Here is a 60,948-nt window from a genome sequence, read left to right on the forward strand (position 1 = left end):
TCAAGCATTTTCCAGGAGGGCAACTCCTCAGCCCAGAGCTGCACAAGCTGTTGGCTCTGCCGGGAACTCTCCCCTCCCTCCTCCCCAGCTTTGTCTCACACCCATACTTCAGCTTTTAGCTTAAAGGGCCGTTTCTCAATACATTTCCCTGGTCTGCCCCAGGCTAGTTTACTTCTCCCAGCTCCAAGAACCTTTCTTTCAAGAATTTATCACAATATATAATTACGCAGCTATGTGTAAGACTGTTTGATGGATGCCTTCCTCCCTCACTAGCATGCCCTCTCCATAAAGGCAAGGCTCATGATTTTGCTCACCGTGTTATTTCCTGATGCCTGAAACAGGTACACCGTGGGCTCTCAACAGGTGTCTGATGTGAATGAATGGGACAGTGCTGTATCTGCCCTTTATACATGCAGTACAGTGTTCACGTCCCACTACTCAGCTCAGTTTATAATCAGCGTGCACATTTCTATCCCATACACAGTAAAGGTTCACTCTGGTGTCTTACCCTCTAAAATTTATAGAATTGTAATCATTTGAATTCAAATGTCTCTGTCCCTCAGAAAGGAAGATCATTGCAGACTCCTCACGCTTAAAGGGGACTACGTTATTGTGACTGGACAGTGTAAACATCAGACGAGAATGTTTAGCAGTCCAGTCAAGATAACCAAGCTTTCCAAATCTTTTCACTGGTAGAGATCCTTCCCGGCCCCAGAAATCTAGTCAAATTCCACTTAAATAGTTCCCTACCTCGATAAGACAAGGAAAATTTCTGCTGCTTGCGTTCCGCATAGTATCCCCCCGACTGGCTGTCTGGGAAATGAAGACGAGCCAGCCGATCAGCACATTCCTCACAAAGCTCTCTGCGTAGCTGGTGGATACAAGGCTCTTTCCTCTTGTTTTTATTCCTTCACTTAAAGTGGTTTTTCTTCTCAACATCTGTGGAGTCGTCAGGGAAAAGACAACTTTGTGTGAAAAGAATAGTAAGGAGACACTCGTTCTGCCAAGTACTGAATACATCATGAGGCCCTGATAACTAACGTTGCTAGTGCCAGGAACTTCTTTTCAGCAGCTGAGGTACTACAGCCTCCAGAGTAGCTAGAAGAAGAATGGGGAATTGCCAATGATGTAAAGCCTGCCCAGGTGCCTGGACAGAGCTCTGGTCCAGGGTGGCTCCTGGGAAATGGCTCTCCACTTGATCCACTTGAGGCCACTTTCAGGCCAAAGCCCCATTCAAGTACCACTGTCCCAGCTTGAGGGTACCTGGCTTCTCCTGGTTGCCCTGGTGTCATGGACTCAATTGTGTCACCCAAAAATGTGTTTCATCTTGGCTGGGCTGTGATTCCCAGTATTGTGTGACTGTCCTTTGTCATTTTGTCATTTGATGTGATTTTCCTACGTGTTGTATATCCTGTCTCTATGATGTTAATGAGATGGGATTAGTGGCAGTTATGTTAATGAGGGAGGACTCAATCTACAAGATTAGATTGTGTCTTAAACCAATCTCTTTTGAGATGTAAAAGAGAGAAGTAAGCAGAGAGACATGGGACCTCATACCACCAAGAAACAAGAGACAAGAGAATAGGCTGCCCTTTGGACCCAGGGCCCCTGCGAAGCTCCTCAACCAGGGGAAGATTGGTGACAAGGATCTGTCCCCAGAGCCCACAGAGAGAGAAAGCCTTCCCCTGGAGCTAGAGCCCTGAATTTGGACTTCTAGCCTTCTAAAAAAAAAAAAAGACTGTGAGAAAATAAATTTCTGTTTGTTAAAGCCATCCACTTGTGATATTTTTGGTATAGCAGCACTAGATGACTAAGATGCCTGGTCTCTCTTGACTTCTGGTGGCTATGCCCTTTCATCCTCCAAGTCAAAGCCTTGGTCTCTTCTCTCCCCTCACATTATCTGTGATTGGCCTATTGGGAAGAGTCTCAAAGGCCCTTCTAAAACTGAGCCCCAATCTTTACCAACTGGCATGGTACCTAATACTCAACGGAAGAGGTTGCTTATTCTTCCTCAAACCCAATAGTCTAATCTTCCTCCATGGAGAGAAGGGGAGAGGCTGTCCCTCAGTCCAGAGAAGGTGGCCCTTACACCCAGAATGGGCCAAACAGTTGAGTGTTCATTTAAAGGGAAGGTTTATATCCTGTGTTTCAGACTTTCATTAATTTAATTTTAGCAAATATCTCCAAAAAAAAAAATTGTGATTAGATTCCTTATATTGAAGGGATTCTATAGAAAGGAACTCACCCCGCTTGTCTAATGCATATTTTGCTCAATTTTTTAAATAAACAAAATTCTGAAAATCAATTTTCATTAGACATGTAAACAATGATTATAAACTTTAACTTAAATTACCTTAAATGATGTAAGCTAAAAAAAAAAAATTTCTTTTACAATTAGAAATTTAGTACAGCTAATTTTTGAACACTTCAAACACAAACACAATGATTATGGAACCCTTAAACCTATTCTAAAATATCAACCCAACCGGATTTAATTCATTTCCTAATTATTTCTATACTTGTAACTCTCCTAAAGTCATACAAAAATGAAGTATAATAATACTAATTTTGATACCTTCCCAGTATTATACAAATCTCTAAGGCCAAGAAGGAAAAATGGGAGGTACCACTCAGTATCCTGTCAGGAAAAGAGAACCCACTTGAGGAATTTCTGACATGGAAAATTCAACACAGAGACACGGTCACGAGCATGCTGGAGGAAGAGAAAAGGAAGTGAGTTTACCCAGAGATGGATAGCTGTAGGAAGACAGTACCAACCTTGGACTACAAGAACAGAGGGGAAGGCATGCTACCAGAGTGTAGCACCACTGTACACTGTACATGTGTACACCCTCTACTGCACACCACTGTACACGTGTACACTCTCCACGGCCACCACCGCACACTGTACATGTGTACACCTTCTACTGTACACTGTACATATGTACACCCTCCACGGCAATCATACATGTGTAACCCTCCACGGCCACCACTGTACACTGTACATGCATACATCCTCCACTGCACACTGTACATGTGTACACCCACCACTGCACACCATACGTGTGTACACCCACCATGGCCACCACTGTATACTGTACATGTGTACACCTTCCACTGCACACTGTACATGTGTATACCCAGTACCGCACACTGTACATATGTACACGTTCCACAGCACACTGTACATGTGTACACCCACCAGTGCACACTGTACATGTGTATACCCTCCACAGCACATAGTACATGTGTACGCCCACCATGGCACACTATGTGTACACCCTTCATGGCACACTGTACATGTGTACACCCTCCAAGGCACACTGTACACGTGTGTACCCTCCACAGCACACTGTACATGTGTGCACCCTCATGGCACACTGTACATGTGTACACCCTCCATGGCACCACTGCCATGCAGGAACCTGAAGCCCCCTCCCACCAACATGGCACCAACATGGTGAAGCCACTCCTGACAATCCAGAGCCAAATCCAGTAGTGCTCTTCACCCTTCTCTCCTCACAGATAGACACAGTGTGCACCCATGCGTTATAAGTAGACACATCTTAATCCTAATAGAATAAAAAGTCCCCATGTATTATTGTTCTCCTACTTGATATAATCAACGACTCTCACTTTTAGAAGCCCTGGTGGTACAGTGTTTAAGAGCTCAGCTGCTAACCAAGTGTTGGCAGTTCAAATCCACCAGCCTAGGAAGCCCTAGGGGGTAGCTCTACTCTGTCCTACAGAGTTGCTACAAGTCGGAATCCACTCAGTGGCAATGGGTTTATTTCTTTGGTTGGTAGAACAGAAACTCTAATTCTAACCACTTACTGATTAATTTCATGAGTCAGTCCTTACAGCTTAGGACTTGCTTCCTTCCTTCTCCTTCCTCTATCATGTGGTTACAATGTGACCTAAATATGTCCTTCCCATTCTGGACACATTGCCAGTAATGAAGAGAAATTACATTTCTGGAATTGAACCAAGTTGAGAAAGAATTATTTTTTATTATTACTTCTATACCTTGAAGAACCATTGTCTCAAGGTAATCAAATTGCTTTACATTTCAAGGTCAAGATCAGAACACGAAGTAGAGTATAGGGAACAACAGAAGAAATCAACTGAAAGGGTAAGCCAGCAGAGCAACACTTAACAAGAGTTCAAATCTTGCCGACCTCCAAGTCTCCCTCCTCACAGAACTGGTGCGAAGATCAAACAAAACAGCCCAATGAAAGCTCTCAGCTCATCCCTTGGTGCAGAGCAAACACTAGTAAGTGCTAGCCAGCATCAGTAGTTTTACTCCTGACCAGGCAGTTCACTGAGCACCTACTGTGTGTACAGCATTATGACTGGAGCTGGGAGTAGTACAAAAGAAACAACCCTGCCTGTCAAATAAGAAAGATAATAATTTCAAAGAGTAATTTTACTGATACGAATAACGTTGCTAAAATCGACAAGGTGCTGTCTGGCATTAGAAGAAGAAGACGGACTGGCCAAGGATGCAGGTGAGCTAGATCTGTTTCACTGGGGGGCTTCCCCCACCCCCCTCCATGACCTGGGAAAAGAAATTAGTTGAAAATAATTGCGCTCAGAACTATGGTGGATTAAAGTGAATTAAATGTGTGTCCTTACAAGGTATTAAGTCAAATGGTTTCAATACTTTGAGATGGCTCACCTTCATCAAGAAGTCAGATGGAGATCTTATTTTGAACACATCTAAAAAAGACTCTACCCCACCCCAATCCCAAACACCAAACCACTGCCTGCGAGTTGATACCAACTCATAGCTACCCCGTAGGGTTTCCGAGGCTGCAAGTGTTTACAGAAGCAGACTGCCATATTTTCCTCCTGCTGAGCCGCGGGTGGTTTCGAACTGCTAACCTTCCAGTTAGCAGTCGAACGCTTTAAACCCCAATCTCACTCCTCCCAAATACAAACCACTTTATTTACTTTGGTTTCGTCATTCAGGGTGATTATATTCCCAAACTGGAGCCAACTAAAGTCTTCAGTGAGGAGCCCTTACTGAAGCACAATGGCCCAATGGTTAAGCACTTGGCTGTTAACAGAAAGGTCATCAGTTTGAACCCAGCAGCCGCTCCTCGAGAGAAGAGACCTAGTGATCTCAGAATCAATTCAACAGCGCACAACAACAAAGTCTTCGGTGGTATTCCATCTGAAGGAAGGGAGGAGCAAACAAACTGTAACCAGCTCAGCAGGATGTGGTAATGCTGTAGTAGAGAAAACTGGAGAATCCCTGCCCCATGTACCATAAAATCCACTTTTTGAAAAAACTGAAGGAAAATTCCTCAAATACCTGGTAAACGGCCAACAGGTCTTTGTCAAAGCTGATCTGAGTTTCCGCAGACAGTGGCACAAATTGATGACAAACAACTCCTTTCAGTTCCTTAATTTCTAAAACACAGAAGAAGTTAGTTAAAACCATTGCCTCTGACTCATAACAACCATGTAGGACAAGGTGAAACTACCCCATAGGGTTTCCAAGGAGCAGCTGGTGGACTTGAACTGCAGCCTTTTGGTTAGCAGCTGTAGCTCTTAACCACCGCGCCACCAGGGCTCTGTTTTAGTTAAGAAAGCTCCAATTGACCTAATTAGTGACTGCAATTTGATTGAATTGGATCCAATTCTGAATTCAAAATTGCATAGAATTTTTAAAAGATAATTTTAAAATATTCTGTATGACAATATTTTTCTATCAAGTTCAAAAGCAGTACTGGCTATGCGGTTGTTAGCTGCTGTCCCGTTGGCCCCAGCTCGTGGCATCCTTCTGTATAACAAAACGAAACTTCGCCAGTCCTGTGCCATCTTCACGATGGTTACGTCTGAGTCCACCGTTGCAGCCATTGTGTCCAAACTCTTGCAGATATATATTGCATATATATTTCTCATAATTTGCACATCTATATCATCCAACCAAGTGTTCACGGAGGGATTAGCCTCTTAAGTTTTCAGTAAATGCAGCACAAGTTTTGGAACTTCCTCTGAATCCCCTCCGTGAAAAGGAGGCTAGAAAAACTGCACACATAAATACACATTTCCCCGCACACACTGTGGGTGTCAAGGAAATTTGTCACCTGCCTGAGGTTGTAGATAAAAAAGATATTTTTCGCATGAAATCAGACCCCCAAGCCTACTCCACTCACGGGAACAGGATTCACGTTTATATTATTCCAAGCACAGGAATGCTGATCCAAAAAATGAAGCTAACAGCTGGTACAGGATCCAAAAAAGCCCTACAATCTTAGAAAAGATGAACCACCCTGTAGCGTCCAAAAGAGAATTGTATTTGTTGGGCGCTGTCAAGTTGATTGTAACTCACAGCGACCCACATGACAGAGTAGAACTGTCCCACAGAGTTTTCTTGGCTGTAATCTCTATGGAAGCAGGTGGCCAGGTCTTTCTACCAGAGAGCTGCTGGAGGGTTCAAGCCAACTTTTCAGTTAGCAGCCAAGCGCTTAACTAAGACCTCAAAAATTTGAGGTTCTCAATTTTTTTTTCCCCAACATGTACTCAACATTAGGGGACTTTTTGTTTTTCCACCAAATCTGAAACATTTACAAAAGTCAAACATTTATAAAAATTGACCAGTGACTAAGCAACAAAAAGAATTGCAGTAAACACCAAAAACTCAGTATCATGCAGATCAAGTTCTCTAATCACAATAAAATACAATTAAAACTCAAAGTACAAACAAAAAACTGAACCAAAGTATTTGGAAAATAAAACACACTTTTCTAAATATTTCATGAATTAAAGAATAAATCATTAAAACTTTTTTAATGATTTAAAAATATTTAAAACAGATGCCAAAGAAAATCCTTCGTTATCACATGGAATCGCACGCACTAAAGAACACAGAGAAAAAAATAAAAGCACATTATTACAAAAGGAGAAAAATAAAAAACTAGTGAACTCAACATTCAGTTCAATAAGTTATAAAAATAGGAATAAAAAAATAGTTATAAAAATAGGAATAAACAAAATAAAGTAAAACGAAGGGCTTAATAATATAAGAGCAGAAATGAATTGAAGAAAAAAGATAACTAAATTCTTAGGTTCAGTAAAACCAAAAGCTGGCTACTTACAAAACTTTAAAAATGGATAAAACTCTCACAATACTAATGAAGAATAAAAAAGGAAAGAGACAAATCAACAATACTAACTATTAAAATGAAATATAAATATCAACATAGGAAATTTTTTACATTCATGAAGGGATATTAAGAACAGCAATATGACAATAAATACTTAGATGCAGTGGTCAATTTTCTAGAGAACTGGAAAAGCCAAACTTGAATCAAGAAAAACAAAAACCTAAAAATATCTATAAGCATTTAAAATATAAGTTCAACAACAACAACACAATTTTAAAAAAGCAACAATCTTTATGGTTTTGAATATGGATTGAATTCTGTCTCTCCAAAACATGTGTTGTAAATCCAATCACTACACTGGGATGTAATCCCATTTGGGAGTAGAGCTCTCTTTGTTACATTAATGAGACCATTTCTGTGTAGGGTGTGATTTAAACCAATTACTTTTGAGATATAAAAAGGGCAGATCACGCACAGAAGCAAGAAAGCACAGATGGGGGAAGATATGCCACATGAAAATTGCCAAGGAACCCAGGAACAGAAGCTGAAAATAGACAAGGACCTTCCTCCAGAGCTGACACAGAGAGAAAAAGCCCTGCCCTACAGCCAGTGCTCTGAATTTGGATTTCAGCCTCCTAACCTGGGAAAAAATTAATTTCTTTTCATTAAAGCCACCCAAGTGTGGTATTTCTGTTACAGCAGCACTAAGAAACTAAGGCAGTTTGCTAATTGAGTTTTACCAAAACTTCAAAGAAAGATAAAAATGTCAAATGAGACATTAATTAGTAAGCTAAATGCAGCAATGTATTGAAATTGAAGAAAAAATAGAACCAAGTGTTTACTCCCAAAATGAAATGATGGTTTAACTTTAGAAAGTCTATCAATGTAGAAACCAGCTGAACATATTTTAAAATATATATTTATAAGATTCTGTTGTTGTTGGAGCCCTGGTGGCACAGTGGTTAAGAGCATGGCTGCTAATCAAAAGGTCAACAATTTTAATCCCCCAGCCGCACCTTGGAAACACAATTGGGGCAGTTCCACCCTGTCCTATAGGGTTCCTACAGGTTGGGTTGGGTTGGGTTGGGTTTGCTTTGGTTTGGTTGATGTTGTTAGTTGCAGATTACCAGGCCTGCCTTCCGAGGCACACTGGGTGGGTTCAAACCACACTCAAGAGCTTAACCGTTTGCGCCCCCAGGGCCTCCCTATTAGGTATATATATACAGAGACAGATAAACTTGTCTCAATAGATAGAGAAAAGTCATTTAACAATGCTTAAAGCCCATTTATAAACAAATAAACAACACGGTCTTAAAGGTCTTACACTTCTGTATCATATCCTTTTCTTTTTTTCAAACTTTCCATTAAGCCAATCACTCTACCACGTCCCCTTTCTCCCACAATGCTCCCTCATGGAAGTTTTTCCCCTTCGGGTCCATTTTCCTTCCTGCTCCCTTCCTGGGGAGACTGACGTGTCTGTGCTCCATCCACTGGGCTGCCATACCCTTTTGCTTCCATCGGGTTTACCAGTGGAGAACACCAACGGAAGAAGGCAAGTGAGTGAAGGATATGCCTTCTCCCAGCTTCCTCCCTGTACTTCCACCGGGGCTGGACTTCTGCCTGGGCTGCATCTGCCAATTAAAGACCACAGATCCTGAGCGATGGTCCCACCACACAGCCTTGCTCTCTCCAGGGTCCTCCTCTGCCCCATTCACTTAGGGGTACAGTGGCCTCCACTGTTATTACCTATATGGTTTCCTTAGACCCTGCCTGGAAACCCTGGTGGCACAGTGGTTAAGCGCTATGGCTGCTAGCCAAGAAGTCAGCAGTTCAAATCCACCAGCCGCTCCTTGGAAACCCTATGGGGCAGTTCTACTCCGTCCTGTAGGGTCGCCATGAGTCAGAATCAACTGGACAGCAACAGATTTGTTTGTTTTTGACTCTGCCCACAGCTTTATTACACTCCTCAAGTTACACAGATTAAGTGTGCCATGTGTTTTCAGTTGGAACACTGACTACTATGCCTGGCACAAATTCTTCTTTTAGCAGAGTTCAATCCTACCAGGGAAGCTACTTACCTGTCCTCAGTCACTCCTTGTGTAAAATGAGGCTGCAGTGGGAATTAGTTGAGATGATCTACATAACTTCCCCCAGCAGGCTCTGTGAGCACATGGGCGGTCAGTCAATGGGCTGTTAACAATCATGGTGGTTGGTGGTGGTTGTTATTATTGTTATCTCTAATCCTTCTTCATTGTGACCCAGTGATCTGGGTAACAGCATAACCAAAACTCCAGATACCGTCAAGTTGACAGTGACTCACGGCGACCCCGGGTGTGTCAGAGTAGAGCTACGCTCATATGGTTCTCAACGGCTGATTTTTGGAAGTAGGTCACCTGGCCTTTCTTCTGAGGTGCCTCTGGGTGGATTCAAATGGCCGACCTTTCACTTAGCAGCCAAGCACAATAACTGTTTACACCACCCAGGAACTCCATTAAAAAAACAAACCCATTGCCATTGAGTCGATTCCAACTCATAGAACTGCCCCATAGGGTTTCCGAGGAGCAGCTGTTGGATTTGAACTGCCACCCTTTTGGTTAGCAGCCATAGCTCTTAACCACTGCGCACCAGGGCTCCGTAGCTGGTCAAAAACATCAAAGCTGAACGTAAATGGGATGGCTGAAATATAACTTCCCAAAGTTTTCCTAAGGTCACCATCATATTAATGAGCATTACAAAGTGGAATTACATAGTGTTCCTGTACTGAGAGAGTCATCTTGTGTCCACCTACGATGAATGGACCAGGCCAGTTCGTCTCCTGCAACCAGAGAAGCCTTTGTTATTTGGAAGGCCAGGTTGCCCCAGTTACTCACATTCCACAGAAACCTGGAGGTGCTTCCTTGGCCTCAGCACAGTCAGCAATGCTTTGCAAATGCAGGTCTCCATAAGCAGAAGCCAACACAAACCAGAGGTGGAGCCTAGGTAGTGCCCACTCGTGCACCTGTGTGCGTCCCTGCAGGCCACAGGCCTCCTGAGGCCATGCTGTCAGCCAGAGGCTGTGATACTGGTCCTTACGTACCTAACAACAATCACATCAGGGGCAGCTTGTCCCCATTCAGGTTCGATTTTATAGACATATATTTTAAATATTATAGTTACAAGTTGCAACACAGAATAAATGCTTTAATTGGTATGACATACTGAACTATAAAGAAAATTGTGCAATGGAACATGTGTGAAAACAACATAGTAAACAATTGACTATCCCATGGAAAAGATGGCAAACTTTAAAACCACATGTATTTGTCTTATTTTCTTTTTACAGGCTATTGAATTCCCCCTCTCTCCAGTTACACTTTGTGTGTCATCTAAGCCCTGTTAGAGAACTGGAGCCTTAGACACATTAAGGGAGAGAGAGGAACTGACTGGAACGGGGAGAAGGAACCTCTCTGGGGTGACAGACATGACCTACATCTTGGCTGCAGCACTAGGTACATGGGTCTACACACTTGTCAAACTCACGGGGCTCCACACCTAAGATCCAGGAATTTCTCTGTAGGTATTAGCTCCAAAAAAAAAAAAAAAAAAAGAGGTACAAATACAAGAATAAAAAAATTAAAACACAAGTTCTATGAGGCTACACTGGAAGGTACATCCTGTTTAACTGAGTTCTTTATGTGACAGAATAAAAGTTTAAAGTTCTAAGCAAATTAATCTGAACTCCCCAAGAGTTTACTAAATAGTTACTGGTGAGAAGTGACTCAGACACCTGTGAGTGGCAAGAAGGAGCCATTGAGGATTAGGTCTTTGCTGGAAATCAGCCGTCCATACAATTACAGGGTCAACACCTCAGTTATCTGTGCTCCTTCCAAGGGGTACCGGTCTGATGACACCCCACCTTTTCTGGGACAGGCTTCAGCCCCAAAGGGATTTTGATTTTTCATGAGACATGTGCCCAAAGCCTGTAGGGTTACCCCTGAGGACCAAAGCACAGATCTATTGCCAGCTGGCTGAACAAGAAAACTTCAGATTATTGATGGGTGACTTGATGCTATCTAAATAGAAATCTCAGGCAGGGTGCCACAGGGTGGCGTCTCAAACATTTTTATCCACAGTTTGGGTGCGGATTCAGAAGACAAATATTCAGACGATGTACACCTGGGCAAGACCACCGATAAGAAGGGCCACAGACACAGTTCACATCACCTGAACAGAGGAGATGACAGGCCCAGGCCAATAAGATTAAACTAGAATAAATTAAAAAACTGCAGTTAGGTTGAAAAGGCCAATTGTCAAATACAGGGTGGAGGTGGGGTAACCCAGCTTGAGTTTATGGAACTCTATGGTTTTAACTGATCACACGCGCAGTTATGAGCCAGTGATGTGATAAAACATCAAAACCAAACCTGTTGCCATTGACTTGGCTCCGACTTATAGTGACCCTACAGGACAGAGCTGAACTGCCCCACAGGAGTTCCAAGGACTGGCTGGTGGATTCAAACTGCTGACCTTTAGGTTAACAGCCAAGCCTTTAACCACTGTGCCACCAGGGCTCCCGGTGGTGTGATACAGCTGGTTAAAAGCTGAATGTGTTGACAGGCAGGCCACTAAATTCAATACTGAGAATCTCCTCTGTTCTAGGTGCCATGTTTTAGGAGTGACTTTAATAAACTTGAGGGTGCACCAGAGAGAGCCATCAGGATGTTAGGACAATAGAACCTTATCCTGCTGTGAACATTTTAGGAAATGGAGTTGTCCAGACTGAAAAAGAGCAGACCAGTAGAGGTTAGGTGACCAACCATCCTGGTTCGCCCTGGACTGAGAGGGTTCCCAGGACACAGGACTTTTGGTTTTAAAACTGAGTCGAGCTGGTCATCCTAGGTAGCGGGGGAGTTGAGGTAAAAGGGACACACAGATGCTGACTCCAAATGCTGGAGGGGCTTGTTCAGTTGATGGAGGTGCACCAGGACCATAGCAGAAGTTACTCAGAGGTGGAGCTGGGCTCAAGGCAGGCTCTGAGATCACCAAGGACTTGCCTAGGGAGAACGAGCAGCCATGGCCAGTGTGTGAGAGGAGGTGGTCATAGAGGCCCTTTAGACACACACACACACACATGCATACACACATGTCCACACACATACACACACGCACACACATACACACTTGCTCATAAACACACATACACAATCATACATACACAACCATACATACACACACATATACGCACACACACATATGCATTCACACACACATATATGCATACACACATACACAGACACACACACATACACCTATACACACATACATGAACACACATACATATACGCACACACATACACACATGCATACATACATACACATACACATACAGACACACACACATACGTACACACACACATGTACACACATGTGCACACACACACACCAGAATATCCATCATCATTAAAAGCTGAGTTCAGTATTGATTGCTTTTAAAGGAATCCAAATGGGATTAATCACAACAGCATCTTGGTATGTTTGGAAAACGACTGAACAGGCAGGTGTGAGACACGGATTTTTCCCTTCCATAGAGAATGCTCAGTGCTCATTTCCCTTGCAAGTACTCTGGCCCCCTCCCCACCTCACTCCCTGGCCTGAGTTTGCGGTCCTCGGGGGACAGGAGAGGCTGAGTGATGCCAGGGTTCCTTTCAACACCCAGGTCCTGTCTTTTTCCCTAAAATTTATCTGCAACTTGATGATGTTTCCTGGTGATACTCACGTTTACAAAGGAGCGTCTCAGGTGTTCTAGAAACTGACAGCAAACAAACGTGAAGAGCAGACGCAGCACAGCTCTGATGAGTCTCGCTCTAAGCCAGGCCTGTGCTCAGGGCGTTACCTCATCTGAGGAGGAGGACACACAGACGAGGGCCACGCGTGTGTCCTCTGCAGGAGTAGCCGCTGACCTCCCACTATGGGAGGATGCAAGGACTGGAGGGCAGAAGGCTCCTAGAGGTGCCACCTCCAGCCCCGCCCAGAAGGGCAGCTGTTCAGCTGGGAAAGCGGTGGGGAGGCTGGAAGGGAGAAGACCCTGCTTCAGGACCGGGGGTACACACCATAGGGAACCAGGGCCATGAACTTGGCCAGGAGCTCTGAAGCTGACAACTCCAGATGCCAAAGGCAGAGGCCTCAGGGCCAGTGTTGGAGGGGTCAGGAGTCGAAATGAGGGACAGGGAGGTCAGGCCGACCCAACTTTGAATCCCAGCTCTGCCACTGACTGGCTGTGTGACTTGAGCGTGTTACTAAAACCCTCTAAGCCTTAGCTTCCTCACCTGTAAAATGTCCTGTCGAGTGTTTGGCATAGTGCCTGAGCTACAGTAATGGCTCAGGAAATTTTGATTAATGTTGCAGTTATTTTCATCATCATAGTGGCAAACGGAAACCCTGGTGGTGCAGTGGTTAAGTGCTATGGCTGCTATCTAAGAGGTCGGCAGTTCGAATCTGCCAGGCGCCCCTTGGAAACCCTGTGGGGCAGTTCTGCTCCGTCCTATAGGGTTGCTATGAGTCAGAATCTACTTGACAGCAACAGGCTTGTTTGTTTTGGTGTGTATACCACCACGAAAAAACAAAAACCTGCCACTCCTTGTGACAAGGCCTGAGTGTGCAGCCCCAATCAGGGGTGAGGAAGTCAAGAAAAGGGGTGAGTGCTGGCCACCATGGGGCTGTGCCTTGGCAGTGACCACACTTAATGCTGGGCCCAGGAGATGTTTGTTTACGAAAAGCAGTGCAGTTGGAAATGGAAAAATGACTGGGTAAGTCTTTTGTTTTTTTTTCTCTCAAGAATTTGGTGGAATTAGCATAACTGTTAAAAAGAATGTTCCATCAGGACCCTCTGTTCTAAAAACAAAAACAGAAATTACTGAAGAACGGGCCAAGAGGAAGCAGACCTTTTGCAGGGTGGGTAATATTACATGGTTTGTTTAGCCTATGTGTGTCAGAGTAGAGCTGTACCCCAGAGGGTTTTCAGTGGCTGACTTTTTTAAATTAGATCACCAGTCCTTTCTTCCAAGGTGCCTCTGGGTGGACTCAACTTCTAACCTTTCAGTTAGCAACCTCAGCAGTGTGTTAACCGTTCTTACCACCCAGGGACCCCTTTTAGCTCTTAGGAAACACAAAAGAGCCAGCCCCGGTTGGACAGTCTCTCACTCACAGCTCTGATTCCCTTGCCCTGCAGTCTCCCCAAGCCTGGAAGGTGCCAGTGGATCAGTGGATAAATGTGCCTTAACCAGGTCGCCTTCCAGCCCCTCCCACACAGGTGCCCAGAGGCAGGAAGGGTTCTCCCATCCCCCTAACTATCCCTTCCTAAACCAGCGCTTCCTGAAGTCTGGTGGCCACACCTGCAGCATCAGTGACACCAGGGTACTTATCAGAAATGCAGAGTCTCAGGCCCATCCCAGGCCCCCTGGATCAGAATCTCTGCCCCCCCACCCCGCAATCTGTGCTTTAAGAAGCCCACCAGGGGGGTCTGATGCCGCTCAAGTCTGAGAACCACTGTCCTAGACCAATGTCTGATTAAAAAAAAAAAAAAAAAATAGCAGGGAAATAATAAGGTTTTTCTTATTCAGTCGGTCGTTTCCTAACACATATCACAAGAGGATTATTGAAACCAGTAAAAGTCAACTCCATCTCCCGGATTCCATGTATGTAATGTGTTTAGAGAGAGTTTCATGTGTGAGATGAATTAGAAAAACCCTCTAAAAGCCTGCAATTAACTGTTCAATTTTTTTTTATTCTAAATTACAATATCACTTTGCATCTTCCCTGAAGGTTGTAGCAAGAAATGATACATTTGCAAAAACAGACATTGTTAGAGTTTTGGGCTCCAAGTATAAGGAAAAGATGTATCAAAAAGTTTGCTTAATACTGTCATGGTTATGGCCCCAATTATTGAGAAAGGCTCTGTCATGGGTTGAATTTATATCCCCCCAAAAATGTATGTATCAGTTGGGCTGGGCCATGATTCCCCGTATTGCGTGGTTTTCCTGTATGTTGTAAATCCTGCCTCTATGATGTTAATGAGGGAGGATGGGTGGCAGTTGTGTTAGTGAGGCGGGACTCAACCTGCAAGATTGGATTGTGTCTTGAGGCGGTCTCTTGAGATACAAGAGAAAGAAGTGAGCAGAGAGACGGGGGACCTCATACCACCAAGAAAGCAGCACCAGGAGCACAGTGCGTCCTTTGGACCTGGGGTCCCTGCGCCTGAGAAGCTCCTTGACCAGGGGAAGACTGAGGACAAGTACCTTCTTCCAGAGCCAACAGAGAGAGAAGGCCTTTCCCTGGAGCTGACCACCTAAATTTGGACTTGTAATCTACTAGACTGTGAGAAAATAAATTTCTCTTTGTTAAAGCCATCCACTTGTGGTATTTCGGTTATGGCAGCACTAGGTGACAAAGACAGGCCCCAATTTTAAAAGACTCTGCTCTTGGAAAGGACAGCCTCACCTGGTAGTCGCAGCTGTGGTGGGGATTTGTGCCATTTCAAATACTTGCAGCTCTCAACTTCCCCGGGTGCACAATGATATTGTACCTGCCTACCCTCTGAAGAAGTTAGGCATGGCCGTGGTAGGTGCTTTGGCCAATAAAATTAAAAAAAAAAGGAAAGAATCCAAAGGTAGAATTTCATTTTAGTCAACCACATTTCCTCCTTATACTAAAGGATGGTTGTCTTCTGTTATTACCAGTGAAGAGAAAATCATTTTTGCATTAGCATTTACTTACAAAAATCAATGTTCTTATGATCAAGCTCACCTTGGGCAGTTGAAGTGTCTTCAGCCTAGGTGTGCAGGGACTTTGAGACAACTCTAAGAACAGATGCCCATTTGGGCTTCCAGGTCGACCTCCTTTTCCCTTCACCTCAGGTAGCCTCACTGCTAACCTGTGTTTGGCCTCCCTTTCACTTTGTTCGCTGGAGCCACCCCTTCTGCCTTAACAGTCTGTCCCTTGCTGTTCCCACAGCCTGACGACGCTTCTAAACCTACCACAAATCCAGCTTTTCTCGACTAGCTTCCCTCCTTAAAGATCCACCCACCCCATCATCACATTCCAAGAGCTCAGCCAAGCTCTATATATATATGATGAGGTTGTGTTATCTCTGTGTTAGTCAGCTGATTTACCTATCAGTCCTTCTGTTTGTTCTCACTGTTATACACGCTCCCTGTCATGGACCCTGTGGAAGAATTGGGGCGGTGGGGGGCGGGGACAAAGTCAGTGGGTTTTCCAACTCATTGTCATGTTATCTAGCTTGCCTTGTGTGGGCAGATGTCTTCTGTGGGATGAGGAGTTGGTTTTGATTTACTCAGATAACACACTCCATGCAAGCTTGGTTGGTGAATACTCATGCCAAAAACAGAGGTTCATAAATTAATCACTCTGGGAAGTTCAGGGCATGCAAATATTAACAACTGTGAAAGATTTTTCTTTGAAGAACATAAAATTCTAAGTATCGTCCCCAGGGGAAAAAAAATTAAATCCTTCTTTTCACTCTGTAATGAATATATAGCATCTTCTCAAAGAAGAAAGAACAAACTTCACTCTTTCAAGCTTCATTTAAATAACTTTTGCTGGGAAAACTAAATGTGCTAATTTGTAATTTGATTTACTCCTCAGTTCTAGTTCACCAAGTTAATCCATTCTTGGAGAGGCCAATCTCTTATTCCAAGTGACTGATGCAAAACCAAAGTACCGTGCCAAATTCACTAGAAAATATAGACTTGAACTACAAAGATGTTGTGTTCTTAACTACCACAGTATAAAAAAAATAAGGGGGGCTTAATTTGGAAAGTTGCAAAATGCAATACGTGTTGTACTGACCATATTCATTTCATTACATTAGAAAACCATCTGTTGGCAATTATGCATGAAAAAAGGCCTTGTCAAATCTTGGGAAGAAATGAAAAAGTTCTCAAAGCCACATAACAGAAATTACTTTTATTTTTAAAGGTTAAGACATGATGGCTTTTAAGAGGATTGTTTCATGTCCATAGAGAGTACAAAACCAAAAAACCAAACCCAGTGCCATCGATTCGATTCCATCTCATAGTGACCCTATAGGACAGAGTAGAACTGCCCCATAGAGTTTCCAAGGAGCTCCTGGTGGATTTGAACTGCCGACCCTTTGGTTAGCAGCCACAGCACTTAACCACTACGCCACCAGGGTTTACCCATAGAGGGTAAAAAAAAAAAAAAAAAGAGCAGGGAAATATGTAACAGTTCTTTTCATCTGCTCAAGCTCAGTAATATCCCCCATCAAGAACAGTCGAGCAAATATTTTTTTTTTACCATGTACTGAGTACATTCACACTCACACTCACACTCACATTCCACTGCTGGTCAAGGCCCAATGCTGACAGCACCAGAGCACTCTAATGTAGGAACCTTGATGCTGCTTGTCGTCTTTAGAGGTCAGCTGGGTCTGCTTAGTCCAAGTGCTCTACGCCTAAGGCCCAGGCTGTAGACTTCCTCCTGGGTCACCTAAGGCCCAGGCTGTTGACTTCCTCCTGGGTCACCTAAGGCCCAGGCTGTAGACTTCCTCCTGGGTCACCTAAGGCCCAGGCTGTAGACTTCCTCCTGGGTCACCTAAGGCCCAGGCTGTTGACTTCCTCCTGGGTCACCTAAGGCCCAGGCTGTTGACTTCCTCCTGGGTCACCTAAGGCCCAGGCTGTTGACTTCCTCCTGGGTCACCTAAGGCCCAGGCTGTAGACTTCCTCCTGGGTCACGAAGGCCCAGGCTATAGACTTCCTCCTGGGTCACCTAAGGCCCAGGCTGTTGCCTTCCTCCTGGGTCACCTAAGGCCCAGGCTGTTGACTTCCTCCTGGGTCACCTAAGGCCCAGGCTGTTGACTTCCTCCTGGCTCACAGGGTCAGCCTCTCGGGGTGCTGTCAGCAGCGCAGTGAGGGGTGAGTAAGGATGAAATCAGAGCAGCATCACTGAGAGGGTAGGGGGGATGGCTGCTGGGAGGGTCCAAACACCAGGGTCCACTCAACCGTACCTGTTCTGGGTATATTGCCAGGGCTTGGTTAAAGGGCCATGAGGCCTGAGGCTCATGGGAGTTGGTTTCTGGACCCTATTCCACACCCTCCATGAGCAGGGTCACCAGGACAGCAGTGTCATCAGGCCTTTCTTTCTCAGCATGTCATGCCCTGGTCTCCTCACGCCCAGTGAAGTCCATTGGTGAGGGTACTTCAGCATTTAGCCCTCCTCTAATTTTAAGGGAACGCTCCTGAACTCTAAGGAAGACACATCTTGGCCGCTCTGGGGAGGAGGGGAATGAACAGTGAAGACTCAGCAAGCCCTCCTTCCTCCCCTGTTCTCCAGCCTCTTTGTGAACTCAAGGGGGAAGGGAAGGGGCAGACATGGATGTTCAGGGGCTGCTGGGTACCTCTATTCAGCACACTGTACTGATGCCTGCAACCTCCTCAGTCTCTTGGCTCAAGACTTTGTATTAAATTAATACTTCTGGGAGAAGCAATGTAGTAAGCCATGACAGTCATTTACACCATAGTGTGAATTAACTTATTAATTTCTTTCCTAAAAGCTTTAATATGGGATAGCTCAACTAGGCCTGAGACAAAAGAAGAGTGTAAAAAGGCAAGGTTCATAGGGAGAAAGACAAGCCTGAACTCTATGGGGTGGAGGGGAACCCGAGAGCAGGCTAGCTCTGGCTATGTCGGATGACAGAACTGTAAAGCCTTTGTAGAAATGGCGGCCTCCCTACTGCAGAGGAAACTGATACGTTCATTCGCAAGCCGCAATTCATTTATTTGCTGATTTAGTATAGGTAACACACATTTAAAAACATCATCACAAGGGCTTCCTGGTGAAAAGTTTCTCTCCTTCCGCTCTCCTGCATCCTATAACTGCCAATGGCACAATTTCTGAGGCGGCTTTTCAGACAGCCTTTGCATATTCCAGCATTCATGTCTGTGTGCGAAACCCACTGCCGTCGAGCCGATTCCTACTCATAGTGACCCTATAGGACAGAGCAGAACTGCCCCAGAGAGTTCCCAAGGAGCGCCTGGTGGATTGCGAACTGCTGACCTGTTGGTTAGCAGCCATAGCACTTAACCGCTACACTACCAGGGTTTCCATCTGTGTGCAAGCATGTATGCTCTTTGTTTCTTTTTACACAAACTGTAGCACATTGGTTGCTCTATTCTCCACCTGGTTGTCTCTTACCAACATTAAACCTGAGAGATGGTTCAGATGGCAAACCCAGGTCTACCTCCTCCTTCTTAACGGCTGCACAATATTCCACTATGTGGAGGCACCGTCATTATTCAACCATGAAATTTAGATTTTTTTCCCGCATTTTACTCTTCATTCTTTCAATAAATATATGTTGGCTTCTATGTGTTCCAGGTACTGTTCTAGGGGACCTGGAGCAGAGAATGAGATATTGGGCATCTTTTTCCTTGAGGAGCTAACAATCCACACACGGAGAAGGACACGCTTACAACATACCTATGTGTGTGCGTTCATCTTTACTATAAATTCTAGAAGGGGAATTTCTGGGTTGTAGGGTAGATAATATAAATTATCTGCTGAAAAGTTGTATGAATTTACTCTCTCGCCATCTAGACTATCTTTTCATATTATTAAAAGTCATTATAGTTTTATAGGCCATTATGTTTCTTGCACACAAACCAAGTTTTCTATATAAAAGTGCTCATGATAATCTGAGCAATGACTAAGGAATAAGAAACATGACAAATTTGGACACTCTTATGGGCAACACCTACTTCTGCATGGGGGCTGACAGCCAGAATCTGGTCACTAAGACTTTGCTTCTTTCCTGTTGAAACAACCCAGTGGAAGAGAGACCCGGGTGGGAGGTGGTACACATGGCCCAAGACGACAGGCCCTTTGGAGACCGTGCTGTGCAGTTAACAACGTCACCCCGCGTGTGGTATCTGGCAAGGAGGAACAGTGTGCGTGCATCGCAAACACCACGTATGAACTGTACTACTTTCCTGGGCTGCCGTAGCAAAATGCCACAAACTGGCTGGCTGAAGGCAACAGAAATTTACCGTGTCACAGTTTTGGAGGAGAGAAGCCCAAATTCAGGGTGTCAGGAGGGCCAGGTTCTCTCTGAAGGCCCTAGGGGAAGAGCCTTCCTTGTCTCTTCCTGCATCTGGTAGTCCCGGGTGTCCCTTGGCTGGTGGACGTATCACTCCGATCTCTACCTGTCATCACAGGGCCGTCTTTCCTGTCTGTCTGTCTGTCTCTTCTCCTCTCTTTATAAAGACACTAGTCTTATCGGTTAGGGCCCACCTACTCCAGTATAAACCTCATGTTAACTAACTACATCTACAAGGACCCTATTTCCACTTAAGGTCACATTCCCCCGAATAGGGGTTAGGGCTCCAACGCACACTTCTGGGGGAAACAATTCAATCCTTTACACAAACTGAGAAAAAACAACAATTAGTGAGACACACAACAGGCCAAGAACTGGTTTCCTTAGTACTTAAAGAGCTTCTACAAAAACAGAAATCCCACAATCTCACAGAAAAATGAACAGAGGACCTGAACAGACAGTTCTCAGGGAAGGAAATGCCTCCTGTGCCCCAGAACATTTCTATTTATAAAATGAAAGCTATAATTATTAAATGTGCATTTAAAAAGCTGTAATTACTACTGCAATTACTATTGCTGGTCAGATAACTAACCCTGGGCTAGTTCCCCGAGCTCGCGTAGCGGCACTTATCCCCCGGTCCTTTCTGTCTGTCTGTCTTCCCTCCTCTTTGCAACTTTCCATGAAGCATTTCCTTCAAACAATCTTGCACACAACCTTCATCTCAGGGTCTGCTTCTAGGACCTCTGGTGTGAGACACACTCTTCTTCCTCAGTACCAGAGTCCTGATTTCAGTACTAAGCATGCCCATGGCCACCCTGAACAAAGACTACATTTCCCAGCCTCCTTTGCAGCTAAGAACTCAAATAAGTTCTTGCCAATGAAACACACAGAGCCTCTGGTTCACAGGCTGCAGAGACTGAAGGCTTCCAAGATCAGCAGGTAAACTGCTAGCTCAGGTCCCAAGAACCAGAGGTCAGATGAATGGGAGCCAGCTGCAGGATCCAGAGAGAGCAAAAGCCAGCGAGCCTTGCAAGAAAGTACAACTATATTGGATGCAGGTCACACCCCCAAGGAATCTCCCTTTCAGCTGAATGGCTACTAACAGTAAATCCCATCTTGGAGGTGATCACATCATATCAGATCTGATCATGGAAGTGATTACTTTATTATCTGACTGCCAAACTACATTATAACTGCCAAACCACTGAGAACCATGGCCCAGCCAAGTTGACAAACAAACTTAAACATCACAAAGCTGAAAAGAGGGCAGATATTTTCCAGCCTCCTTTGAAGGTAGGGTTTGCCAACATGACTGAGTTCTGGCCAATATAATATAAAGGAAGGTATGCAGGGTGGACAGGACTGGGAGAGAAAATATTCTTGCAAAGAGCATTCTTCCCTGATGAAAACAAACAAGTTAAAAAAAAAAAAGGCACTTTATGTGGCACTCTTTCCACCCTGAAGACCCACCCTTTGCTTTCTTTCTTTGGATGCAGCATGTGAAAATGTGATGTCTGGAGCTGTGGCAGCCATTCTATAGCCATGAAGCAACAAGTCCATGGACAAAAAGCCAATTAGCTAGGGATAGCTGTACAAAAGGATGGAGAGAGCCCGGACTCTTCAGAAAATCACTGAGTCACCAAACCATCCCCAGAACCTCACACTTGCAACCACTCATTCAGTCCACACTGGTCATCAGATTGCCTATTACTTGCAGCTGAAAGTAGCCTAACACACCCCGTGGGGACAAAACACTGAAGTAGAATAAGGAAAATTCAATTTTTATAAAACCCCAATATAGCCTTATTACTACAATCCCTTGGAGGGGGAATTGGCAGGGTTCTGGGGAGATATTATCTATGTTAGGCTGTCCCTGAGGGCAAGAAACAGAAACTCCAACTTCAACGGACTTGAACAATAAGAAATGAGATCCAGGGTCAGTTGATTCAGGGACTCGACAGAGTCATCAGGAACCCAGAGTCTCCTGTCTCTCTGCTCTGCATTCCTGGAACTGGCTTCATTCTCAAGCTGACAGGAGGACAGGGGAGAGCGGGCAGGTGACACGTACAGACACACAAGGGCCTGTCCAGTCCTGCATAGTCACCCACCCCTCCGATCAGTCACCTCCCCCCTCAGCCTGTAAGGTCAGTCACCCCCCCCCAGTCCTGCATGGTCAGTCACCCCCCCCTCAGTCCTGCATGGTCAGTCACCCCCCCCTCAGTCCTGCATGGTCAGTCACCCCCCCAGTCCTGCATGGTCAGTCACCCTCCCCTGCATGGTCAGTCACCCCTCCAGTCCTGCATGGTCAGCCACCCTCCCAGTCCTGCATGGTCAGTCACCCCCCCAGTCCTGCATGGTCAGTCACCCTCCCCTGCATGGTCAGTCACCCCCCCAGTCCTGCATGGTCACCAGCCCTCAGTCCTGCATGATCAGCCACTCCCCCAGTCCTGAATGGTCAGTCACCCCCCCAGCCCTGTATGGTCAGTCACCACCCCCCCCAGTCCTGCATGGTCAGTCACCGCCCCAGTCCTGCATGTTCAGTCACCCCCCCTAGCCCTGTATGGTCAGTCACCACCCCCCCAGCCCTGTATGGTCAGTCACCACCCCCCCAGTCCTGCATGGTCAGTTACTCCCCCACTCTTGCATGGTCAGTCACCCCCCCAGCCCTGTATGGTCAGTCACCACCCCCCCAGCCCTGTATGGTCAGTCACCACCCCCCCCAGTCCTGCATGGTCAGTCAGCCAGCACCTCCCCCCCACACCTCATCCTCTGACTTCTGCCCCCGAAACTCTCCCCCTTGTCTTTCCCTCCAGCTGCAGTGTCTTGTTCTACCTCAAACCTGCCAGGCGGCTGCTGCCTCAGGGCCGCTGTGCTTGCTGTTCCCTCCTCGTGCCTAGAGTGCTCTTCCCTACAGAAGGTCAGCAAAAGGGAGGAAGACCCCCGACGAGATGGACTGACACAGTGGCGGCAACAATGGGCTCAAGTGTAACGACGACACGGAGAATGCGTGGGACTGGGCAGGGTTTTGTTCTGTTGTACACGGGGTCGCTATGAGTCAGAGCCAACTGGGCAGCACCTAACAACAGAGTGCTCTTCACAGGGTTTGTGCCTCAGCTCCTCAGGTGCTCACTCAAAGATCACCTCCTCAGGGAGGCCTGCCCCATCACATCATTTAAACTACAACCATCCCCCAGCTCTCCTCCCTCCCTCCTGTTTAATTTTTCTCCACAGCAGGTAACTGCATCCAATGTGGGGCGCACCTCTTTGCCTCAGTGAGTGCCCCTCCCCACTTCAGGTGTGCTGAGGAGAGCTAAGGTGTGTGTCTGGCTGTTCACCCTCATTTCTCCAGGACTTAACAGAGCAGGTGTGCCCTAAGTATCCACAGAAAGGACAGACAAGGGATGAACGTGGAGAAAGAGGAGGAGGGAGGTGGTTTTTCAGAGATAACACCCCACTTGTCCCAGAATCTCATTTGCCAGAACCTCGGTGCGCCCGGCGTGAACCAGTCACTACTTAAGGGCTAGGACTTCTTTTAGCCCCATCAGTGGGATTGGGGTCAGCAGATGTTGAGGAGGGGAGGACCCCTGAACTAAATGAAGAGGAATGGAGGAATAGGTGCTGGGAAAGGCCAGCAGCACCAGTTCTACCTCCTGACCCCTGGTTCTCCTGCACTTCCTCTCTTGTCTGTGGCTTTAAAGCAAGGGCCATCTTATCCCTTCGCTGGCAGGTGTCTGGAAAGAGTCGTCTATACCGACTGCCTCCTCTCCCCCAGGCGCCATCCATGTGTCACCCCGCTGGAATCCTGCTTCCACCCCCAGCCTTTCCACCTGCTCTCCCACCAGGATTATCAACGACCTACAACGTGTTCCAATGGGGCCCGTCGGTCCTTATCTTACTCTGCCAGCTACCCCTCTGCCCTCCTGGTCTCCTCTCCTCTGCTTCCGGGCCAGCGACTGACTGCTCACGCCGGCCTCAGTGGCCTCCCTCCACCGCCCCCACAGTGACCCCCAACCATGCCCACTGCGTCCAGCCGCCTTCTCCCCTTGTCCCTTCCTTTATTCTCTCGGGAGTCACAGCCCCAAGCCTGGGAGACCCGAAGCGGGATCGCTCTGTTCTCCCAGGGCGGCGAGATCACAGCCACCTCAGGGGAGAGGAGCCAAGTCCCCGAGCTGGGCCGGGCCGCGCGCTCTCGGGGAGGCGCCCCCTGACCCCTCCGCCCCGCGCGCTCTGGGGGAGGCGCCGCCGTGTCCGGGCGCAGAGCCGGGGCCCCAGGAGCCGGCCGGGGGCGGGGAAGCGGGGGGCCCAGGACCGCGGGGAGCGCGGAGAGGGCGCGGCGAGCGGGGACCCGGCCCCTCCAGCCGGCCGCCCCGGGGCGGAGGGAGGGCGCGCGGCCTTATTTCCGCGAAGCGCCGACACCGCCCGCTTCGTGCCGGTCAGTCGAGCGCAGAGATGCCGCCCGCGTCCGTGCAGCCCCGCCGGCACCCGCCGCCCGCGCCCCGGCCCGGGGGCCCGCGCCCCGCCGCCCCGCTGCTCGCCCTGCTGGCGCTGCTCGCCCTCCCGCGGGCGGCGGGGACCTCGGCGGGCTCCGGGGGGCCCGAGGACCGCGGGCGGTGGCAGGACGCGGGGCCCCCGCGCTGGCTCCTGCAGCAGACGGCGCGCGCGGCGCTGCACTTCTTCAACTTCCGTGCCGGCTCGCCCAGCGCGCTGCGGGTTCTGGCCGCGGTGCAGGAGGGCCGCGCGCGGGTGAGTCCGGGGGGCGCGAGGCGAGCGCCAGGCGTCCTCCAGGTGTGCAGGGCGCAGAAGGAGCCCACAGGCGCTCAGGCGGCGAAGGTGTTTCACAGGGCAGCGCTCTCGACCGTCCCCATACCTGGGAGACAGGCGTCTGGGTAAACTGAGGAAAGGGCCCCAAGGACAAAGCTTAATCTTGTCTAGAGGTACCCAGGGTGGCTGCTATGCAACCAGGGACCGATTACCTAATAAACAGGCACAAACTGGCTTTTTTTTTTTTTTTTTACTGGCTTACTTATGCTTACTTACTAATCTGTAGTGCACAGTTTCACCACATCAAAAGTGTGTTTAAACCCATGTGAAATTGTGCACCACACATCAGTGAATAAACACAAGGGAGCCAGTGCGTTATCTTGATTACTGGTTAACCTGCCTTGTATGCAGACGTGGGCGAATACCAGGTAGTTACCATGCTGGAACGAAGGGACTGTCTGTCCCTTGTTAATTGCAGGCCACCAAGCAAGGGCTTCAGGGTAATGTGGCTGGAATGTGAGTGTCAAGAACCGTCCTAATCTTGGCGCCTGCTTCAATATATGGGACTGAGTGAACAGGGCACAGTTTTCTATAAGCGAATCAATGGGGAAGTTGTAATGTGGTTGCGTTTGGAGGCACCGGGGGCAGGTATCCTTTTGTGTCTGTGGCTTAGGCTGTTTTCTTCATCAGATACAGCAACAGGAGAGTTACACACTGACATTAAATTAAGCCCCAAAACAATGTTACTACTTCCAATAATCCCCAAATATTATACAAAGCTTGCAGACGCATAGCCTCAAAGACTCTGGAATTAAATGTAGAGTGTAAGTAGGTTAAGTCTTCAAGCCCGGCAGTTGGAGTTTCTGTTAGGATTGTCCTAGGCTCAGAGTCAGACGCAGGGGCGAAAGCTTGGCCTTGGTTCTTCAAAGAGATAACCCTGCAGCGACGGCTGCTAAACTCACTGAATTATGAAATCAATTTGTTGCTAGAAAAAAAGGCAACCTATTCTTATCACCAGAGCTCTGGTGGCCAGTGATTAAGCGTTCAGCTGCTAATCAAAAGGTCGGCGGTAGCGATCTACCCACCACTCCTGGGAAGCCCTACCGGCAGTTCTGCTCTGTCCTGTGGGGTTGCTATGAGTTGGAATCAATTCAACGAGTTTGATTTTGGTTTGGTTATTCTTATTACCTGTTTTAACAATTCTATTGTCTCTGGATGGGGGCGGTGGGGGGGTTCAGTTTTACTAGCCCAGCAAAGAAGTGAGTGAACAGAGCTGAGAGTTTTCAGTCAGGGGAGAAGAGTGGCAACCGCCCAGAGCCCCTAAAGGGGCCCCCTGGAGATTTGCCCCTAGCTGTCAGTGGGGAAGATTCCCTGCAAAAAACCAAACTGAGATTTCTAAAGTACACCAGTTTTCAGATTCCAGGGTGTTTTTCCTTCTTTCCAAGACCAAAAAAAATATTTTTCATTTGTATTCATCTAGTCACCCCCTTGAAAAATAAATGAAATTCTTGGCACCCTTCACAAAATAATCAAGTTGGCCCTCAGAGCCTGAGAGTTAAGCAAAAATTCCCTTTGTCTTTCACAAAGCATCCAGTGTTCTTCATCTGTAATGTTATATCACAGAATTTTGAAGGAATACTTCTCTTTTAGCCAAAAAAGAGAATTAAGTTGAGACAAATACATGGAAAGGAGAAGGGATTAAAAAGTTGAAAAATCCAGGGTGTTGACCCTTAGAAAGGTTAGCCTGTTGTTTTCTGGTTCACCTTTTTTTCCCTCCAAAATTGGTTATAATGCTTTAAAATTGGGGCACTGGGGAAGAGAGCTCGGTGACTTTTTCAGGGCCAGGAGTCTCTAGAGACCCAAACGGTTTCAGTTTCTCCCAGGAAATTGTTTTCTTCCAACTCATTTGCAGGGGTGGTCAAGGCCGGCTGGTGCAGGGTGTGTCACATCTATGATGGTGACATGGCAGGGTCTTCAGAGATGGTAGAGGCAAGGGGAGGTGGCTGGGAGTGAGCCCTGATTCCTACTGGGTGGTGGAAATGGTTAACGCACTTGGCTGCTAGCCAAAAGGTTGGAGGTTCGAGTCTCCCCAGAGATGTTTTGGAAGAAAAACCTATTGATCTACTTCTGAAAAATCAGCTGTTGAAAACCCCCTGGATCGCAGCTCTGCTCTGACACACGGGGTCGCCCTGAATCGGAGCAGACGCTACAGCGATTGTTCCGTGTGTGTCTTTCCTGAACGTGGGGGACCAGCCCGTGGGTATTGTAGGGGAGCCCTGATACCAGCCCCGGCTCTGCCTCCGGTGAGCCACATGACCCAGACAAGGTCAGTAAGCTTCCTCTGGCTATTTCCCCATTTGGAATGGGAATAGCTCATGTCCTGCCAACCACGCCTGGTCCTTTTAGGAATCCCCCAAGATGATGTATGTGTCAACTGTCAGGCATAAAAATGAGAGTTTCCGTTCATTCATCAGCTAGTTCCTGAGCTCTGCTATGTGACAGGCAGTTAGCGCATCCCTAATTCAGATGTGGGGTGAGGTGGGGTGGGGTGGTCAGCGATTGTGGCCCTAGTTCAGTTCTGGGGTGGGTGGGGTGGAGTCGCTATGAGGCGGAATGGACCCCAGAGCAATAGTCTGGGGTGGAGTTGTCAGAGAAGGCCTCTTTGAGATTCATTAGGTTTTGAAGCAGCCGCTGGGCTCCCGCGTGGGGCATTCAGTACGGCTACAAGCTCGGCTGCAGCAGTCACCCGAAGTTAAAAAAAAAAAGGTTGATCCCTCAGACTTGGTTTTCACTCTTTATGTCCTCGGTGAGTTGTCAGCGAACGCTCAGCTCATCCACCCAGGACTGATCAGGAGGGAGAGACTCCCGGGTGCGCAGGAGGAGGGGCGGGGCTCCTGGAGCCCCCCAACTCTGGGATGGGCGCGCTCCTCTGTAAAGAGAGAGCGTGGACTGTGTCAGGGCTCCTGGAACCCCCCAACTCTGGGATGGGCGCGCTCCTCTGTAAAGTGAGAGTGTGGACTGTGTCAGGGCTCCTGGAGCTCCCCAACTCTGGGATGGGTGCGCTCCTCTGTAAAGTGAGAGTGTGGACTGTGTCAGGGCTCCTGGAGCTCCCCAACTCTGGGATGGGCGCGCTCCTCTGTAAAGTGAGAGTGTGGACTGTGTCAGGGCTCCTGGAGCTCCCCAACTCTGGGATGGGTGCACTCCTCTGTAAAGTGAGAGCGTGGACTGTGTCAGGGCTCCTGGAGCCCCCCAACTCTGGGATGGGCGCGCTCCTCTGTAAAGTGAGAGCGTGGACTGTGTCAGGGCTCCTGGAGCCCCCCAACTCTGGGATGGGTGCGCTCCTCTGTAAAGAGAGAGCGTGGACTATGTCAAGGCTGCTGGAGCTGAGGGCCCACCAGTGGGTCACGGAAGCAGTTTAGTAGGGTGCAGTCCTTTGTGGGGTACAAGCTGTTCTAGCTCATGAAGAAGCCAGGGTCAGTAGGCGCCCTACATGTTTGAAACGTGTACGTATGAACTAGGTCGTGATGAGGAATGCATTTCTTGCTGTGGGTTTCAGCTACAAAAAGTTTTGGAAGTGGACCAGATGATTGTTCTCCCCAGATGATTCCTGCACCCACCTTTGCAACGCCTCCAGGGCAGGTGATTTCCTAGCTCTGCGAGAACCCCTCGTTTTAGAAACCCTGTTGCCCTCTAGTGGTGAGACTCGCTAATAGCTGTGGTGGTCAATGCAGGGGAGCGCTGAGCAGAAATCAACGCTAGCTGGCAGCCCAGGAGACTGTTCTGGGGTTTGCCAATTTTAGGGCGAGATCACAAGACTAAGGCTTGCGTTCCCTCCTTGCCCCCTGCCCCATGCCATCTTTTTTGGCCTTACACTACCCTGCCATGACCAGTGAGGCCTCTACTTTTCCCTTCTCACCTGGCACAGCCTCAGGCCCCACCCACGGCACCCTGGATCAGCCCCCGAGGTTCTCCCCACACCCCACTACTTGAGGCTGCCCTTATTCAGAGGAAAGTCTCTTCTTGCCACCCAGCAAGTTCTGGCACCACCAGTCTCTGCCTGAGCAGCCTGTGAGGGCCCAGCCCGCCGAGGACATTTAGCGATTGTCTGAGATCTTCAAGTGCACATCTAGCCCAGAGAGAGGCAATCAGCCGCTGTGTGAAGATTAGTCACCCTCTCAGTCATCTAGTGCTGCTATAACAGAAATACCACCAGCGGCTTCAACAAACAGAAATTTATTCTCTCTCAGTCTAGGAGGCTAGAAGTCCAAATTCAGGGCACAGCTCCAGGGGAAGGCTTTCTTCCTCTGTTGACTCTTGGGGAAGGTCCTTGTCATCGGTCTTCCTCTGGTCTAGGAGTTTCTCGGCATGGGAACCCTGGGTCCTAACGACATGCTCCACTCCTGGCTCTTCTTGCTTGGTGGTGGTGAGGTCCCTCTCCTCTGCTGGCTTCTCTCTTTTCTATCTCAAAAGAGATTGACTCAGGATACAAACTAACCCTGTAGATTCAGTCCTGCCTCTAATACTAACATAACTGCCTCTAATCTGCCTCATTAACATCATGGAGTTTAGGATTTACAACACATAGGATAAGCACGTCAGATCACAAAATGGTGGACAATCACACAATACCGGGGACCGTGGCCTAGCCAAGTTGACACACATTTTGGGGGGACATGATTCAATCCGTAACCATCACTTAAGGTAGCGGCCCTCTGACCAGGGCAGGACCAGTTGTTGGAAGTGTAATTGGAACATTTAACCAAAGTATGTGTGTGCTTTAATTGCTTCAATTTAAATTAAAGTCTAGCAATGTAAATTTATCACTTGTATTTTGATATAGGGCCAAGGCCATTTATTGGAGTTCGTTATTATCTTTTTATCAAAAACCACACCCTTAATGGACCATCTGTGATTTCCATTTTGGTTTCCTTACAGTGAACGCTTTCAAAGAGGGAAGTGTATAATCCTCTACCTTTTTTTCCCCTTTTTTCTTGCCCAGTCTTGAGTCACTCACACCCAATTCAACGGCAGAAGTTTTAGACACTTGACTTTATCGATTCTTCCTGAAGCATTTAACTTGGTTTTCATGAATATAACATCTTTTTGGCTTTTTTGCACTTGCTTCTCACCAGTTTACATAATATTTGTGTTATTAGACCCTAAGTACAACGGGCATAAACAGGCTTGGAGCAAAACCAACTGACTTTTGGTGAGGTCAGGCCACCTGGTGCAGTTGGAAGCAGGAGTCCACATCAGAGTGCTGTGGACGCCGTCCGTGTGTCTGGCAGGGGCTGGAGGGTGTCAGGTGAGGACCCAGCAGGTCGGGAGTCCACATCAGAGCGCTGTGGACGCCGTCTGCATGTCTGGCAGGGGCTGGAGGGTGTCAGGGGATGACCCTGGAGGTCGGTTAGCAGAGTCTCTGCTGTAGGAAGAAGATGCCATTCTGTGTTGTTGTTGTCGACCTAGAGCACTTTAATCCAAATTAGCCGTCTAATTACTCAGTCTTCTTGGAGTCGTCTTCTCTCCATTAGTGTCCATAATTGAGAGGTGATCGTTCAGAATAGGAAAAGAATGCACTAAGTAGGTCACAGAAACAAAAGCTGGAGGGCTAAAACGGCCGCAATGAATATGGAGGGAAAGATAAGTAATAAAACGCTGGAGTGGAACAGCTTTCCTTCCGTGTAAGGAAGGCTTCTAAGTGCTTTTACCATCACAGTGGAAGGGTGCTGGGTGGGACTGGCAAGGTGAGCGGGGCGCTCACTCTTCAGAGCCCTTACACTTGCCCTTCGGAAGAAACAATTCCTGAAAGCCCAGAACAGAGAGCAAACACCGCCTTTCTGAGCACAGCCTCGCTCTTTTGGGATTTCAGGAATCTGAAGTGAAGCAGACACACCCGAGGTCTCTGCCCTGCCCATCCCCACCCCCACACCCAACGGTGCCCACCTGGTCTGCCCTGAGCCCCCCACCCCCACCACAGCACCTACCTGATCTGCCCCCCCACCTACCACCACAGCATCCACCTGATCCACCCCCCTACCACAGCACCCATGTGGCCTGCCCCCCCACCACCACCCCAGCACCCACCTGGTCCGCCCCCCCACCCACCACAGCACCCATGCGGTCTGCCCCCCCCACCGACCACTATAGCACCCACCTGGTCTGCCCCCCACCCACCACCACAGCATCTACCTGGTCTGCTCCCCCACCCACCACCACAGCACCCATGTGGTCTGCCCCCCCCACCACAGTACTCACGTGGTCTGTCCCACAACCCCCACAGCACTCACCTGGTCTGCCCCCACCACAGCACCCACCTGGTTGTCCCCCCACCCACCACCACAGCACCCACATGGTCTGCCCCCTCACCCACCACCACAGCACCCACCTGCTCTGCCCCCCCACCCCCACAGCACCCACCTGGCCTGCCCCCCCCACCCCCACAGCACCCACCTGGCCTGCCCCCCCACCATAGCACCCACCTGGTCTGCCCCCCCCACCCCCACATCACCCACCTGGTCTGCCCCCCCGACCCACTGCCACAGCACCCACCTGGTCTGCAGCTTTGGCTGTAGAGTCTTGGTCTAGTATGCGAGGGCCCTGGGGGGAAAACCGGCTCTGGCCCCCCTGGCTAACCACACCCAGATGAGCTGGTAAGGAGGGATGCTTTTAACCATCTTGTAATAAGTCATTTTTGAACCACAATCATTTTTCACCAGCCCCTGACATTTTCCATCGTCTTTTCACGTGTGGTGTCACAGCCAATGAAGCGTGTAGTAATAGACCTTTGGTACTAGTCACCGTCGAGCCAGCCTGACTCATGGTGACCCCACGCGTGTCAGAGCGGAACGGTGCTCCACGGGGCCAGCCTGACTCGTGGTGACCCCACGCGTGTCAGAGCCGAACGGTGCTCCACGGGGCCAGCCTGACTCGTGGTGACCCCACGCGTGTCAGAGCGGAACGGTGCTCCACGGGGCCAGCCTGACTCGTGGTGACCCCACGCGTGTCAGAGCCGAACGGTGCTCCACGGGGCCAGCCTGACTCGTGGTGACCCCACGCGTGTCAGAGCCGAACGGTGCTCCACGGAGTTTTCAATGGCTGGTTTTCAGAGCGAGATCACCAGGCCTTTCTTCTGAGGCATCTCCGGGTGGACTCAAACTGCCAACCTCTTGGTTAGCAGCCGAGCGCTTAACCACTGCACCACCAGGGCTCCTTTTAGAGACTCCACAGACGGTTAAAATGAAAGACCTCACTTTTCCACACCAGTGGGAAAGGGCAGGTGTGTGAGGACAAAGAGTCACAGATTCTTTCAAAAGCCAGTTATGCCGACTTTGGGATGGCACCGTTGACTCAGAGAACTCTAGAAGCTTCCAGCCAATACGGCAGAGCTCACGGATGCCCTCGGGCAGAGGCCCAGCACCCCGACCCTCTCGCTGACTTGCCTTCCACGTAAATTTCCCAAAGATTCTCAAAGGTTGAGCTTTTGCCAAGGAAGAGGTTAAGTGGTAAGAAAAAACTCCTTAAAGGGCGACCATTTCAGGAAGGCACTTTGAGGGTGTTTCTGTCTTCATTTCACACCTGGCTGGTGCAATCCCTGTGGGCAGGCAGAGGACGGTGATCAGGGGAGCTCAGCTCCTCCACCGGCTTTTCTATAAACCGGAGCCCTGGTGGTGCAGTGGCTAGAAGCTCGGCTGCTAACCAAGGTCTGCAGTTCGAATCCACCAGCCTCTCCTTGGGAACCTTGTGGGGCAGTTCTATTCTGTCCTATAGGGTCACTGTGAGTCAGAATCAACTCCATGGCAATGGGTTTGGTTTTCTTGGTTTGAAGTAATGATGGTCCCTCCTGACAGGGTTGTTATGGGGATTTTAATGAGACGACGCATTGATCTTGGTACCTCATATGTAACATGACCTCAATAAATGTTAAAGTTTCCATAACGCTGGACATTGGCAGTACACTTTTTTTGGAATGCTCTCCTGACTTCAGAATCTTAGTGATTTTTCTTCACCCCCTCCGCCCCCCCATGCGTTTCCTAGAGTCTGTAATTCCCACATTTGTTAGTTGTCTCTCTGAGTTAGGACAATAAAGATTCCATTTAATATCACCGAAAGGTGAAAAACAGGAATCCGAAAGAAGGATTACAGCTAGACTCGGGAGAGGTGGTTCAGATCACAGCCCTGAGGGCACAGGGCAAGCTGGGCTGCTTCCTGAGGACGGCATGGTCTGGGGCACCGTGTGGCCTGTGGGCCAGAAGCACTGGCTCCCTTGGGAGCTTGTGAGGCTTGGGAAGTCTTGGGCCTCACCCCACTCACCCCAGACCTTCTGAATCCAAGCCTACATTTAAGCATTTCAACAAGGTGATTCCAGCACCGCAAAAGTGGAGGAAGCTCTGGGTTACAACCTGAAATTTGACACCTGAGGATGGACTGGCCATGTACTTTCCAGCCCCCCAAAAACAAAACAAACCCACTGCCGTCCAGTCAATTCCAACCCTATAGGACCGAGTAGAACCCATAGAGTTTCTAAGGAGCACTGGTGGATTCAAACTGCCAAGCTTTTGGTTAGCAGCTGTAGCTCTTAACCACTACACCACCAGGTCTCCCCTTCTAGCCCAGGTGCCCTTGACCCTGACACCATTAAAAGCCACCACCGCCCGGCTCCTCCCTCAGACCCATGAATCAGGAGCTCCACAGGGTGACTGGATGTTGGGATTTTCCTACAGCCCTTCCTGGTAGTCCCAGCAAGAGCATGTTCCTGCCCCTCAGAGCCAGCACCTGTCCAGGCCATGGCGGAGGTCCTGGATAAAAGGCCCAGGGCCTCTGCCCACAAGATGCCAGGGTAGCCTCAGTGGAAGCCCCATCTCTCCCCAGCAGGACCCTGGACCATACAGACACACCTCACTCCCCAGCAGGACACCACCACCACCACACAGACCCACCTCACTCCCCAGCAGGACCCCACCACCACCACCACCACCACACAGATCCATCTCACTCCCCAGCAGGACCCCCCCGCCACCACCACCACAGACCCACCTCCCTCCCCACCAGGACCCCTCCCCCTCCCCCACCACCACACAGACCCACCTCCCTCCCCAGCGGGACGCCCCCACCACACAGACCCACCCATCCACTGTTGTCCAAGGACCCTGGGCACCTTCCTCCTCCCGTCCATGACCAGCAAGCCCTGCCATCCTCCTCTGGACAGCTGCCCCTGTGGGGGAGGATCCACCCTGGGAAGGAGGTGGGCTTCCCAGACCTCGGTTTGAGTGCGGTCTCCCCAACCGTGAGCTGCGCCGCCTTGGGCTTCAGTTTTCTCAGCTGCAAGCTGGATGCTTACCAAGTGTATTCATCTCCCACTGCTGCCGTAACAGATCACCACAAGTTTAGCGGCTTGAACAGCACAAAGTCATCTTCTTACAACTTTGGAGGCCAGAAGTCCTAAAGTCAGTGTGTTGGCAGGGCAGCATTCTTTGAGGGAAATCCACTTCCTTGCCTTTTCCAGCTTTCCATCCTCCATGTTCAAAGCCTGTGGCAGAGCGTCTTCTGTCTCTGACCCTCCAGTGTCCCTCTCATGGGACTTCTGAGATTACACGGGGCCCACCTGGGTGAATCTCCCCATCTCAAGATCCTTAATCACATCTGCAAACCCCCTTTTGCCGTGTAAGGTAACATATTCGTAAAAACCAAACCCACTGCTGTGGGGTCTATTCCAACTCCCAGCAACCCTACAGGACAGAGCAGAACTGCCCCATGGGGTTTCCAAGGCTGTAGTCTTTATGGAAACAGACTGCCACATTTTTCTCTCAAGCGGAGCGGCAGGTAGAAGCCACCGAGCTTTCAGTTAGCGGCTGAGCACTTAACCACAGCACCACCACAGCTCCTCAACATATTCATGGGTAATGGGAACTAGTATGTGGACATCTTTGGGGCCATCACTCAGCTCACCACACCCAGCGTTGGGGTGGGCGTGACTCAGGCAAGTACTCACCACCGTGCCTGACAAGTGACAGAACCCAGGAAATGTCGCCCATTGCCGGCCACAGCCTCGATAATCTCACCTCTGAGTGCCTGCCCTGTACACCCGGTTTGATGTGTGGCTGTAGGCTGCTTTGTTTCCGCTCCTGAACAGCCAGCTTCATCTCCATGTGGCCTGTGGGTCTGCGTCTCCCCAATGAGACCATAAGCTCCTTCAGGGCAGAGGCTGCCTGTCTCCTTATCCTCTCTGTGGCACTGGCACAGGGCCCTGTAGGAGACAAATACTAAATATGCTAAATAAAGGTGTTGGAACTGCGCTGGGACCACTAGGGCATCCAGAAAGGAGTCCAGGCCCATCCATTCCCAGCCCTTCCAGGGGGAGAACCCAACACCTCATACCCCTCTAACAGCCAGCCTTTCCTAAAGAGCCACACTGAGAGCCCAGCGGGACCGGAAGGGGAACTCCTCCGGCCATTTCTACTCTGACGTCCTTTTCCAGAGTCAGGAACTAGTACGGAAGCTGGATAAAGAGAGAGGAGCTCACAGCCTTCAGTCTCTTTCTCTCCACCGCTACTTAACCTGATGAAGCAAAGACTCGAATGCAAAGCTCTCCTGGGCCCACTGTGTGGGGCTTAACCAGAAGGTCGCTGATTTTTGCTCCACAAACTGGATTCACTATAATCTGGCATTGCCCAGGAGAAGGAAAATGAAATAAAATAATTCCAGATCTAATGTAATACACTGATGTTCTGTGTCCAGAACGTAAGAACAGCACAGCCATTTTTATCCGCAAATGAGTTGTTTGTCTCCAATGAGCCTGACTCATAGAGCTAACCTTATAAAACGAAGATGTTCGTGTTTACTGGAATAGCGTGACATTTATGCTTTCTTATCAAACATGAAGGCTGGAGGGGACATTTAGAAGCTGAGTGAGTTAGACTGATGGGACCCAGTTATGTACGGGGAGATTAGAATCGCCTGTGGATTCTGTCCAGCACAGGCTTGTCCTCACTCACCCATGCCCTTAGCCTTAAAACTTGAAGTTTAAAGTTGCTGCAGCTGACTGTACGGCAACATGAAGGGACAGTGCTCAGCAACCAAAGGCAGCGAGAACAACGGGTGGTACCTTCCCCAAAGCACAGGGTTTCCCTTCTGTAGACTCACTTTGGGCAGAATCCTGGCTTTGGAGACTCCCAGAGTCACAGTTTCTGGGGGCGCCTGTGGCAGCCAACAGCAGGGTTTCTGGGGAACACCATCCTTGGGCCACCCAGCGTCTTTTATTTGCTCCAGGTGTCTGTTGTTCTTTGAGTGAGTTTAAAGGAGTTTTTCATGGTTTTTGTTTTGTGTAGGTTTTCAAAAATGTCCTTCTGAGATAAATATCTATTGTTCATCCTTCACCAAATAAGTACCTTTTTGCCATCTTTCATCACATTCTTCAGGTTTATCTTGAATGCCCACACCCAATATTTCAATGACAGCTTTACTTTCCAAAAAATTGAATAGTGTGATGGTTAAGGCCATGTGTCAGTTTGGCTGGGCTATGATTCTCAGTGGTTTGGCAGTTAAGTAATGATGTAATTTGGAGGTTGTGTAATGATGTAATCATCCTCCATGACATGATCTGATGTGATCAGCCAATCAGTTGTAAGGAGCGTTTCCTCAGGGGTGTGGCCTACATCCAGTATATGTATATGAAAGTTCTGGCAAAGGCCTGCTGTATTGCCTGCTGATCTTGGGAATTCGTCAGCCTCTGTAGCCCATGAGTCGGCAGCCTGCCACCTGACTTGCTGATCTTGGGTTCTTTAGCCCCTGCAGCTAAGTGAATCAGGAGAAGCTTCCAACCTGATGCCTGACCCATGGACTTGGCACTTGCCAGCCTCTACAACCGTGTGAGCCTCTGCGTACATGCATATGTGTACATGCTTCCCTGGTTTTCCTCCTCTAGAGAACCCAGCCTAAGACATACAGTGTCTAAAAGATAGTCCAGACAAGCACTGGAGGAAGTCTTTGATTCGCTGACATAAAAACAAAGCTCGGTGTTGTGTGGTAAACTCGAGAGTTGCTGTTAGGATGTGGAGTTTTAATTTCTTCACGGGCACATAAATGTCACTTATAGAACAGCAGCCACCCACATAACACGAAGCAAGTGGTAAATGTCCTTCAAAAATCATCTTAATCCAGGCTGCCATCTCCAAATGTTCCTGCTTCAAAACAGCACGCGGAATACCACCACGGAGTTTGCTGGTTGTGTTCCCTGGAGCTGGGGTGGACCTCCCACCTTAACTGTCCAGTCGTGAATATGAGCCATCTGATAGCTAATTTAGCCAACTGTTTGTTACTTTAAGAAGATTAGCTCCATAGGTAACTTAAAAATGAATTTGTCGCCTGCTTTTATACTATTTCACAAGGGCTTTGAAAAAGCTGAGGACACAAGTTTGTCTATTAGTTCTAATTTTTTTTTTTTTAAGGCAAAGAGCCTCTAACCCCTGCTTTCTAGTATGTGTACGATGTGACTTCCATATATATATATATAAATGATTGTGCCCGAAGCAAACTTCCTCAGATGGTGCACTGTTTGTTTAAAATAATCACGTATTTTATTCCAAAAAAAAAAAAAAAGCTACACTTTATGGTAACATTGCTCCATTTCTTTAGTCCACGTGATACCCTCGGGCCTCTGGAGAGAATTCACCGCCATGTCCTCTGTCTCGTAATTCAGGGGTTCAGCTACGTTCCAGTGCTTGTCACCTGGGTTACCTGTCACTTTCTAGGCAGAGCCCAGTGGTCCACCACGTCTAGACCTGAGGTTCTCCAAGTGTGGTCCCTGCACCAGCAGTACCAGCACCACCTGGAAGTGGCTAACATGAAAATTGTCAGGCCACCCCCATATCAGAACTCTGGCGGTGGGGCCAGCAGGCTATGTTTTAGCAAACTCTCCTGGGGATTCTGATGCTTACTGGAATTTGAGAACCACCACCCTGGGATGAAGTCCCTGTAAAAGGCCTTCTCTGATGTGGCCCCATCCACCGTTGTAGCTGCCACCTCAATTATACACTACCGTAGTGAACTCACTAACTCCACACCGGGCTGCCCACCCGCAAGCCCCAGGCCGCTCGCTCGCCAGCACACTCTGGCTCACATTCTTCCTTGTCCTGGGCGCCCTCTCCCTTTCTCCCTGCTCCTCTCAGTCCCAGTCCTTCCTAGAACTTCCCCACCTGCCCTGGGCCACACTGTTGTTTATACCTTGTCTGCAAGGGCCTGAGTCCAGGGGCTCCTTCTGAAGTCCCAGGTCATCTTCACTCCCATGCCCTGCCTGGCCCTCTGCCTTCCAGAAGAAGGTTTGGGGTGGTTCTTGTCTACAGCTGAGATCCCAGGCTAACAGTGATGTCTCACTCTCTAACACACCAGCAGCCAGCTTGCTTTCTTCCTTGTCTTAGGGAAAAGTTGCTGGCCTCTGTTTCTTGGAACTTCTGTGCAGTATAACATGAAAACCATGGCCCCGCAGCTAGGCTTACTGTGTCTTTGAGTAAATTCCTTAAGCTTGAGCAAGTACCTCAGTTTATTCATCTTTAAAATGGGGATAACAATAGCACCCACCTGAAAAGGCTTTTGTGATGTACTAAGTTAATGCCTGGGCACTGCTGAGGCACATGGTGAGTATTCTCTCTCTATATTGTTGTTACGTGCTGTCCAGTCGGTTCCAACTCATAGCGACCCTATAGGACAGAGCAGAACTACTCCATAGGACTTCCAAAGAGCAGCTGGTGGATTTGAACTGCTGACTTTTTTGGTTAGTAGCCAAGCTCTTAACCACTGTGCTGTCGGGGCTCCAGATATATATATACACATACGTATATGAGTATACATGTATAGATTTATACATATGTATACATACACACACACACACATATATATTGGAAACACTGGTGGCATAGTGGTTAAGAACTGCAGCTGCTAACCAAAAGGTTGGCAGTTTGAATCCACCAGACGCTCCTTGGAAACTCTATGGGGCAGTTTTACTGGGTCCTATAAGGTTGCTATGAGTTGGAATCGACTCAATGGCAATGGGTTAGTTTTTTTTTTTTTTTTTTGGTTATACATATATATATATCGCACTGGGCAAATCTGCTGCAAAAGACCTCCTTAAAGTGTTCAAAAGCAAAGATGTCACCTTGAAGACTGAGGTGTGCCTGATCCAAACCATGGTATTTTCAGTTGCCTCATATGTATGTGAAAGCTGGACAATGAATAAAGAAGATCGAAGAATGACACCTTTGAATTGTGGTGTTGGCGAAGAATACTGAATATACCATGGGCTGCCAAAAGAACGAACAAGTCTGTCTGGGAGGAAGTACAACCAGAATGCTTCTTAGAAACAATGATGGAGAGACTTTGTCTCACATACTTTGAACTTGTTATCAGGAGGGATCAGTCCCTGGAGAAGGAGATCATGCTTGGTAGAGGGCCAGCGAAAAAGAGGAAGACCCTCCAACAATGGGCTCAAGCATAACAACGATTGTGAGGATGGTGCAGGGTTGGGCAGTGTTTCGTTCTGTTGTACACAGGGTCGCTATGAGTTGGAACCGACTCGACGGCACCTAACAACAATATGAAACAAACACAAAAACAAATGAGAGCATGAGCCAAGGCTTCAGTGGTTTATGATTGTAAAGCATTTAGTTCTAGGCTATAGTACATAAAGCCTGGTTTTATACAAAATTAAAAAGAAATCTAGAGCAAAAAGCTACTAATTAACTCATTCCTTCAGGTTTTATAGCCACGTGGTTGTTTGCTTTGTTTTCTGACTTTTTCTTTATATAAAGAGCCTTATTCTGGAAGATATTAGAATAGTGTTCTTTGCCTCTGGCTGTGTTTTTTAAAAAAAAAAGATGTAAAATCTCCCAATCTGTTCTGCAGATGGACAGTTTTGGCACCCTGGGGATGGAAGAAAGGAAAGCAATGCAGCCTGCCATTACAGGCATGCTCCTTATCTCAGGAGAGACAGAGCCGCCTGCCACTTCCCCAGCCAGATTCAGGGCTTTCAGAGATGTTTGTTAAGCTCTTCGTTTCTTCACTGGCTTTTAATTTATTGGATTGGCTCTTGGACCAAGTAGCTGCAGTAACTCATTGTACAAGCCACAGAGGGGGGACCTTCAGCAAGAAGGGTTACATCTGACCTTGAGAGACTGCCTCTGGAGTCCCAGAAGCTGAGCTTCTAGTTTCAAATGCCATACATAGCGAGCAATTTACCACACACCTCAAACCTAATCACACTTAGAATGTGGAACACAAACGAAAAAATAAGTTCAAGATGTGGGCTGGCGGCATTTATACCAAGTCACATGCACCCCGTTGCTTTGGGCTGGATTAACATTTTCTAAGTGCTTTTATATCTTTTTTTATTTTATTGTGGAAAAAATATATGAAACAAAATGTCTGCCAATTCAACCATTTTCACACGTACAATTCAGTGACATTGATTATGTTCATCACATTGTACAACCATCAGCACTATCCGTTTCCAGATCATCCCACCACCATTGACAGGACCTCGGTGCCCCCTGAGCAATGGTCCTCCTTTTCCCCCGCCCCACCCCGGAAACCGCTAATAAGCTTTGGCTGCTATACATTCTGGTGGCGTAGTGGTTAAGTGCTACAGCGGCTAACCAAGAGGTTGGCAGTTCAAATCCGCCAGGCGCTCCTTGGAAACTCTATGGGGCAGTTCTACTCTGTCCTATAGGGTCGCTTTGAGTTGGAATCGACTCGACGGCAGTGGGTTTGGTTTTTTTTGGTTTTGCTATACATTCGCCTTCTTCATATTGTGGGATCACACAGTATTCAACCTTTTTGACTGACTTTATTACATAGCTATTCATTTTTAGCTCCTAACAGGACTTGTGGAACCCTGGTAGTGCAGTGGCTAAGAGTTCAGCTGCTAACCAAAAGGCCGACAGTTTGAATCCACTAGCCACTTCTTGGAAACTATGGGGCGGTTTTATTCTGCCCTACAGGGTTGCTATGAGTCAAAATCGACTCGATGGCAACGGGTTTGGTTTGGTTATAGGACTTGTATCTGTCCACCATATGTGTCTCTCTGTTACCACTGCCACCACCTTGGGTCAAGGACCCCTCTCACCTGCCCCCTAAAATAGGCTCCTACGCAGTCTCTGCGTTCACTCTGGGCACCCTCATAATGGTGTCCTGTCTGCGGCTTTGCATTTCTCTAGGATAGAAGCCTCGCTGTGGCCTGCAGGCCTTTATCACAGAATATTTTTAATCAAAGACAGCCACAGTTGAACACGATCCTAAAACCACTGCAGCGTGACTTGCTGCCTTGTGCTAACCGCACCCACAGGGCCTCCCTCGGGCTTATCTTGGGAGGAGGCAGCAGAGCAGCACCCAGGAACTTGTGACTCGAAGTGAGAGGGAGAGGCCTTTGTAGGAGGTAAAAGGACTGCATCTTGATAAAAGATAAAGTGAAACCAAAAACACCAAAATCGTATTTTGGATAAAATGTAGATGCTTTTAAGAGCAAGCACGTAATTAAAACAAAATAAGGAAATCAAATCAACAAAGAAAATAAGCCTTAAAAAGGACAGACTCCATACCTGGCCCCACTCGCGGTCTCTGTGAATCACATAAAGAACCTGTACTGGCACCTCACTCACCTCCGTGTGTTTCCAAATACTGTTCGCATCAGATCATGCCTTAGATGCTCATTTAGAGCAGGCACAGGTACACTTTCACCATAAAGAAGGCTTTGTGGATCATTCCAGGCAGCAAGTAAGCGTTGTGTTCCCCGGTTTACCACTGGTGTGAAGGCTGCAGTGCGTCTGGACACGCCTCTTCTACATGTATGTCTTCTCTGGGGGATTTTGTGAAATTCCCTGGCTTCATACTGCCATGGACTTCCAGAAGAAGCAGCAGATCTGTCTTGGGAGAAGTACAGCCAGAGTGCTCCTCAGAAGCAAGGATGGCGAGACTTCATCTCACATACTTTGGACATGTTATCAGGAAGGATCAGTCCCTGGAGAAGGACTTCATGCTTGGTAAAGTAGAGGGTCAGCGGAAAAGAGGAAGACTCTCAGTGAGATGGACTGACCCAGCGGCTGCAACAAGGGGCTCAAACATAGCAATGATGGTGAAGATGGCACAGGACTGGGCAGTGTTTTGTTCCATTGTACACAGGGTGGCTATGAATTGGAACCAACTCGACGGCACCTAACAACAACAACAACACTGCCTCTGTGCGAGCCCACCTGTGCACACTCACCCACCTCCTGGGCATCTCGGTGCTCCTCAGGGTGAACCACCCAGCTCTGCTTCCTCCTCTTCTCGTGAATAACCTCCCACCTGCCCCCACCCACCTCCCAGATGGAAACCCCACAGGCATCCTGGCTCCTACACAGAAGCATGGGGCAGACTCCTGGGCCCTGGAGCGGGTGAAGGTTAGGGAGTGGCCCCTTGGATGGCACGCGAGCTTCAAGACCTGGAACGTGCTGGTGAGCAGAAGTGCGGCCTTCTGTGAGGGGTAAGGAGTGTAGTGTGGCTGGGGTGTCACAGCCACCTGCGGTTGGTGCCTGTGTGCCTCTAACTACAAAGACACCAAATGTCAGGAGTCTGGAAGAGATGGGCCATGGGGGCCTTGTCCGCCCCCACCATGCTTCTCATTTATATCCTTGGTCTCCTCGTTGGGTGTCTGGAGAGTAAACCAACGTGATGGCAGCTTGATTGGAGTCTTTGTGGTAATCTCTCCCATCCTCTGACTTGGGCCAGCCTCTGGTTTCTAGCACTTTCTTCCTCTCCCTCATCAGCCCCTGCCCCCCCATCTGCAGATTTTAATAACAATAAACTAGGAAACGTACCTTGAGAATCTGCAGGGATCCAGGCCCTGTCCTGAGTCCTTTTCACACCTTGTCTTACTCAGTCTTCACAACGCCCTCAGCACTGTAGTCACACCCGCTCTGCGGGGACCCCAGCTTGAGTCCTCTTCACAAATAACACAGGGCTTCCCACAACCCTTCACTGCCTCCGCCTGGAGGGCCTGTCCCACACTTTTGCCTAGCTGACCCCCTCCTCGCAGAATCAGTTCAGGCCTCACCCTTTCTAGAAAGCCTTCCTACACTTACCTGTGTGTCCTGGCACCTGCACGCGTGTGTTCACACCTCTGTACTCATCTGTGTGCCCCCTTACCTGCACACGTACATGCCTCTGTGCTCACCTGCATGCCGCCTGCATGCATGCACGCCTCTGTACTTACCTGCTGCTCTACGTGTCTGTTTATGTGTCTGTTTCACACCAGAAGCAGGTGTCTGTGGGGTGGACTGGGTGCTGTATTTCTCCTCTCTCCCTGGTGCCTAGCTTAGGAGGCGGGAACGGGGTGAGTGAGTGGACAAACTTAGTGTAGGCATTCTGTAAAATGAAAAGAACGTCTCAGCTTACACTGGAACTGGTTTCAACATTAAAAATGAGTATGAGACCAAACAGTCAACAATTACTTTAATACAGTGACGAGAACATAAGGGGGCAGGGAAATCAGATGAATGGGAACAGAACAGCCAGAACGGAAATAACGAGCATGTTCACCAAGTGTGAAGAACATAACCAATGTCACTGAACAACTTGCGTTGAAATTGTTGACTGGGAACCTAAACTGCTGTGTAAACCTTCACCAAAAACAATAAAATATTATTTTAAAAAAAAAGATTAAAAATGAGCCCTAAGCAAACTGCTGTGTGTGTAGCATCTCTTAGGCACGCTGCCTGCCAATATTCTAAATATTTACATGTTTAAACAACTTTTGCATAAATATTTCCACAGAATTCTATCCCTCCATTCGCCAGTCTCCCAGCATTTTTTAAGAATCTATCGTGGGAGGGATGATATCTGGTCTATTTAAGATAATATATCCCTGTTTGGTTACTGTGTTCCCTGGGCTAAAATGCAAGGAAGGTGATGTTTGCAGAGTCTAACTTAATCAAGACTTCATGAAATAACTTAGCTCCATGCAGTGGAAACTTTCTTCTCTAGAAAATACTTTTACTGAATGATTTTCTCTAAAAAAAGGATGATGGTAAATAGCATGAAGTTCTTACAAACAGTTCAAACTGCTTCAATAATACAGGTTTGTAGACTCTATATATATATTTTAGACTCTAACAGTATGCAATGGAGTCCATTCAGAAGCTTGAAAAGGTTCACCACGCATTTGAAGAGTTTAGAAGTGTGCCTGCTCATGAAAACAGCAAAGGCAGGCAGCACCATGGCCTCTGCAGAGCCTGTGTGTGGGGAATTCACCCTGTGACAGCCACGGCCCGTCTCCACATCCCACATTCTCCCTGACACCTGGTGTCTGGGCTCTGTGTGGGGAATTCACCCTGTGACAGCCACAGCCCGTCTCCACATCCCACATTCTCCCTGACACCTGGTGTCTGGGCTCTGTGTGGGGCTGCTGCTTCTGTCATTTAGATCTCAGCACCTTCCTTGGCCACTTCTGCCCCCTCCCACTCTCCAGCTTCCCAGCACTTCTCACCCTCTGATACCCCAAGGTTGGTCTGCATCTCCCCCGAGCCTAAGAGTGCCATGAGGGAGGGCCCTGGCCCCTCATACTCACTGCCCCCAGACCAGGCACGGAGAAGGCACTGAGCAGCTGGGGAAAAAAGGAATTTACTCCAGGTACTTTCACCAAATCAGGCTTTGAAGACCGTATGGAGTGCAGTTCTCTCTGACACACACGGGGTCACCACAAATCTACGGCAACCGGTTCCCTGCGTGTTGAGTTGATTCTGACTCATGGCGACCCCGTGTGTGCAGAGCAGCACTGCTCTGTAGGGTTTTCAAGGTTGTGACCTTTTAGAAGCAGATTGCCAGACCGGTTTTCCGAGGTGCCTGTGGGTGGGTTCAAACTGCCAACCTTTTGGCTAGCCAAGCGCTTAAAGGTTTTTGCCACCTAGGGACCCTCCATATTCAGGTATAAAATGTAAGAGCTACGATTTGCATGCCATGTTATCCCAAGGGTATGATTCTCTGACACGGAGATGTTAACGGACTCCACTTGCTAAGATTCAACTTCTGTATTTCAGATTAATCCAAAAAAGGGATGCCGAGTTGACCTGGCATTTACCACAGAGCTCTATAACCCAGAGGTAAGCCACCATGACTAGTGAAACAGCCTATCACCAGCAACTCCTATGAACATGGTTATAAAAAAACTGTGAAAATCTTTCTAGTGACCTGGGTTATTTTCCTTGTTTGACATTTGTTTTCAAGAATTGAAGAACAGAGGTAGGCAAGAACTCAAGACTTAACTACCCAACTCCACAGCCTCGTGCAACACTGCATTTAAGACGCAGCCCTCGTCCCCCTTCCTTAGGCCCCAGGAGACAACCGCACACTCGCATCTCAGATTCCTGAGAGTGACTCACTGTCAAATGCCAACCTGTTCCTCTTCCTGTCAGCTGGTGACAGTTGTGATTAGCTGGCTGGCATAGCAGGCCTTCTGTGACATGCCACACAGCCAATGCCTGCGGCAGCCATTGTGAGCCTGGCTACATTCTGCCCAAGTTGACTGCGTTTGGCCAGGTTTCCTTTTCCCTGTTGTCAACAAGACAGTAAGCAGAAGACTTATGCAGAGATTAGAGCCAGATAAACTTCCATGCACTGGGCCAAGCTGGGAGGCTGGAGCCAGGACACAGGAGGGAAGGAGACCCGAGCACATGCTCTGTGTGGTCGATGAGTCAAAGCCACCAGGTGAGCAAGCCTGTCCAGCATTAAAGTGTCTCCTGGTGGCAGAGCTTTGGAGGTGCAGCGTGAGGGGTCCAGAAGCTTGCTTACTTACCAACATCCAGAAACAAGTTCTAACGTGGCAACAAGATGCTCACATTTTGCTTGTTACCCTGAGAATTAAAAATTTTCTTAAAGCCTAGGGAAGGTGGCTTTGACTTCTAGTGTTGCAAAGAAAGTGTAAAATTAAAGCTGAAGGGAAAACATACTAGATTATTTTGACCAACAATGTGCTTGTCTTGTAGACGTACCCAGAACAGAGCTAGCTAACTGCAGTGTTCCATTTCAGGGGGGGAAGGGACATTCTTTCATCTTCAGGAACTGCTTGGATTCTGTGGAGCTGTTGGGGGGGAAAGCAATAGGGGGTAATATCTGGTCCTTTTCTCTTCCCCAGAAATGGCTTCAATATCAAAGGAGACTGCATACCAGTCCTGTCTTCTGCCTTTTGATATGCCCCTTCCCGAATGTTCCCTTGACCATTTTTATTTTTCTGATTGCACGGATATTTAGCATCTTAACACACCACTGAGATTCCCTCTCACTCAAAACTAGCACCCTCAGGAGGAGAAGTTGCCCGCTGGAAATCCTATTTTCTGTTTTTTAAGTTAGTTCTTGGAAAAGGCTTATTAAGGTGATCTGATCTTGATTACAATTTATTTCCTTGTAGGCTTTTTCTTTTTAAATCCATTTTTGGTTGTTGTCATTTTAACTGGGACGCCACCAAGTTTCAACAACTGCAAAAGCTAAAAGAAGGTTGTTGCCCCACCTGCATTGTAAAACAGGGATCCTTGACTGGAGGCCGGGGCCAGATTACCCAATAAACCAGGTATGCACGGGCTTACTTGTATGTACTTACTAAACTGTAGTGAACAATTTCATCTGTTTTTCACCATATCTTTGATCAAAGGTGAAACCCTTGTGAAATTGTTCACTACAGCTTAGTAAATGAACACAAGTAAGCCTGTGTGTACTGCACTTACTGGTTAATCCGCCAGGAGCCCCTGGATGGGTGTGGTGGCAGGGAATCTATGGACCTCCTCAAACTCTAGGCCTAGTGCTAATGGTATGGGTACATGTGCATTTTTCTGGAAAGATAGCCCCTGACTTTTATTTTTGAGTTAAGGAATCTGTGACCTAAATGGGTGAAGAACCACTTCATAGAGATGAGTCATATATCTGATGTATCATTGAAGCATCCAGCTACATAAAGGCCACTACATCTATTGACACTTGGTGTCTCTAGATTGGAAAAGAGGTGAAGGTGATCCAGTATGCCTAGTATATCTACATTTAAATGTGAATGCAAGCAAACACCCTTGGTCACTCAGGTAGCTGTATTAGTCTTATTTGGGTGATCTGGGCCTCTACTTTCCCAGACTGGATCTCAGTGTAGACAGGGATGGGGTTAACACAGACAGCGCCTGGGCTCTGGAATAAGACAGACTTGAGCTCCTGCCCTGACTTACCATTTATCAGCTGTGAGACATCTAACAGCTTCTTTAAACTTCAGTACCTTAATCTACAAAATTGGAACAAGAGGTCTTAACTCATTAGCATGAGGATGTCGTATTTGTTAACGGGAACCAGCTGCTTCTTTTGGTTCACGTTAGCAAGCTTGAGACCCTCCAAGCATCACACTGGTCCACAGTGACAGAGTGACGTGTCCACTGGCCTGGAGGTTTGTGCCAAGCAGTGCTCAACAGCCATCAGTGAAATTTCTCTGGAAAAGACCCGGTCTTCTAAGGGTGCCATCACAAGGCAGGCTTTTGACAGCAAAGAGTGAAGGACTAGTCTACTCAACTGTGAGCACAAAAATCATTCTTTCTACAAAGCAAAGGCCACTACATCCATCAATGCCAGAACCTGCGTGTACAAGCAACTCTTCTCAGTCCTGTCTGTCGGGGTGGGTGGGGGGTGACGGGGAGCCATCCTTGCTTAATTCCAAAATCTTTATTGCAGGAAGGCAAGGAGCGTTTGGGGAAATGTTCTGCTCAAGTGTTTTTCAGGAAGCAGAAACCCAGACCGGCCATTAACGTAACCTGCACACAGTTCATTGAGAAGGAAAAAAGACAGGAAAAAGATTTCCTGCTTTACAAGCAAATGAAGCAACTTAAAACCCCCTTGGATGTCATCAGCATACCTGGTATGAAAAACTATCTGAAATTTCTATATTAGGAACTTGTGTAATTATTAAGTCTTAAAAAGAATGACCATTTAAATGTTTATCCCCAAAGCGGCACTTGAGTTCAGCTATAGAATGTGGTAGGTTTGGCACTTTCACCTCATTTCCTCAGCAACACTCCGAAGCATCATTTTCCCGTCCTTCACCTCCAGTACGATATGGCGCCTCCACCACAAACTATCTGCGCCTCTTCAGTCTCCCCACTTTTCAGCCCAGAACGAGGGGCAGCGAGAGTTGAACCTCCACGTAAGAGATAGAGGTCTTTGCATCAGGCATGCGTGGAGGGGTGCGGTGTTCAGGGTGTAGTCTAGAACCTGAGGTGAAATTTCAGGGCTTTGGTGGCCACTTTGGAAACTTCAGGTGTTGAGACAGCTCCAGAGCCTCCTCTTTGACCATCACAGCCATCGGCAGGCTAGGTGAGCTGTCTCCAGCCCTTTTGGTACACTGCAGCGGAGTGCTGTTTACCTCATTCCATGCCCATTGCTAATGGGCATTAGTGCAGCCCCTATTAAGGAACGAGCCTGCCCTCTGAGGTGCCGCAGCTGCAGTGACTCAGCCGCAGTGAAGCCAGCTCATTTGCTTTGGCACCAACAGAGTTGTGGGCATCTCCAAGTCTCAGCACTTACTGGCAAATCCAATTTCCAAACCACAAAAACCATCTCTGGGCTCACGCTCGGGCATTAAGCTAGACATTTGACCACCACAGCACTCACGGCCCCAAATCCTCTCCCAGTGCACCTATCTGCCCAGCTGCTGTGACAATCCCCTGTACGCCACGGGGGACCTTCGGGCTCCATTCCCGAGCTCACCTGTTCCCCATCTACTCACTGGGACTGTGACTCCATGTTCTTCACAACCTGGAAATGGAATACTGCTGCTTTCATTCCTCAAATTCAGAGCCCTGTTGACTCTCATGATACTTTTCTGACAACTCAGATCAAATCCTGTTCCAAAGAGTTATGAGAAACAATTCAAATTCTTAGGTTGTTATAGAATTTGTTTATATTTAATACTGTCTGGAGTAAATGGGCTAATGACTAATGTTTAAAAATCTATAGTCATTTAGGGATTTTTTTCCTTTTAACATTGGTTGGGGAAAAAGGGTTGGTCATGGAGCCCTGGTGGTATAGTGGTTAAGAGCTATGGCTGCTAACCAAAAGGTCAGCAGTTCAAATCCACTAGCTGCTCCTTGGAAACCCTATGGGGCAGGTCTACCCTGTCCTATAGGGTTGCTATGAGTTGGAATTGACTCAATGGCAACAGGTTTGGGTTTTTTTTTGTATTCTCCTTAAAACACACATTTTAAAAATTGTTTTCTTGGAATATTTTCCACAGGGTCACTAGATTTTGAACTTTTGAATAGCACAGGTTAACTGAATCATGTTCAATTTAAAAGTCCTGTACCCACACAATGCTCACTCTAGAACAATCTAAGCTAATGTGGCTACTATAAAGCTTCAAAAATTATTTTTTTAATTGAAGATACCTTTTCACCAACAAAATTTACAAGTTCCACTGTAACTTGAAGTTCAGCAGAGACGGACGTTTAGTGGTGTGTGTGTTTACCTTGTCTGTGTATATGAAATTATTTACTTAAAACCAAAAAGGTTTGGTTTTAGATAAAGTGAATGGAAACAATGGCGCTACCTCTGGAGCAGCCAGTTCAGGTCCCAGCAGATTCTATTTAGCATTTCATCAGTCCAAGACACCGGAGCGCTCTAATGCAGCATTCCGTACAATTATAAGTGAGAAGACCTAGTCCACTTCAGAATATCCTTGTTTCACGCTGCTTTTGCCCTTAAAAAGGTAGAGTTGTCTGGCTTTTCTTGTGTGTAGGAATTTCAGTTTTTGTAATGAAGTCATGACCTTCCTCTACATGAACCCAATGCACACAGGAAATGACTGTGGGCCGGGAGACATCAGCTGAAGTCCTGGCCGCCTAAGTGTTTCTCTACAAGCACTGTGAGCCCTTCTGCTTTCAAAAGTCATCACTATCCCCCAGATTTACTACAACCAACTTAGATTCTCTGGCAATGGGTTTCGATCTCACAGAGCTAAACTCCTAGTGGCGCTATAAGATGAAACACGTGAAGATTAGTTGGATGAAGGAAGCTTTTTAATCAAAGAACAAAGGGATGATGGGAAATTTCTTAACAGTAAAACAAACAAAAAAAAAACATGTTGAAATGTCAAGATGCAGAATTGTGTTACATAACGTTCTGAAACCCTTATGGCCCTGCTGCTCATACCAGGGGGAAATGACAAATTTGTTCATAAAATTCTGACATCCTCATCAGAAAGTAGAAGTCTGAAGCAGACTTTCTACAACATCTATAAAACATAAAACAATCACAGCTCCTGGTTGATTATTTAATATATATTGGCAGGAAAATGACTTCACCAAATTTTAAAAAATTACACAGAAAAGATAATGAGTAACACTGAAAGTGCTCAACGCTGCGCCGGAAGGTGCTTGGATGTCAATTAACAGGAAAGCAACTTGGGGCCAAAAAACTTAGATGAATCATGGAACAACAAATGATGACAACGCAGGGGAAGCAAGTTCTTTTTTGCTTTATTTTCAACAGGTGTTTTCTGTTGGGCCCTCAATGATACTTACTATTCATTTCTAATTTTTTAGTACTTTCTATATAACAGCTGTGTTGAAACTTTTCTATTTCTTCAAGGCCCAGAGCACACCCCGGCCTTAGTCTCGCCGTCTACTTTACTGAGATGCAGACGTTTGCTCCTATAATTTCCTTTCGCCTCAGAAACTCTATATTTGCAACTCTCTCCTTCACCCTAAAGCTCCCTTAGGCCCTTGATTCCAGTTCCTCTAGCAGCTTCTATGATTTTACCCCATCAGTATCCTTCTCATCTCTGAAATCTTCTGCCAACCAGCTCCTTACCTTGTTCTACAGTCAACATTAGTGCTCCGCTGACCAACTACTTCATAAAACCACCTCCCTGCCTCCTTCCTTATTCAGTCCACTTTTCAAAATGAGGTTCTACATACACTGCCTCACCTCAGCCTGTTGCTGTCTGGTTTCTGCCCTTGTGCACGTAATTGAAACGGCTGTAACTTGGGTCACCAGATCACCAAATCTAATGGTCCTTCTTGCTCCTCATCCTTCTGTTTATCTCTAGCATCTGCCATCATCTGCTCCCACGGCTTCCCTGACCCTGTATTTAGTATACCAAATACCAAGCTCAACTTGTTTTCACCCAAAGGATTTCCACATCTTGGCCTCCATTTCTTTAGTAGTAGTACTATTCTCCTTGAGTTTGGCTAGAAACTTTGGTCATTACCAACTCTTCTCCTAACAGGTAATGATTTTCCATTTCCCATCTAGTCTGCCTCCACGATGTGTCTTGGGCCTATCCTGTCTTCTCTATCCCCACACTGTCACCATCCTTCATACCTGTGGTTCCTCTCACTCAGACTACTGCAATAGTCTACTATCTGGGCTCCCATATTTCAGTCTCTCCCTCCATCTGTCCTGCACACAGCTGCTGAAGTCATCTTCCCAAAGGACAGTGGTTCCACACTTACTGCTGAATCAAGGTCATACCCATCCTGACACCGTGAACAAGGCCATTCATAGTTTAGAGTTAAAAAATATATTTTACCAAGACCTGAAATAAGCATGAACCTGCCCAGTATCTTCCTTAGTGTGCTCACTCAATCTCTCACGCATGCCCCCACCCTCACCCCGACGTACATGATGGGAATTCGAGGCCTAGCTCAAATCTCATCTCCTCTATGAAGCTTCCCCAGAACCTCTCCAACCCAGAGCAACCTCTCCCTTTCCTGTGCTTCCTCAGGTCCCTGATCCTCTTTCTCCTAAGGAATGTATCAGCTGTAGTTCTACACTATCAACATGTGGAGGGCAGGGACCCATCTTTGCACCCCTCACAGCACCCAGGCAATCAATGACTGCTTTTTTAATTGACTCCCATTATAAACCAGCCAAGTCAAGTGCTACCAATAGAGAACAGAATTTATACTAAATTCATACTAACAGAATTTAGGATAATTTTACCAAGAAGGATTAGTTTCCTAATATGCCTGCTCGTATTCCTTGCTTATTGTGCTATTATTGGGCCTTAATATAGATGGAGAATGACTTCTGCCAAACTGCATAAAATGATGATCCATGAGCAGTCATTTCATAAATTAATTACTGGCTAAAATTTGAGTTCCTAAAAATCAGAAAAGGTAATTTATTAATCATTGTATTCCTATCTCCTAGCAGTGTCTGACATTGAGTAGATTTTTGATAAATATTTGCTGAATTGAAAAGACTTCAAGCCCAGAAACAATGCCATAGGAAAAACCACCTGAATTCTTTCATGTCTTCAAAAACAGTAACACAGATGCTGGCAACACACTGATTAAAAGCAATGATCAGAGACAAAGACACTTGGTAGACTGGGAAGCAAGGACTACCGTATTGGTTGTAGTCACAAAAGAGAAATTAATGTGGAGACCATGGATAGACTTTTTAATTTAACTAAAAACATTTTTCAACCAACAAGACCTTATGAAATTAACTCTGAGTATCGTTATAGCTTTTACATACATTTATTCAGTGTGATAAGTTGAAGCATGTAAAACTTCAAAAATATAGAAGTACTAAGAAATTACATATCCAGCTTAAGGTTTTGCTGTGAGATGACTGATATAACTAACCGTAAGTTCTTATTTCACTATTGAAACTTCTGAAATTTTGTCTTAAATATGGCTTAATACAGATGTGCTTTTTCTCCCTCTCAGATAGCCATGGATATATTGACCCCTCTCTGAGACCCATCTGGGATTTGGCTTTTCTTGGCAGCTCTTACGTGATGTGGGAAAAGACAACCCAGATTTTGTACTACTATATGGTACAACTCAGTAGCGTGAAGCAGTGGGTAAGAAACATTGAAGATTTGACTTGTGCCTCAAGAATGCAACCCAGGCTGTGTTCTCGGAATTTCCTACTTGCGTTGTGAGATGTTTAAGTGCATTTCATTCATTTGGCAAGTGCCTGAGTGCTACTATGGACCAGGTATTTTTTTAGGGACTGAGGCTATAGCAGTGAGCAAAATCACAATGTTGATGCCCTCACTGAGATTAATTCAATAAATAAGTAAACACGAATGAAATGGTGGTCAGTGCTATGGAGAAAAATAAAGTAGAAAAAGGGTATGGGAAGAGTTACTATTTATATAGTCATCAAGGAAGGCCCCTCTAACTTGGGCAGAGATGATGCTGGAGCAGAGAAGTGAAGGGTGAGCCACGCTGCCGCAGAAGAGAATTTTAGGCAGGGGGACTGTGAGTGCACAACTGTGGAGGCAGGGCTGTGGCCAATGGTCAAGGAAATAGCAATGAGGCTCATGTGGCTGAATGGAGTGAGCAAGGGGAATGTGCCAGGAGGTGCCGTCTGACAGATGGCCAGTGGAGGGGCCAGGTCATGGAAGGCCCTGTAGGCCATTCATTCTATGAACCTGGTTTTACTCTGAGACAGGGACCCTGAGAAGGTTTTGAGCAAAGAAGTGAGATGCTCTGAATTACGATAGGATCATTCTGGCTGCTATGTGGAGAAAAGACCACAGGGAGACAAGGACGGGTAGGGTCAAGGAGATAGGATCATTCTGGCTGCTATGTGGAGGACAGACCACAGGGAGACAAGGAAGGGTAGGGTCAGGGAGATAGGATCATTCTGGCTGCTATGTGGAGGACAGACCACAGGGAGACAAGGAAGGGTAGGGTCAGGGAGACCAGTAAAGTAGTGCAATCATCTAGGTGAGACACGGTGGTGGCTCGGACCAGGGTGGTAGCAGTGGAGGTGGGAGGGAGTCTTTGGATTCTGGATGTATCTGAAGGTAGAACAACAGTATCTTCTGATGGGTTGCAAAGGTTATTAGAGAATGAGAAGAGTCAAGGATGAGTCTTAGGATTTTGGCGTAAATAACTGGAAAGTTGGAATTTTCATTTACTGACTTGGAGAAGACTGAGGGAAGAACAGGTTTGGAGGGAAATCAGCCTGACTTGGCATCTGCTGTGTTTTATAAACAAGTAGAGCATTTGTGTAGTCACCTGGACATAAGAGTCTGAAGTTCAGGGGCGAGATCTGGGCTGCAGTCATCACCAAAGAGATGGAATTTAAAGCTTCAAGGCTGGATTAGTGTCAATAGAGAAAAGATGTTATCTAAGTATTGAGTCCTAGAACACTTCTCACTTTAGAGGCTGAAGATACAGAAAAAGTGTCTCAAGGATGAGAACTGACAGTATCAAATGCTCCCAGGAAGTCTAGTTAAGATGAGGACTGAGGATTTACTACTTGATTTAGCATTTGGAAGCCACTGGAGACCTTACCAAGGGTGTTTCACTGGCCCAGTGGGGGCAAACGCCTGATTGGAGTAGGTTCAGGGGAGGACAGGAGGGGAGGAATGGACACTCCATCTTTCAAGGAATTTAGCTATAAAAGAGGGTTAAAGAAAAGGGAATGAACACTAGCTGGAGGATGGGTGGGTGTGTGGTTGAGAGTTTTGTTTTGTTGTAGTTTTAAGTTGGGAGATTTACGTGTTGATGAAAAAGATCCAGTTGAGAGGAGCAAGGTAGAAATTTCAGGGAAGAAAAGGAAGAACTGTTGGAGTTAATGTCTTTGTATAGGCAAGGGAGAAAAAGGTCAATCCAGGAGTCGACCGTAAGGAGCATGGAGTAAAACTGAGAGCTCACCTGGAGGGAGACAGCTGTGGCCCAGATGCTGGCAGGAGGGCAGATGTCATGGTGGGAGCTTATGGAAGTTCTAGTCTGCTTCTGTCTTCTCAGTGAAAGAGGAAGCAGTCATCTGCTGAGTGAGGACAGATGCCTCTCTCCCCCATCTACCAAGACACTCGTATCCTCAACCAGAGTTTTTACTTAACTGAGAAGTTCAAAATCATAGTTAGGGGGAAAGTGTGTTTACAGTACAGAAAATGGTGCCAAGATAATTTAGAACTAATCGAAATGAATGAAAGGGCAACTCAATAGGAACAGAGCAACTCACTGAGGTAACAGAGAAAATCAGGACTGTTTTAATGTCTCTGTTTCTGTTCCTTCTGCAGTTGTATACGACATACTACCAAACTGACTACCAGGACACACTAGGGTACAAAATTAGCAACCCCATTCCTCTCATTCTAGCCAGTCTGATTGGTCCATCATCTGCCCTTTAATTCCCTCAACCACTGTCTCCATGTTTCCTACCAGGAGGAAAGTGGGGACACACTTGCATTTGTTGTCGTTGTTAGGTGCCATCAAGTCAGTTCTGACTCGTAGCGAGCCTATGTACAATAGAACAAAACACTGCCTGGTCCTGCGCCATTCTTACAGTTGTTACGCTTGAGCCCACTGCTGCAGCCACTGTGTCAATCCATCTTGCTGAGGGTCTTCCTCTTTTCCGCTGACCCTCTATTTGTAGAGTTAAGAAAAAAGAAATGCAGAGGGAGAGGAACTGTCACTGAGTTAAGAGTTTTAGATTCTTTATAATCTGTGGAGCTTACATAAGTAATAACTGAATCTGCCACTCGCTGGGTCACCCAAGGCAAATTACTTCATTTCTTAGAGCCTATTACATGAGAACTAACAAACATATCTTAAAAACTTATGATAAAAGAGAGAACACTGAAGTTGTCAAGGATTTCATTTTACTTGGATCCACAATCAACACCCATGGAAGCAGCAGTCAGGAAATCACACCACGTAATGCACTGGGCAAATCTGCCGCAAAAGACCTCCTTAAAGCTTTAAAAAACAAAGATGTCACTTCGAGGACTAAGGTGTACCTGACCCAAGCCATGGTATTTTCAATTGCCTCATACGCATGCAAAAGCTGAATGATGAATAAGGAAGACCGAAGAATTGATGCCTTTGAATTCCAGTGTTGGCAAAGAATATTGAATATACCATGGAGTGCCAGAAGAACAAACAAATACGTCTTGGAAGAAGTACAGCCAGAGTGCTCCTTAGAAGCAAGGATGGTGAGACTGCGTCTCACGTACTTTGGACATTGTATCAGGAGAAGGACATCATGCTTAGTAAAGCAGCGGTCAGCTAACGAGCAGACGACCTTCGATGAGATGGATTCACACAATGGCTGCAACACCAGGCTCAAACACGGCAACGACTGTGAGAACGGCACAGGGCGGGGCGGTGTTCGCTCTGCTGTGCACGGGGTCAGCGCGAGTCAGAGCTGGCTCAACGGCACCTGACAACAACAACAACAACAACAACAAACTTATTGAAGTCCCCCAAACTAACACACACCTAAATCGCTGGAGCAATCAGGAAATTTGGTTTCAAGATGCATTTCAGCTTAAAGTTCTCTCAAAGAAAAAAAAAAAAAAGCATGCACATATCCAGGTAGATTTTCAAACTCTGCTATTCTGTGGCCACTGAGAATTTCCCATGATCCTTCAGCAAAGGAACCAGCACAAGAAACAGTGAACAATTTCTAAAAAGTCATCTAGCTGAGAAGGCCTAAGTACTGTTCTGGGCAACTAGACACATGACGATAGGGTGGGTACAGCCAGGACAGCACAAAAGCAAGTGACTGAGGTGCCCTGCCACCCACAGCACTTCAGAAAAGTGGGTGCTTCTGGTGTTTCCAGAAACTGTCTGGGTAGGAGTTACCACCCTTATACTCAGGATTAAATTCACCCTTTAGTGCAACTGTGTAAGGAAATGCAGGCTTATCAGTGCACATCCCCAAGTGAACAAGGCCTGAGAGAAGATGGGGCTAAGATAGGAAGGATTCAAATGCAAACATAAAATAGGACCCATCTTACTGGCACCATTATTTCTTTAGGACTGAAGGACAGATATCATTCCCAATACCAAGAGGACTAAGCCAAGGGCAGGGGAGATGTCTGCTGCCCAGGGAGGAAAACTGGAGGAGGTCTTCTCCTACACATATTAGCCCTTAATATGAACTGAGCAAAAGTAAGATAGCATTGTTACAACAGACTGAACAATCTAACCTGCAGCAGTCACCACCCATCAGCTCATGTCCTCGCCCCAACACAGTCCTGTTAGCCAAAGACACATTACAGAAACCATCTTATCAACCGTGTCTGTTCTGCTTAGAAAAGAAATCTGCTCCCGAGAGCTAATATTAATCACTCACGTCTGCCTGCTCTCTACCAGAACCAATCCAGTTCTGCAAAGATCACTCTCTCCTTTTTGGTCACGAGTAAGTAAAAAGGAACAAACAAAAACCTTCCAGTCTGTCTCCAGGAAGATTAAAGTGCTGAGTTACTAGGAAATGTAACAATATGTCACCATCAATTTGGACTGTAAGGATCTGACTTTTGTGTCAAATGATTTGATTATTTCCTAATAATATTAAAAATAACCGTTGGCAGACTTCTTGACAGAGCTTACCTGGTGAAGGCAGCCCCATCCTGGAGCACTTGCCAAGCTGGGATGTGTCACGTCCCCTCCGGCAGTTCCTTAATAAGCCGTGCTTTTTGGTTTGGTTTAAAGGTGCTTCCTTGAACAATCTCTGAAGTCTTACAGAAATGTAAGGGTGTATTTCCAGGACTTGACTGAGGACGTGGCACAGGTTTTCTAAGCTCTCTACTGATTCACACTTCTGTATAAAACACTCTCTTTGTGTTTTTAGCTGGAGAGTTGGTCAAATGGAGCTGGAGTCCGTTGTGTTTCAAGCCTTCCCCTTTTTTGCCTAAAATCTGGAGACTGCTGTGTTTCCTTCAGGAATGCTCTTTTCAAAGCAGAATAAGAAGGCGTTGCCCTGAGAAACACACTTATAAGTTTATACGTAAGACGAATTTTTTAAATTATAAAAATACACGGCATAGAAGAGTCAGGGCTTGAGAAACGGTACACAGAGCACGAAAGTCTGAGACAAAAATCATACAACACAGCACCAGCTGGAGTGGAACACGCTGGGATAACCATTTCCTTCCAGGGTATAGAGTCACCAAATGAGGGCCAAAACCAACACCAAACACATTGCCATCGAGTTGATTCCGACTCATAGTGACCTATAGGACAGAGTAGAGCTGCCCCACAGGGCTTCCAAGGAGCACCTGGTGGATCTGAACTGCCCACCTTTTGGTTAGCAGCCAAGCTCTTAACCACTGTGCCACCAGGGCTCCAATGAGGGTCAAACAAGGCTAAAAACACTCCCAAAACAACAACGCCAGAACAACAGGAGCCACCAGAAACCATCCCCTTATAAAAAGACAAATGGCTTGTACTCAGCTGCTAACCGGAAGGTTGGCAGTTCAAATCCACCCAGTGGCTCTGGGTACAAAAGGTCTGGTGATCGAATTCCATAAGGTCACAGCCATTGAAAACCTTTTGGAGTGCACTCTACTCTGAAACACATGGAGTCACTGTGAGTCGGAATTGACTGGACAACGGGTTTGGTTGGGTTTTTTTAATGCAAGAGACATGAAATTTCTCTCTCATGAGTTCTCTGACTTTGCAGCTTGTGCCTCAGACGTTCACTTTGAACATTCACAGGTGTATTGCCAGGCAGGAGTGAACCCTCCCCAACAATGCAGAGAAAACACCACGGCAACAGTCTGTGTCTGGTTTATCCAGGCAATCTTACATCTTTCTCCCTCCAACACTCTCCCCACCTGCTGGAAATCTCCTGGCTTGTGAAAACCTCCATCAGCATAGGCAAAGGGAAGACAAAACTTAGTATCGAGTCCTTTTTGTTTTTCCATATTCTTTAGCAGTCCTAATAGAAATCTGGCAGACTGAAATTATAATCCAAATTGAGGTTTAAAATTTTTTTTCCTCCTCCATTTTTCACTAGCAAAACATCCTTGCCAAAAAACGTAGGAAGTGTCAAAAAGAAAATAAGGAAAAGAGGAAATTGGTTTACTCACGAGTAAAATTGATAGAAATCAAAGAATAAAAGAGATGAAGCAGATTACCCACCTATAAACAGCCAATGCCCTGGTTTCAGCAGCAGCGTGGTGCCAGCTGGAAGAACGCAGGCCTTGAACAACGCAAATAACAGGAGCTTTCTGTTTGCCAACCACTCCCCGTCCCACCCTCAGGTATTTCTAGAAGTGCTGCTATGCCAATTTTTTTTTTTTTTTTTTTACTGTAAAAACATCAGCATAGCTCACTTACAAAAATACCTCATGGGGGGAGGAGTGGTTGGTAAACAACTGTAGAAAGTGTGTATTATTTGCATAAAAATAGAACTGGGACTGAATCCCCTTCTGTTACCAGCTGTGACCTCCAGTTACCTGCCCTGTAAGCCAGGCTCATAACACACGCTATTTTAAGAGTCAGGAGAACTACATGATGCCTATGCATGAAGCGCCTGTGCAGAACCTGGACCACAGCAGTTATTCTAGAAATGCTGGCTGCCCTTCCCCTTGTCTTACTGCCTGGTGTATCAGGGCTAACATAGGAGCCCGAGGTACACAGACAGTTATCTAGGTTCCTAAGGCTGTTAAGATTCTCTGGGTCCCTAGAAACCAAAACCTATCAATATTAGAGAGAAAAGGTGATACAAAGACATGCAGCTGGACTTCCATATAATGCAGAGACAGAAAAAAATAAGAATCCATGACTCTGGCTCCTGCCAAAGGAAACAGCTGGAAGCTAAGAGTCAGGAGGAGACTCAGGGCACTCATTTATACAGCACAGCCTTCCAAGTTCTGAGCTAATACAAACCCACTCTGTTTGTTACACTAACTCTTTTTTCCTTCCTCTAGAAAACTGAGGAGGATGCAATTGATTTTGATTATACGGTTCTACTTCACGAATTCCCAACACAGGTAAAACACAAGCTTGGGCGCAGAACTGTTGTTATCAGAAGTTTCTGCAGACTGTAATATTCTGTAACTCTTATTTCCTAGGAAATCGTTCCCTGTGACATTCACCTGGTCTGGTACCCTGGCAAACCCCTGAAAGTGAAGTACCACTGCCAAGAGCTACAGACACCGGAAGAAGCCTCCGGAACTGGAGAAGGATCTGCAGCTGCACCGACAGACTTCAAGAATTTCTGAAAAGGAAAAAAGAGCTGCTTATTTTTTTTTATATGAAATTCTCAACTGAGTGACCATACAATATAGCCTAAATCATTATTCTAGTAAAATCGCTAAGGCATAAGGCATCTGAGTAATTTGGGAAAGCCTTTCTTTCTGATTATAAGCAAATTCTCAAAAATTAAATGATGTTGGGTTTTTTGTTTTTTAATCGCTTTGGTTTTTAATTCTGCGACCACGTGCATACTAAGCCCTGTTCAGAGTTGTAGAGTCACCCAGAAAGTTCCTCAGAGCTTTAGCCCTAAAATATAAAACTAGGTCAATTAGTAAATGCTGCAGCTGGGTCAACGGTATTTTTTCTAAAACTGGTCTCCTCTCTAAATCTGCATCTCTCCTTATTTTGATCACGTTGTACCAACTGTTTTACTTGTTAAACTGCCTCTTCCTGCATGTAAATAAAGACATTTTCAATGAAAGCGAACTGTAGGGGAAAATATTAACTGTTCAAAAAGAATTTTACTGTTTTTTATGATTTCAAGCAAGGATTCCTTTTTAACTTGGTGCCTACTTTTAAATAAATGTTTACATTTCTAAATGATCTGTAAAGATCTGTATATACAGACAATATCTGTGCTAAACTGAAATTAAGTAAAATCTTAATATTGCTTAATTTAAATTTTACAAATAGAAATTATACACAATGTCGCATCAAATAAAGCTGTATCTATGAACATGTATTAAATGGAACAAAAATGTAATTGAGAGAATATAAAATATTTACAATTTTCATTTCTAAGTACAACATTGGACCCAGTGTTGGCCTGAGTAATTTCCAGGAGCAAACACAATATGTACCATAATCAAATTCAGTGAAGTACCTCCCCAGGGCAGGAAAAACATCCAGGAAATGTTGCCATCATTTCCTTCTCAAAATTAATATTATTTATTGGAACACATGAGTGTCTAAAAACCTTTTGCCAGGTTCCTTAGCCAATAATTGGTAAGAAAGCATCAGCTTT

The 60,948-nt window shown here is 46.8% G+C and overlaps 1 protein-coding gene and 1 long non-coding RNA gene across 2 annotated transcripts; one reads left to right on the forward strand and one right to left on the reverse strand.

Moving 5' to 3' along the window:
• Positions 1 to 24,605: 24,605 nt before the first annotated feature.
• RARRES1 (retinoic acid receptor responder 1) lies at positions 24,606 to 59,950 on the forward strand. The gene is made up of 6 exons (XM_049867173.1): positions 24,606 to 24,966; positions 45,042 to 45,104; positions 47,701 to 47,884; positions 52,701 to 52,837; positions 59,657 to 59,719; positions 59,801 to 59,950. Exons 1-6 carry the CDS (start codon positions 24,673 to 24,675, stop codon positions 59,948 to 59,950), a joined length of 891 nt encoding a protein of 296 aa, XP_049723130.1. The 5' UTR covers positions 24,606 to 24,672.
• LOC126066273 (uncharacterized) lies at positions 31,555 to 59,805 on the reverse strand. The gene is made up of 6 exons (XR_007515051.1): positions 58,866 to 59,805; positions 43,220 to 57,702; positions 41,628 to 41,892; positions 39,365 to 39,557; positions 34,322 to 35,227; positions 31,555 to 32,575 (listed from the first exon to the last, which is right to left on the reverse strand). It is a non-coding gene; the product is annotated as an uncharacterized LOC126066273 (long non-coding RNA).
• Positions 59,951 to 60,948: the final 998 nt, after the last annotated feature.

This window comes from Elephas maximus, chromosome 23, assembly GCF_024166365.1.
Source record: "Elephas maximus indicus isolate mEleMax1 chromosome 23, mEleMax1 primary haplotype, whole genome shotgun sequence".
In the NCBI taxonomy this organism is placed as follows: domain Eukaryota; kingdom Metazoa; phylum Chordata; class Mammalia; order Proboscidea; family Elephantidae; genus Elephas; species Elephas maximus.

Bases quoted from the DNA above. Each gene is read 5' to 3' on its own strand.
- RARRES1 (XM_049867173.1), top strand. From the start codon at position 24,673: ATGCCGCCCGCGTCCGTGCAGCCCCGCCGGCACCCGCCGCCCGCGCCC. The intron at 47,885-52,700 runs GTATGAAAAACT...TCTCCCTCTCAG, and splicing joins GGATGTCATCAGCATACCTG to ATAGCCATGGATATATTGAC. The intron at 52,838-59,656 runs GTAAGAAACATT...TCCTTCCTCTAG, and splicing joins TCAGTAGCGTGAAGCAGTGG to AAAACTGAGGAGGATGCAAT.